Source organism: Procambarus clarkii, chromosome 40 (assembly GCF_040958095.1).
Source record: "Procambarus clarkii isolate CNS0578487 chromosome 40, FALCON_Pclarkii_2.0, whole genome shotgun sequence".
Taxonomy (NCBI): Eukaryota; Metazoa; Arthropoda; class Malacostraca; order Decapoda; family Cambaridae; genus Procambarus; species Procambarus clarkii.
Window position 1 is genome coordinate 30,230,235 of NC_091189.1, and position 71,741 is coordinate 30,301,975.

Consider the following 71,741-nt stretch of genomic DNA (forward strand, 5'->3'; position numbering starts at 1 on the left):
TTATCCCGCACATTTGATGGTGCTACATAGCCTTCTCGGCTTGGTGCCTTCTTTTCATAATTACTTACAGATGATCTGTAACAGCCACGTGTCAATTTTCAACAAGAAATGATCAGGGACTCGTAAGACAGTTGACTACGTTCTAGACTCTCAATCAGGGATCCCGATTCGATTCCCGGGCGGGACAGAAATGCCTGGGCACGTCTCCTTTTACCTAATACCTCTGTTCGCCTAGCAATAAATATGCACTCTGGAGTTAGGCCACTGTTGTGTGAGGTTTCGTCCTGTGCAACACACATAACAGTTATATATATATATATATATATATATATATATATATATATATATATATATATATATATATATATATATATAAAACAACCCCCCCCCTTCTTATATACTCGAGGCTAGCCTAAAGTATATAAATACACAGGCCACCGGTCTCCAACAAATTGAAATAATAATACATGTCTAACCTACTCTCGAAACACTCCTTTTGATCCCACACTTTGATGTGTTGTGTTCTGAACATAAGAGGTGGTGTTAGGCACACCACCGGAGAACAGTCATGCTTCAAGTGTTCCGGTGAAATATTAAAAAAATATAGTTTAGTTAATTCCTTGTGTATATTATAGCCATGGTGTGGGTGGTAGCGGACCGCGCCGTCACCTACCTCACCCTCAGAGGTGAAGTGTTACTTGAAGTAACAAATACTTGTACAAATAGCTACAAGCCTACATCTTGAGTGATGTAGTCCTTATCACTCACCATCACGGGGTTGGTGAGTGATGGACTCGGCAACACGGGTGAGTCATGAGTCATGGGTCGAGTGAAGGTGAACAGGCGGGAAGATGTTGAGGACAGACTGATGTTACTTGAGGGGCAACAGGGTCCGGACGGACACTTTCACCCCGGTGAAAGTGAAGGAGCAAGTTGCCACACGGGTGTGAGGGTTAGGGTCATGCTTAGTGTGTAGCTCGGTCCGTCAGTCTCTGTAGGGTGACACACTGTGGTTGGGTGGTGGGACACACTGTGGTTGGGTGGTGGGACACACTGTGGTTGGGTGGTGGGACACACTGTGGTTGGGTGGTGGGACACACTGTGGTTGGGTGGCAGGACACACTGTGGTTGGGTGGCAGGACACACTGTGGTTGGGTAGTGGGACACACTGTGGTTGGGTGGTGGGACACACTTTGGTTGGGTGGCAGGACACTGTGGTTGGGTGGCAGGACACTGTGGTTGGGTGGCAGGACACACTGTGGTTCGGAGGTGGGACACACTGTGGTTGGGTGGTGGGACACACTGTGGTTGGGAGGTGGGACACACTGTGGTTGGGAGGTGGGACACACTGTGGTTGGGTGGTGGGACACACTGTGGTTGGGTGGTGGGACACACTGTGGTTGGGAGGTGGGACACACTGTGGTTGGGTGGTGGGACACACCGTGGATGGGTGGTGGGACACACTGTGGTTGGGAGGTGGGACACACTGTGGTTGGGAGGTGGGACACACTGTGGTTGGGTGGTGGGACACACTGTGGTTGGGTGGTGGGACACACTGTGGTTGGGTGGTGGGACACACTGTGGTTGGGTGGTGGGACACACTGTGGTTGGGAGGTGGGACACACTGTGGTTGGGAGGTGGGACACACTGTGGTTGGGTGGTGGCACACACTGTGGTTGGGTGGTGGGACACACTGTGGTTGGGAGGTGGGACACACTGTGGTTGGGAGGTGGGACACACTGTGGTTGGGTGGTGGGACACACTGTGGTTGGGTGGTGGGACACACTGTGGTTGGGAGGTGGGACACACTGTGGTTGGGAGGTGGGACACACTGTGGTTGGGTGGTGGGACACACTGTGGTTGGGAGGTGGGACACACTGTGGTTGCGTGGTGGTACACACTGTGGTTGGGTGGTGGGACACACTGTCGTTGGGTGGTGGGACACACTTTGGTTGGGTAGTGGGACACACTGTGGTTGGGTGGTGGGACACACTTTGGTTGGGTGGCAGGACACTGTGGTTGGGTGGCAGGACACTGTGGTTGGGTGGCAGGACACACTGTGGTTGGGTGGCAGGACACTGTGGTTGGGTGGTGGGACACACTGTGGTTGGGTGGCAGGACACTGTGGTTGGGTGGCAGGACACTGTGGTTGGGTGGCAGGACACTGTGGTTGGGTGGCAGGACACACTGTGGTTGGGAGGTGGGACACACTGTGGTTCGGAGGTGGGACACACTGTGGTTGGGAGGTGGGACACACTGTGGTTGGGAGGTGGGACACACTGTGGTTGGGTGGTGGGACACACTGTGGTTGGGAGGTGGGACACACTGTGGTTGCGTGGTGGTACACACTGTGGTTGGGTGGTGGGACACACTGTCGTTGGGTGGTGGGACACACTGTGGTTGGGTGGTGGGACACACTGTGGTTGGGAGGTGGGACACACTGTGGTTGGGTGGTGGGACACACTGTGGTTGGGTGGCAGGACACACTGTGGTTGGGTGGTGGGACACACTGTGGTTGGGTGGCAGGACACACTGTGGTTGGGTGGCAGGACACTGTGGTTGGGTGGCAGGACACTGTGGTTGGGTGGCAGGACACACTGTGGTTGGGTGGCAGGACACACTGTGGTTGGGTGGCAGGACACTGTGGTTGGGTGGTGGGACACACTGTGGTTGGGTGGCAGGACACACTGTGGTTGGGTGGCAGGACACACTGTGGTTGGGTGGCAGGACACACTGTGGTTGGGTGGCAGGACACACTGTGATTCGGTGGCAGGACACTGTGGTTGGGTGGCAGGACACACTGTGGTTGGGTGGTGGGACACACTGTGGTTGGGTGGCAGGACACACTGTGGTTGGGTGGCAGGACACACTGTGGTTGGGTGGCAGGACACACTGTGGTTGGGTGGTGGGACACTGTGGTTGGGTGGCTGGACACACTGTGGTTGCGTGGTGGGACACTGTGGTTGGGTGGCAGGACACTGTGGTTGGGTGGTGGGTCACTGTGGTTGGGTGGCTGGACACTGTGGTTGGGTGGTGGGACACTGTGGTTGGGTGGCAGGACACTGTGGTTGGGTGGCAGGACACACTGTGGTTGGGTGGCTGGACACACTGTGGTTGGGTGGCAGGACACACTGTGGTTGGCTGGTGGGACACTGTGGTTGGGTGGCTGGACACACTGTGGTTGGGTGGTGGGACACTGTGGTTGGGTGGCAGGACACTGTGGTTGGGTGGTGGGTCACTGTGGTTGGGTGGCTGGACACTGTGGTTGGGTGGTGGGACACTGTGGTTGGGTGGCAGGACACTGTGGTTGGGTGGTGGGTCACTGTGGTTGGGTGGCTGGACACTGTGGTTGGGTGGTGGGACACTGTGGTTGGGTGGCAGGACACTGTGGTTGGGTGGCAGGACACACTGTGGTTGGGTGGCTGGACACACTGTGGTTGGGTGGCGGGACACTGTGGTTGGGTGGCAGGACACACTGTGGTTGGGTGGCTGGACACATTGTGGTTGGGTCGTGGGACACACTGTGGTTGGGTGGCTGGACACATTGTGGTTGGGTGGCGGGACACTGTGGTTGGGTGGCAGGACACTGTGGTTGGGTGGCTGGACACTGTGGTTTTGTGGCGGGACACTGTGGTTGGGTGGCAGGACACTGTGGTTGGGTGGTGGGACACTGTGGTTGGGTGGCAGGACACACTGTGGTTGGGTGGCAGGACACTGTGGTTGGGTGGTGAGACACTGTGGTTGGGTGGTGGGACACTGTGGTTGGGTGGTGGGACACTGTGGTTGGGTGGTGGGACACTGTGGTTGGGTGGTGGGACGCTGGTTGGGTGGTGGGACACTGTGGTTGGGTGGTGGGACACTGTGGTTGGGTGGCAGGACACTGTGGTTGGGTGGCGGGACACACTGTGGTTGGGTGGCAGGACACACTGTGGTTAGGTGGCAGGACACACTGTGGTTGGGTGGCAGGACACTGTGGTTGGGTGGCAGGACACACTGTGGTTGGGTGGTGGGACACTGTGGTTGGGTGGCGGGACACACTGTGGTTGGGTGGCAGGACGCACTGTGGTTGGGTGGCAGGACACACTGTGGTTGGGTGGTGGGACACTGTGGTTGGGTGGCGGGACACACTGTGGTTGGGTGGCAGGACACACTGTGGTTGGGTGGCAGGACACACTGTGGTTGGGTGGCGGGACACACTGTGGTTGGGTGGTGGGACACACTGTAGTTGGGTGGTGGGACACTGTGGTTGGGTGGCAGGACACTGTGGTTGGGTGACGGGACACTGTGGTTGGGTGACAGGACACTGTGGTTGGGTGGCGGGACACTGTGGTTGGGTGGCAGGACACTGTGGTTGGGTGGCGGGACACTGTGGTTGGGTGGTGGGACACACTGTGGTTGGGTGGTGGGACACTGTGGTTGGGTGGCTGGACACACTGTGGTTGGGTGGCTGGACACACTGTGGTTGGGTGGTGGGACACTGTGGTTGGGTGGCAGGACACTGTGGTTGGGTGGCGGGACACTGTGGTTGGGTGGCTGGACACACTGTGGTTGGGTGGCGGGACACTGTGGTTGGGTGGTGGGACACTGTGGTTGGGTGGCAGTACACACTGGGGTTGGGTGGCAGGACACTGTGGTTGGGTGGCAGGACACTGTGGTTGGGTGGCAGGACACACTGTGGTTGGGTGGCGGGACACTGTGGTTGGGTGGCAGTACACACTGTGGTTGGGTGGCAGGACACTGTGGTTGGGTGGCAGGACACACTGTGGTTGGGTGGCGGGACACTGTGGTTGGGTGGCAAGACACACTGTGGTTGGGTGGCTGGACACACTGTGGTTGGGAGGCTGGCCACACTGTGGTTGGGTGGTGGGACACTGTGGTTGGGTGGCTGGACACACTGTGGTTGGGTGGCTGGACACACTGTGGTTGGGTGGCTGGACACACTGTGGTTGGGTGGCTGGACACACTGTGGTTGGGTGGCTGGACACACTGTGGATGGGTGGCGGGACACTGTGGTTGGGTGGCTGGACACACTGTGGTTGGGTGGTGGGACACTGTGGTTGGGTGGTGGGACACTGTGGTTGGGTGGCTGGACACACTGTGGTTGGGTGGTGGGACACTGTGGTTGGGTGGTGGGACACTGTGGTTGGGTGGCTGGACACACTGTGGTTGGGTGGTGGGACACTGTGGTTGGGTGGTGGGACACTGTGGTTGGGTGGCGGGACACTGTGGTTGGGTGGTGGGACACTGTGGTTGGGTGGTGAGACACTGTGGTTGGGTGGTGGGACACTGTGGTTGGGTGGTGGGACACTGTGGTTGGGTGGCTGGACAAACTGTGGTTGGGTGGTGGGACACTGTGGTTGGGTGGTGGGACACTCTGTGGTTGGGTGGCAGGACACTCTGTGGTTGGGTGGCAGGACACACTGTGGTTGGGTGGCAGGACACTGTGGTTGGGTGGTGGGACACACTGTGGTTGGGTTGCAGGACACACTGTGGTTGGGTGGCAGGACACACTGTGGTTGGGTGGCAGGACGCACTGTGGTTGGGCGGTGGGACACTGTGGTTGGGTGGCTGGACACACTGTGGTTGGGTGGTGGGACACTGTGGTTGGGTGGCAGGACACTGTGGTTGGGTGGTGGGTCACTGTGGTTGGGTGGGTGGACACTGTGGTTGGGTGGTGGGACACTGTGGTTGGGTGGCAGGACACTGTGATTGGGTGGCAGGACACACTGTGGTTGGGTGGCTGGACACACTGTGGTTGGGTGGCTGGACACACTGTGGTTGGGTGGCGGGACACTGTGGTTGGGTGGCAGGACACACTGTGGTTGGGTGGCTGGACACATTGTGGTTGGGTGGTGGGACACACTGTGGTTGGGTGGCTGGACACATTGTGGTTGGGTGGCGGGACACTGTGGTTGGGTGGCAGGACACTGTGGTTGGGTGGCTGGACACTGTGGTTTTGTGGCGGGACACTGTGGTTGGGTGGCAGGACACTGTGGTTGGGTGGTGGGACACTGTGGTTGGGTGGCAGGACACACTGTGGTTGGGTGGCAGGACACTCTGTGGTTGGGTGGTGGGACACACTGTGGTTGGGTGGCGGGACACAATGTGGTTGGGCGGCTGGACACACTGTGGTTGGGTGGTGGGACACTGTGGTTGGGTGGCAGGACACACTGTGGTTGGGTGGCAGGACACACTGTGGTTGGGTGGCGGGACACACTGTGGTTGGGTGGCGGGACACACTGTGGTTGGGTGGCAGGACACTGTGGTTGGGTGGCAGGACACACTGTGGTTGGGTGGCTGGACACACTGTGGTTGGGTGGTGGGACACTGTGGTTGGGTGGCAGGACACACTGTGGTTGGGTGGCAGGACACACTGTGATTCGGTGGCAGGACACTGTGGTTGGGTGACAGGACACACTGTGGTTGGGTGGTGGGACACACTGTGGTTGGGTGGCAGGACACACTGTGGTTGGGTGGCAAGACACACTGTGGTTGGGTGGCAGGACACACTGTGGTTGGGTGGCAGGACACACTGTGGTTGGGTGGCAGGACACTGTGGTTTGGTGGTGGGACACTGTGGTTGGGTGGCTGGACACACTGTGGTTGGGTGGTGGGACACTGTGGTTGGGTGGCAGGACACTGTGGTTGGGTGGTGGGACACTGTGGTTGGGTGGCTGGACACTGTGGTTGGGTGGTGGGACACTGTGGTTGGGTGGCAGGACACTGTGGTTGGGTGGTGGGACACTGTGGTTGGGTGGCTGGACACACTGTGGTTGGGTGGCAGGACACTGTGGTTGGGTGGTGGGACACTGTGGTTGGGTGGCGGGACACTGTGGTTGGGTGGCAGGACACACTGTGGTTGGGTGGCTGGACACATTGTGGTTGGGTGGCTGGACTCATTGTGGTTGGGTGGTGGGACACACTGTGGTTGGGTGGCTGGACACATTGTGGTTGGGTGGCGGGACACTGTGGTTGGGTGGCAGGACACTGTGGTTGGGTGGCTGGACACTGTGGTTGGGTGGCGGGACACTGTGGTTGGGTGGCAGGACACACTGTGGTTGGGTGGCAGGACACTCTGTGGATGGGTGGCGGGACACTGTGGTTGGGTGGCAGGACACTGTGGTTGGGTGGCAGGACACACTGTGGTTGGGTGGCAGGACACTGTGGTTGGGTGGCAGGACACACTGTGGTTGGGTGGCGGGACACACTGTGGTTGGGTGGCAGGACACTGTGATACCTGGTTGATACCTGGTTGATGGGGTTCTGGGAGTTCTTCTACTCCCCAAGCCCGGCCCGAGGCCAGGCTCGACTTGTGAGAGTTTGGTCCACCAGGCTGTTGCTTGGAGCGGCCCGCAGGGCCACGTACCCACCACAGCCCGGCTGATCCGGAACTTCTCTTAGAAAACCGTCCAGTTTTCTCTTGAAGATGTCCACGGTTGTTCCGGCAATATTTCTTATAGTCGCTGGGAGAACGTTGAACAGCCGCGGACCTCTGATGTTTATACAGTGCTCTCTGATTGTGCCTATGGCACCTCTGCTCTTCACTGGTTCAATCTTGCATTTTCTTCCATATCGTTCACTCCAGTACGTTGTTATTTTATTGTGTAGATTTGGGACCTGACCCTCCAGTATTTTCCATGTGTATATTATTTGGCATCTCTCTCGTCTCCTTTCTAGTGAGTACATTTGTAGGGCTTTGAGACGATCCCAATAATTTAGGTGTTTTATCTCGTCTATGCGTGCCGTATATGTTCTCTGTATTCCCTCTATTTCAGCAATCTCTCCTGCTCTGAAGGGGGAAGTGACACACTGTGGCAGGACGAGACGGGACAGCACAAGTGACTTGAAGAGTACAACCATTGTGATGGGATCCCTGGATTTGAAAGTTCTCGTGTGGTTGGGTGGCAGGACACAATGTGGTTGGGTGGCTGGACACACTGTGGTTGGGTGGCAGGACACAATGTGGTTGGGTGGCTGGACACACTGTGGTTGGGTGGCTGGACACACTGTGGTTGGGTGGTGGGACACTGTGGTTGGGTGGCAGGACACACTGTGGTTGGGTGGCAGGACACACTGTGGTTGGGTGGCAGGACACACTCTGGTTGGGTGGCGGGACACACTGTGGTTGGGTGGCAGGACACTGTGGTTGGGTGGCAGGACACACTGTGGTTGGGTGGCTGGACACACTGTGGTTGGGTGGTGGGACACTGTGGTTGGGTGGCAGGACACACTGTGGTTGGGTGGCAGGACACACTGTGGTTGGGTGGCGGGACACACTGTGGTTGGGTGGCGGGACACTGTGGTTGGGTGGTGGGACACTGTGGTTGGGTGGCGGGACACACTGTGGTTGGGTGGTGGGACACTGTGGTTGGGTGGCGGGACACTGTGGTTGGGTGGCAGGACACTGTGGTTGGGTGGTGGGACACTGTGGTTGGGTGGCAGGACACTGTGGTTGGGTGGCAGGACACTGTGGTTGGGTGGTGGGACACTGTGGTTGGGTGGTGGGACACTGTGGTTGGGTGGTGGGACACTGTGGTTGGGTGGTGGGACGCTGGTTGGGTGGTGGGACACTGTGGTTGGGTGGTGGGACACTGTGGTTGGGTGGCAGGACACTGTGGTTGGGTGGCGGGACACACTGTGGTTGGGTGGCAGGACACACTGTGGTTAGGTGGCAGGACACACTGTGGTTGGGTGGCAGGACACTGTGGTTGGGTGGCAGGACACACTGTGGTTGGGTGGTGGGACACTGTGGTTGGGTGGCGGGACACACTGTGGTTGGGTGGCAGGACACACTGTGGTTGGGTGGCAGGACACACTGTGGTTGGGTGGTGGGACACTGTGGTTGGGCGGCGGGACACACTGTGGTTGGGTGGCAGGACACACTGTGGTTGGGTGGCAGGACACACTGTGGTTGGGTGGCGGGACACACTGTGGTTGGGTGGTGGGACACACTGTAGTTGGGTGGTGGGACACTGTGGTTGGGTGGCAGGACACTGTGGTTGGGTGGCGGGACACTGTGGTTGGGTGACAGGACACTGTGGTTGGGTGGCGGGACACTGTGGTTTGGGTGGCAGGACACTGTGGTTGGGTGGCGGGACACTGTGGTTGGGTGGTGGGACACACTGTGGTTGGGTGGTGGGACACTGTGGTTGGGTGGCTGGACACACTGTGGTTGGGTGGCTGGACACACTGTGGTTGGGTGGTGGGACACTGTGGTTGGGTGGCAGGACACTGTGGTTGGGTGGCGGGACACTGTGGTTGGGTGGCTGGACACTGTGGTTGGGTGGCGGGACACTGTGGTTGGGTGGCAGGACACTGTGGTTGGGTGGCAGGACACTGTGGTTGGGTGGCGGGACACTGTGGTTGGGTGGTGGGACACTGTAGTTGGGTGGCAGTACACACTGTGGTTGGGTGGCAAGACACTGTGGTTGGGTGGCAGGACACACTGTGGTTGGGTGGCAGGACACTGTGGTTGGGTGGCAGGACACTGTGGTTGGGTGGCAGGACACTGTGGTTGGGTGGCAGGACACTGTGGTTTGGTGGCAGGACACTGTGGTTGGGTGGCAGGACACTGTGGTTGGGTGGCAGGACACTGTGGTTGGGTGGCAGGACACTGTGGTTGGGTGGCAGGACACTGTGGTTGGGTGGCAGGACACTGTGGTTGGGTGGCAGGACACTGTGGTTGGGTGGCAGGACACTGTGGTTGGGTGGCAGGACACTGTGGTTGTGTGGCAGGACACTGTGGTTGGGTGGCAGGACACTGTGGTTGGGTGGCAGGACACTGTGGTTGTGTGGCAGGACACTGTGGTTGGGTGGCAGGACACTGTGGTTGGGTGGCAGGACACTGTGGTTGGGTGGCAGGACACTGTGGTTGGGTGGCAGGACACTGTGGTTGGGTGGCAGGACACTGTGGTTGTGTGGCAGGACACTGTGGTTGGGTGGCAGGACACTGTGGTTGGGTGGCGGGACACTGTGGTTGGGTGGTGGGACACTGTGGTTGGGTGGCTGGACACTGTGGTTGGGTGGCGGGACACTGTGGTTGGGTGGCAGGACACTGTGGTTGGGTGGCGGGACACTGTGGTTGGGTGGCAGGACACTGTGGTTGGGTGGCAGGACACTGTGGTTGGGTGGCAGGACACTGTGGTTGGGTGGCAGGACACTGTGGTTGGGTGGCAGGACACTGTGGTTGGGTGGCAGGACACACTGTGGTTGGGTGGCAGGACACTGTGGTTGGGTGGCAGGACACTGTGGTTGGGTGGCAGGACACTGTGGTTGGGTGGCAGGACACTGTGGTTGTGTGGCAGGACACTGTGGTTGGGTGGCAGGACACTTTGGTTGGGTGGCGGGACACTGTGGTTGGGTGGTGGGACACTGTGGTTGGGTGGCAGGACACTGTGGTTGGGTGGCGGGACACTGTGGTTGGGTGGCAGGACACTGTGGTTGGGTGGCGGGACACTGTGGTTGGGTGGCAGGACACTGTGGTTGGGTGGCAGGACACTGTGGTTGGGTGGCAGGACACTGTGGTTGGGTGGCAGGACACTGTGGTTGGGTGGCAGGACACTGTGGTTGGGTGGCAGGACACTGTGGTTGGGTGGCAGGACACACTGTGGTTGGGTGGCAGGACACTGTGGTTGGGTGGCAGGACACTGTGGTTGGGTGGCAGGACACTGTGGTTGGGTGGCAGGACACTGTGGTTGTGTGGCAGGACACTGTGGTTGGGTGGCAGGACACTGTGGTTGGGTGGCAGGACACTGTGGTTGGGTGGCAGGACACTGTGGTTGGGTGGCAGGACACTGTGGTTGGGTGGCAGGACACACTGTGGTTGGGTGGCAGGACACACTGTGGTTGGGTGGCAGGACACTGTGGTTGGGTGGCAGGACACTGTGGTTGGGTGGCAGGACACTGTGGTTGGGTGGCAGGACACTGTGGTTGGGTGGCAGGACACTGTGGTTGGGTGGCAGGACACTGTGGTTGGGTGGCAGGACACACTGTGGTTGGGTGGCAGGACACTGTGGTTGGGTGGCAGGACACTGTGGTTGGGTGGCAGGATACTCATTAACGCCACAATTGTATAATGACTAAGATCCATTACTGTTATATTTTGTCTGATATATCTTAAATGTTTCCTGTAACACAATGGTCTACGTCTTTGATTCACAACCGATGGACCCGGGTTCAAGCACCGGGCGAAACAAAACCGGTTGGGCACGTTTCCTTTCACCTGATGCATCTATTCACCAAGCAGTAGAATAGGTCCCCGGGAGTTAGTTAAACATTGTGTGTTAGGTCCTGGTGATGGGCAGAATTAAAGATTTCAAAGTAAACTTTGGTGTGGTGGTAAAGTTTCCTTGCAAGTTTACCCGTCATACAGTAGTCATACATTGAGAATAAATTACTTTTTTCTTGTATTTGTGTATATTGTATTTTGGTTGTTTTAAATTAAATATATTCTATATTTACTGGTTGTTCACTTGAATGTTCTCTATGTTATGAGGAATCTTAAGCAGCCAAACATACTTTAATACAGTCATTTTGTCCATAATTTATTTATGGACAATTTATTTATACAGTTTTGTCCCTAATTTAATAATAACTTGCTCAGTGGCTCAGGCCATTAAGATGAGGCTTTGAGCGCCAACTCTTACTTATGTAAACCTCATCAAATGCCTCTAACCCAGGATTCATTTCCATGCACACTTACGAAACCTGTACATCTTTCGTCCTAAAGGCGGCTTTGTACTTAGTAAACAGTGTACGAGCTTGGACACGCTGCGAGGGCGTTCTCGTATCTTACACTATATTAAACAGTGTACGAGCTTGGACACGCTGCGAGGGCGTTCTCGTATCTTACACTACATTAAATAAAAACAAAAGATCAGCCTTTGATTCTAATAGATTCTCAGGTGTTGCTTATTATATAAAGTGGAGAAGGGTTTTAGAATGAAGAAAAGTGTTGATTTAGGCCTTGCACTTTATAAGTTGGGCGAGATGTGTGAGGGCATTTAAGTGGCATTTAAGTGGTTTTTAATGGTGTTTAAGGGGGGGGGGTATTTAGGTCTCTGCGTAAGAAAGTTATCTGAAGATTTGTCTTAATAGGCGTGAAATTGGTGTGTGGGAGTATTTGCCGTTGTTGCTGTGAAGGGTGAGAGGGTGTAGCTGGTGTTGACAAAGGTGTGAGGGTGTACAAAGGTGTGAGGGTGGACAAAGGTGTGAGGGTGGACAAAGGTGTGAGGGTGTAGTACACACTAAGTGTAGCACCCGATATCATTCAAGTCTTATAGGTAAGAGGTGTGTTGGGAGTGAAATCTTTCTGGATGTGGACGATAAGTAGGAATTGTAATGTTGAAACCAAAGTAATTAAATATTTGTCATTTTCAGCGTGAACTTTGGAGGTGAAGGAACTTTCAGTGAAGGAAAACTTAGTGACAAAGTTTTATTAAAGTTTTATTCTCAGACTAAAGACGAATTGAGGAAAATTCGATTATTCTAAATTTACATTTTGTTTCTAATATTTTCAGTTGCCATTGTCATTGTTTCGAGTTTTAACATAATTATTTCATCAACATCAATGGCAATGTGAAGGCAACAAAAATTAAGTCTAGCTTAGGTAGTCATTCATACTTTGAAAATTTTCTGATTCAATTTTCAGAGTAAAGAAATTACAATAGAGAGAACGACTTTTTTTTTATTTTTTTATTTTTTTGTCCATAACACTGTTGCTCAATTTTCATCACAATATCCTCAAAAATCTTCGTTTTTATGACGGGAAGTTGGCTTGGACAGAACGGAATGTAGAGGAAGGAGACGATGAGAGCCAGCCAGCAAACACACAAGGGTGTGACGCCGGCAGAACAGGGAGGTGTTGAGGGTGTGGGTGTCGGGCGAGGACAGCCACTGGACGGGCGGCTGTCTGGCGGGAACTCGCTTGAGGCGGTCCAGGTGCGCACGCGCACATCTCTTGCAAATGGCGGCTCGGAAAAGGTCACATAACCTGGCAAGCAACTGAACTAGAGAGCATAACCTTCACGCTCCGTTATCTGCTGAGATGGTGATCGTTCCTTGCGAGCCAGTCTGGGCCAGCCCTCACTGCTGTGTCTAGTTGCCCTGAAGCGTCCTTTGTCCGGCAGGAGGGACATTCTCACATCCCATACCCGGGACGCAGATGTCATTGATGAGCTTCAGGCCCTCCTTCAGCTTCCTGCACTGTTCAGGGATCACCACGAGGCTGTTCTTGATCAGGCACATCTGGTCGATGGTACTATTACTGCAGTTGCTGCATGCGAAGTCCTGGCTGTCTAACACCGTTATCAGCACTGCAGGAGAAAGGGAAGAAAGTTGTTAATAACGGTGAACTGTGTGTGTTTGTGTATGCTCTCACCTAGATGTGCTTGCTTCACCGACCCAAGCACCGCCTTCCGAACGTTCTTACATTAATGCAATGACTCATTCCTCACTCTTTTATCATATTTACATTTATAACTTTAACTCGAATTAGCTTCAAGGACTTCTACGTCTAACTGTTTCCCTTATTAACGGCTCTAACACTGCAACAATTCTTTCTGACGTCCCTGTGACTCGTCTGTCTCTAGTTCCCATGTAATGACCCACATTGTAATATCTCGCCTTGTGTCTATCTCGACCGCACACCCGCTACTACCACTGAGCTAACCGTGCAATCTCCGCTCTTTCTATGGTAATAACAGAGGCTATACCGATCATGTAAGATGTTAACACTCGGGCCGTCATACGAAGACGTAAACCAGTACACAGAGGAAGGAGAGAGAGAGAGGAAGAGGGAGGCAGAGCGAGAACGAGAGCAAGGGAGGGAGAACGAGAGCGAGTGAGGGCGAGGGAGAGTGAGACACTAGTGAGGGAGAGTGAGACAGAAAGATAGAGATAATCGTAGTCACAACCTATCGTATGAGTTACCGAGTGACGCTGCCACCACCCTGAGTTACCGGACAGGGGACCGGAGTGAGATTCGTAGGTCTTGCAGATGGAATAACCTACCAGGACAGGTGTAGGGGACAATTGAACGGTACAAGGATCCTGGCCTGACACTCGAATAATCCTGACCACTTGGGAACTATAGTGTACACAAGAATAAGGCGGGACACCCCCAATACTAATACCTCAACACGGAAAACGAACGGGGGGGAGGAGTACGGGATAATTAAGAACACTAGGTCACTGGGGCAAAGGGGACGGTAGGCCCAATATCACTAAGGCAAGGAACCATTAATACACATTTAATAACACTTAATATCTGACTTTATTGAATTAATTAAATAAGACACTCCCTAACTATATTCCCTACTAGAGGCCAAGAGTACTGAATGAGGTGCTTTAGTACAAGAGAGCCGTACTTACTCGTATGTTGTTCCACCGTTTCCGGGAGATGATGTTCCTTCCCCGAGTCCACACACACCTTCCTACTGGGCTGCGCCCACTGTACTGACTCCCCTGATCTGTTGCTCCTCAGCTGAACATGAGGGTTCTACCTTTGATGTTTAGGGGTTAATCCCTGAAGATTTTCATGACGGCATCAACTCTGACCTCTTTGTGATTCGATGACCGTTGACCTGACTCTATGGCTAACTTGTACAGAGGTGTAACTTTTACATTGTCTGCCGCCGCCTGTCTGGCGCCTGTGGGTTGTTCATCCTCCACGTGGCCTGTTCATGCTGTTATGATGTTCATGTACTATGTACTGCTCTCTTGTTACACCCATCCATGACCCCTCGGTCTGCTGGTCTTATCTTCGAACATTGTTAATTTGTCTACATTGGTAATTTTACTTATGGAGGATATGATAATATATAAGAGTCTATCTCTCCTTTCTTCCAGTGAGGTAAGATCCAGTTCTGTCTTCCTCATGGCTCAAGTCCTTCAGCTTGGGGACGAGTCTCGCTGCATATCTTTGGATCGTTTCCTCGTCCTTTTTCATGAGGAGTTCCATGCTGGGGATGCATATTAATGTGTAAGTCTTGCCTTCACTTCACAAGATATGACTATATTCATTAGTCATATCGTACTACTGATATGACTACGGAACACTTTTGGCTCGGACATAACCATGTTTGCAATATCATTTCCGTAATGTTTCTCTGCCACTCTCTTAGTTTCTGTGTATTCATTCGTGGCCTCATTATGTACATAGTAATTTCCATTTGTTCTATGTTCTCCGTATTCCATGTTTTGCTACTTCGGTTTACTTGCAGACACAATGTTTGCCTGTTGGACCATGGGCCGAGGTGTTCCCCTCTCCTGTGTCAGTCCTGTCCTCGACTCAAGTCCGCCAGGTGTTCTACGTCATCAGTTGTGAGTCGCGTAAACCGGTTTTCATTCATAAATAGCGGGTTTGGCGGGTGCATGGAATCACTTTTGGGTCTTTGTTTAGGGAACGGACTGCCTGTGCAGCCCGTCCTCCAAACAAAGACCCAAAGTCCATGTTCCACTCGTAAATCAGCGGAACGACATGAAAGTTGTAAAGTTAGATGCATTAAAAGATGTCTGATGTTAAGCCAAGGTTCCACTCCCGGATGCTTTTTCATCTGGCTTTCAGTAGGAATCCTTGTATTGTATATCATCCTTCTGACTTCATATTTCCACTGCCAAACTTCATTACTTTGCACTTTTTGGTAATGAGCTTTATTAGCCATGTTGCTGAGAAAAGTTGCAGGTTATTTAGGTCCTAGTATTGCAGGCTCTTTCAGTTGTAATCCTTCCTGTTAGGGTTCCCTGAGGATGTTTATTGAGCCCCTGAGGACGTCTATTGAGACCCTGAGGATGTTTATTGAGCCCCTGGGGATGTTTATTGAGCCCCTGAGGATGTTTATTGAGCCCCTGAGGATGTTTATTGAGCCCCTGAGGACGTCTATTGAGCCCCTGAGATGCCTGCAGTGCCCCCTGAGGCTGTCTGCTGAGCCACTGAGAGTGGGAGGCTAAGCATCCCATCCAGCATGTCACTGCTGATGTTCGGGATAGCGTCAAGTTCACATTATTTGATCATGTTGACGGAAGCCCCGACATGTTGACACTGTGGTCGACTGGCTGACTCCTTTAAGCATTAAGCTTAAGCATTAAGCGACAAGGACGGGTGGCAACCAGTGTGTCTTTCAAAAAGTCAAGTGCTAGCAAAACAAAGGAACATTATAGCGAAATGTTGTCAAGAAATAGAAAGTAGTGAAAGGCTCTGCCATCACCTCGCTTTCACCTCAAATACCCTTATGAAAGGAAGAAAATAAACAACTTTTTCTTGATCTTGGAAAAGTTAATATTACATCATGATGATGATGCACGTAACTTGTATTGCTGACACTTTTACCATCCCTAGTGTGAAGCGCACGTGATTGGTCAGTTACGGCGGGGAACCTTACCCAAGACGGCCCGGTCTCTCTCTTTGCAAATCCGTAAAAAAGAAAATGCAACAGTTTTGTCTAACCAGACAGGTAGGAACCCAAGCACCCCACCTAACCTACAGAGGCTAACCCATGGAAATCGTCAATATTACAGAGCTACAAGTCACATTTTTAATGGATTGATGTTAGCGGAGAGGAAGAGGAGGTTAGCGGGCCCCCCCCCCCCCCCAACACACACACACACCGCTGGTACACTCACCTCGGATGGCGTCGCCCCTCTTGTCGCAGCCCTCGTACCCGGCTTCCCGCAGCAGGCAGCCCACGAAGCGTGGGATGTTATCAGGCTGCAGGACCCGCACCAGCTCCTGCGTCGCCTCGTTGGTTCCGGCTCCCAGAGAGCTCAAGCTGCTCAGGAACCTCTGGCCAGAGGTGCACGACGCCAGACACAACAGCATCACCGTCGCCACCAGATTCATCTCTCGTCTGGAAGATACAGAAGCATATATCACACAGGTGTAATATACAACACAATTGGTAAAAAAAAAATTATAGAATAACATCTTCAGTAATTATAGTAGACCTGACCTTAGGTCAGGTCTAAGAAAGGTTAGGTCAGTTGCACGTAAGAGCAACACACGCTATACTAAATATGTTACGATTCCAGTTCAATGTTTCCGATTGCATTGACAAATTGAATTTTCATAGATTTCGATATATTTTCATTTTGATTTAATTATTTTGTGTAACACTGCGATGGAATTGAGTTGTGTTGTTTACCATACCGTTCATTTCGTGAATATAGTTTATTATTTTATTTTGTCATGTTTTTCATTTCGTTTATTTAACTGTTTTTCTTATATTTCAGTGATGGGAACATCAGTTCATTTGATGTTCCCAATTTTCTGATATGAACATCAGATCATTTGGGAATGCATAGGGCGAGGGAGGGGGGATGGTTAGGAAGACGAGGGGACGCTAGAGTGGGCTACCTACCTACCTTGAGGCTACCTTGAGGTGCTTCCGGGGCTTAGTGTCCCCGCGGCCCGGTCGTCGACCAGGCCTCTATGGTGGGGGGGAGGACAAAGGGCCGGAGGAGGGAGGAATGGTTGAGAGGACGAGGGTACAGGGAAGAGGGGAATTGTGGGGGAGGACTGCGAGACAGGGGAAGATCGTTGTGGCTCAGCAACGCACTTGAGTCCCTAAACCACAGCAACGCGTGGCCGGGTACAGCTAGTAGTAAATACAAATAATAAATAAACACACAAGAGGTGATTCACCATACAGGTGCGCCAAACAATAGTTACACAATTCCTAGACTACAGACCAGAGTCCACGAGGGGGGAGGGGGGGAGGGGGGGAAGGGGGAGGAGGCAATGTGGGAAATCCAAGTTAAGCTTCAGTATAAGCCTATGGAACCCTAAAGGATTCAGCTGAATCCTCCAGGTTGTAATAGTGGTCAAAGGCGAGTGTTTGGGAGTACGCTGATGTGTTTTTTTATTCAGCTCAAGGTCACATAATGTCCCATAAGGTCACACAGGGGTCCCAGAGGTCACACAAGGTCCCATAAGATCACACAAGATCCCATAAGGTCACACAGGGTCACACAAGATCCCATAAGGTCCTACAAGTTCACACAAGGTCCCATAAGGTAACACAAGAACCTATAAGGTCACACAAGATCCCATAAGGTCACACAGGGTCACACAAGATCCCATAAGGTCACACAGGGTCACACAAGATCCCATAAGGTCACACAGGGACCCATAAGGTCACACAGGGACCCATAAGGTCACACAGGGAACCCATAAGGTCACACAGGGTCCCATAAGGTCACACAGGGTCCCATAAGGTCACACAGGATCCCATAACGTCACACAGGGGCCCATAAGGTCACACAGGGACCCATAAGGTCACACAGGGACCCATAAGGTCACACAGAGTCCCATAAGTCACACAAGGTCCCATAAGGTCACACAAGAACCCATAAGGTCACACAGGGTCACACAGGATCCCATAAAGTCACTCAAGGTCCCATAAGGTCACACAGGGACCCATAAGGTCACACAGGGGACCCATAAGGTCACACAGAGTCCCATAAGGTCACACAAGGTCCCATAAGGTCACACAAGAACCCATAAGGTCACAAAGGATCCCATAAGGTCACACAGGGTCCCATAAGGTCACACAGGGACCCATAAGGTCACACAGGATCCCATAAAGTCACACAGGGTCCCATAAGGTCACACAAGGTCCCATAAAGTCACACAGGGACGCATAAGGTCACACAGGGACCCATAAGGTCACATAGGGTCTCATAAGGTCACACAAGGTCCCATAAGGTCACACAGGGTCCCATTTGGTCACATAGGGACCCATAAGGTCACACAGGGTCCCATAAGGTCACACAGGGACCCATAAGGTCACATAGGGTCTCATAAGGTCACACAAGGTCCCATAAGGTCACACAGGGTCCCATATGGTCACATAGGGACCCCAAGGTCACACAGGGTCCCATAAGGTCACATAGGGACCCAAAAGGTCATACAGGGACCCATAAGGTCACACAGGGACCCAAAAGGTCACACAGGGACCCATAAGGTCACATAGGGACCCAAAAGGTAACACAGGGACCAATAAGGCCACACAGGGACCTAAAAGGTCACACAGGGTCCCATAAGTTCACATAGGAACCCATAAGGTCACACAGGGACCCATAAGGTCACACTGGGACCCATAAGGTCACACAAGGTCCCATAAGGGCACACAGGGTTCCATAAGGTCACACGGGGACCCATAAGGTCACACAAGGTCCTGCAAGGTCACACAGGGTCCCATAAGGTCACACAGGGACCAATAAGGTCACACGGGGACCCATAAGGTCACACAAGGTCCTGCAAGGTCACACAGGGTCCCATAAGGTCACACAAAGTACCATAAGGTCACACACGGTCCCATAAGGTCACACAAAGTCCCATAAGGTCACACAAGGTCCCATAAGGGCACACAGGGTTCCATAAGGTCACACAAGGTCCTGCAAGGTGACACAGGGTCCCATAAGGTCACACAGGGGTCCCATAAGGTCACACAAGGTCCCATAAGGTCACACAAGGTCCTACAAGGTCACACAGGGCTCCCATAAGGTCACACAAGGTCCCATAAGGTCACACAGAGTCCCATAAGGTCACACAAGGTCCCATAAGGTCGCACAAAGTCCCATAAGGTCACACAAGGTCCCAGAAAGTCACACAAGGTCCCATAAGGTCACACAGGATCCCATAAGGTCACACAGGGGTCCCATAAGGTCACACAGGGGTCCCATAAGGTCACACAAGGTCCCATAAGGTCACACAGGGTCCCATAAGGTCACACAGGGGTCTCATAAGGTCACACAAGGTCCCATAAGGTCACACAAGGTCCCATAAGGTCACACAGGGGTCCCACAAGGTCACACAAAGTCCCACAAGGTCACACAGGGTCCCATAAGGTCACACAAGGTCCTTCAAGGTCACACAGGGTCCCATAAGGTCACACAAGGTCCCATAAGGTCACACAAGGTCCTACAAGGTCACACGGGGTCCCATGAGGTCACACAGGGTCCCATAAGGTCACACAAGGTCCTACAATGTCACACAGGGACCCGTAAGGTCACACAGGGTCCCATAAGGTTACACAGGGTCCCATAAGGTCGCACAGGGACCCATAAGGTCCCACAAGGTCCCACAAGGTCACACAGGGTCCCATAAAGTCACACAAGGTCCTTCAAGGTCACACAGGGTCCCATAAGGTCACACAAGGTCCCATAAGGTCACACAAGGTCCCATAAAGTCACACAAGGTCCTACAAGGTCACACGGGGTCCCATGAGGTCACACAGGGTCCCATAAGGTCACACAAGGTCCTACAAGGTCACACAGAGACCCGTAAGGTCACATAGGGTCCCATAAGGTTACACAGGGTCCCATAAGGTCGCACAGGGACCCAAAAGGTAACACAAGGTCCCATAAGGTTACACAAGGGCCTTCAAGGTCACACAGGGTCCCATAAGGTCACACAAGGGCCTTCAAGGTCACACAGGGTCCCATAAGGTCACACAAGGTCCCATAAGGTCACACAAGGTCCCATAAGGTCCCATAAGGTCACACAAGGTCCTACAAGGTCACACAGGGTCCCATACGGTCACACAGGGTCCCATAAGGTCTCACAGGGACCCATAAGGTCACACAAGGTCCCATAAGATCACGCAGGGTCCCATAAGGTCACAAAGGGTCCCATAAGGTCACACAGGATCCCATAAGGTCACACACAAAGTCCCATAAGGTCACACAAGGTCCCATAAGGTCACACAAGGTCCTATAAGGTCACACAGGGTCCCATAAGGTCACACAGGGGTCCCATAAGGTCACACAAGGTCCCATAAGGTCACACAAGGTCCTATAAAGTCACACAGGGTCCCATAAGGTCACACAGGGGTCCCATAAGGTCACACAAGGTCCTTCAAGGTCACACAGGGTCCCATAAGCTCACACAGGGGTCCCATAAGGTCACACAAGGTCCCATAAGGTCACACAGGGTCCCATAAGGTCACTCAGGGGTCCCATAAGGTCACACAAGGTCCCATAAGGTCACACAAGGTCCCATAAGGTCACACAGGGGTCCCATAAGGTCACGCAAGATCCTTCAAGGTCACACAGGGTCCCATAAGGTCACACAAGGTCCCACAAGGTCACACAAGGTCCCATAAGGTCACACAGGGTCCCATAAGGTCACACAGGGTCCCATAAGGTCACACAGGGTCCCATAAGGTCACACAAGGTCCTACAAGGTCACACAGGGACCCATAAGGTCACACAGGGTCCCATAAGTTCACACAGGGTCCCATAAGGTCACACAGGGACCCATAAGACCACACAGGGACCCATAAGGTTACACAGGGTCCCATAAGGTCACACAAGGGCCTTCAAGGTCACACAAGGTCCCATAAGGTCACACAAGGTCACACAAGGTCCTACAAGGTCATACAGGGTCCCATAAGGTCACACAGGGGCCTCGTAGCCTGGTGGATAGCGCGCAGGACTCGTAATTCTGTGGAGCGGGTTCGATTCCCGCACAAGGCAGAAACAAATGGGCAAAGTTTCTTTCACCCTGAATGCCCCTGTTACCTAGCAGTAAATAGGTACCTGGGAGTTAGTCAGCTGTCACGGGCTGCTTCCTGGGGGTGGAGGCCTGGTCGAGGACCGGGCCGCGGGGACACTAAAGCCCCGAAATCATCTCAAGATAACCTCAAGATAATAGGGTCCCATAAGGTCACACAGGGTCCCATAAGGTCACACAGAGTCCCATAAGGTCACACAGAGTCCCATAAGGTCACACAGGGGTCCCATAAGGTTACACAGGATCCCATAAGGTCACACAAGGTCCCATAAGGTCACACAAGGTCCCATAAGGTCACATAGGGTCCCATAAGGTCACACAAGGTCCCATACGAGCCGGAAGGGATGTGTCAGAGAGCCACCTCCCACAGGTGGGCCACATGGACCACCTCCCACAGGTGGGCCACATGGACCACCTCCCACAGGTGGGCCACATGGACCACCTCCCACAGGTGGGCCACATGGACCACCTCCCACAGGTGGGCCACATGGACCACCTCCCACAGGTGGGCCACATGGACCACCTCCCACAGGTGGGCCACATGGGCCACCTCCCACAGGTGGGCCACATGGACCACCTCCCACAGGTGGGCCACATGGACCACCTCCCACAGGTGGGCCACATGGACCACCTCCCACAGGTGGGCCACCTCTCCTAATTATTAATCATAGTTATCATAGCAAATTAATCATAGCTCAAGCTGCCCTCACCGCGGTCAAGCTGCCCTCACCGCGGTCAAGCTGCCCTCACCGCGGTCAAGCTGCCCTCACCGCGGTCAAGCTGCCCTCACAGCGGTCAAGCTGCCTTCACCGCGGTCAAGCTGCCCTCACCGCGGTCAAGCTGCCCTCACCGCGGTCAAGTTGCCCTCACCGCGGTCAAGCTGCCCTCACCGCGGTCAAGCTGCCCTCACAGCGGTCAAGCTGCCCTCACAGCGGTCAAGCTGCCCTCACAGCGGTCAAGCTGCCCTCACCGCGGTCAAGCTGCCCTCGCCGCGGTCAAGCTGCTCTCACCGCGGTCAAGTTGCCCTCACCGCGGTCAAGCTGCCCTCACCGCGGTCAAGCTGCCCTCACCGCGGTCAAGCTGCCCTCGCCGCGGTCAAGCTGCCCTCACCGCGGTCAAGCTGCCCTCACCGCGGTCAAGCTGCCCTCACCGCGGTCAAGCTGCCCTCACCGCGGTCAAGCTGCCCTCACCGCGGTCAAGCTGCCCTCACCACGGTCAAGCTGCCCTCACCGTGGTCAAGCTGCCCTCACCGCGGTCAAGCTGCCCTCACCGTGGTCAAGCTGCCCTCACCACGGGCAAGCTGCCCTCACAGCGGTCAATACAGCTTGAAAAAAAAAATTTGTGTACAAATTACAATCAACATATTTTCACATTCTGGGTGAAAAATATTTAATTTCTACCTTCATGTCGGTAATTATATCTATACAATAAAATGTCCGAAGTAAGAGTCCGACGTTTAAGGATGACACACATAGGGTGTGTGAGCATCATAGGTCAGTGGGCCCCTCCTGGCGGCCCGGAGCACGAGTGTCCAGCATGACTGTGCAGGTGGCGGGAGTTACGACATGTCTTCAGTGCTCGGCAGGCATTCATAGAGGGCGGCTGTGTCATTTCTCGCTCCTCTAATTCTGAGTGTCAGAGCATGATAACGGCATGAAAGATACCGTTAAAAGAACATTGTCTATTCCCCCACAGATGTTTCATTCGCCAGTCATTCAGGAACGGAGGAGAATTGGTGAGAGGTGATTAGCAAGGGAGATAAAAGATTTAGAAGAGACATGAAGAGACGAAGGATTGAATTTGATGATGGTATTAGAAGAGAAATGATGCTTTAGAGTGAGATGGAGCATCATCACCGGGGTTGAGCTTCGGCTCTTTGGTCCCGCCTCAACCTCTCAGTGTCACAAATATAAATAGTTTTGGCAAAGAATGTGAAATGTATAATATGAAAAGTTTTTGTATTTGTGTAGAAAATATAGGAATACGGGACCCCTCGCCACACTGGACCCCTCGCCACACTGGACCCCTCGCCACACTGGACCCCTCGCCACACTGGACCCCTCGCCACACTGGACCCCTCGCCACACTGGACCCCTCGCCACACGGGACCCCTCGCCACACGGGACCCCTCGCCACACTGGACCCCTCGCCACACTGGACCCCTCGCCACACTGGACCCCTCGCCACACTGGACCCCTCGCCACACGGGACCCCTCGACACACGGGACCCCTCGCCACACTGGACCCCTCGCCACACTGGACCCCTCGCCACACTGGACCCCTCGCCACACTGGACCCCTCGCCACACTGGACCCCTCGCCACACGGGACCCCTCGCCACACTGGACCCCTCGCCACACTGGACCCCTCGCCACACTGGACCCCTCGCCACACGGGACCCCTCGCCACACTGGACCCCTCGCCACACTGGACCCCTCGCCACACTGGACCCCTCGCCACACTGGACCCCTCGCCACACTGGACCCCTCGCCACACGGGACCCCTCGCCACACTGGACCCCTCGCCACACTGGACCCCTCGCCACACTGGACCCCTCGCCACACGGGACCCCTCGCCACACTGGACCCCTCGCCACACTGGACCCCTCGCCACACGGGACCCCTCGCCACACTGGACCCCTCGCCACACTGGACCCCTCGCCACACTGGACCCCTCGCCACACTGGACCCCTCGCCACACTGGACCCCTCGCCACACGGGACCCCTCGCCATACGGGACCCCTCGCCACACTGGACCCCTCGCCACACTGGACCCCTCGCCACACGGGACCCCTCGCCACACTGGACCCCTCGCCACACTGGACCCCTCGCCACACTGGACCCCTCGCCACACTGGACCCCTCGCCACACTGGACCCCTCGCCACACGGGACCCCTCGCCATACGGGACCCCTCGCCACACTGGACCCCTCGCCACACTGGACCCCTCGCCACACTGGACCCCTCGCCACACTGGACCCCTCGCCACACTGGACCCCTCGCCACACTGGACCCCTCGCCACATGGGACCCCTCGCCACACTGGACCCCTCGCCACACTGGACCCCTCGCCACACTGGACCCCTCACCACACTGGACCCCCTCACCACACTGGACCCCTCGCCACACGGGACCCCTCGCCACACTGGACCCCTCGCCACACTGGACCCCTCGCCACACGGGACCCCTCGCCACACGGGACCCCTCGCCACACTGGACCCCTCGCCACACTGGACCCCTCACCACACTGGACCCCCTCACCACACTGGACCCCTCGCCACACGGGACCCCTCGCCACACTGGACCCCTCACCACACTGGACCCCTCGCCACACTGGACCCCTCGCCACACTGGACCCTCGCCACACTGGACCCCTCGCCACACTGGACCCCTCGCCACACTGGACCCCTCGCCACACTGGACCCCTCACCACACTGGACCCCCTCACCACACTGGACCCCTCGCCACACGGGACCCCTCACCACACTGGACCCCTCACCACACTGGACCCCTCGCCACACTGGACCCCTCGCCACACGGGACCCCTCGCCACACGGGACCCCTCGCCACACTGGACCCCTCGCCACACTGGACCCCTCGCCACACTGGACCCCTCGCCACACTGGACCCCTCGCCACACTGGACCCCTCACCACACTGGACCCCTCGCCACACTGGACCCCTCGCCACACTGGACCCTCGCCACACAATCAAGGAATCATCTTCTCTAACATCATAACCAACCCCTGAGACAGGGAAGAATATAAATTAGAATCATTCAAAACAGGTTTGTGAGTGTTGGTGATGTGCGGGTACTCACAGGCTCATGGTGGGGGCAGTGTGACCAGCAGAACAGCCACCAAGAGAGTGATTCTTAACGCCAGGTTCCCGCCTATATATACCTCCCCAAGTAGCCAATCACGCTGTCGCTAGGGAGAGTGGGCGGAGCCAACCTCTTGTGTATTGTTGACTATTGGCAAGATCATGAATTTAAAATTTATATATATATATATATATATATATATATATATATATATATATATATATATATATATATATATATATATATATATATATATATATATATACCCTTGTTCTCATAACCCAGAGTATACCTGGTTCTCATAACCCAGAGTATACCCTGGTTCTCATAACCCACAGTATACCCTGGTTCTCATAACCCACAGTATACCTGGTTCTCATAACCCACAGTATACCCTGGTTCTCATAACCCACAGTATACCTGGTTCTCATAACCCACAGTATACCTGGTTCTCATAACTCAGAGTATACCCTGGTTCTCATAACCCACAGTATACCCTGGTTCTCATAACCCACAATATACCTGGTTCTCATAACCCACAGTACACCTGGTTCTCATAACTCACAGTATACCCTGGTTCTCATAACCCACAATATACCCTGGTTTTCATAACTCACAATATACCTGGTTCTCATAACCCACAGTATACCCTGGTTCTCATAAGCCTGGTTCTCATAACACACAGTATACCTGGTTCTCATAAGCCTGGTTCTCATAACCCCAGAGTATACCTGGTTCTCATAACCCACAGTATACCTGGTTCTCATAACACACAGTATACCTGGTTCTCATAATCCTGGTTCTCATAACACGCAGTATACCTGGTTGTCATAAGCCTGGTTCTCATAACCCCAGAGTATACCTGGTTCTCATAACCCAGAGTATACCTGGTTCTCATAACCCACAGTATACCCTGGTTCTCATAACCTACAGTATAACTGGTTCTCGTAACCCACAGTATACCTGGTTCTCATAACCCACAGTATACCTGGTTCCCATAACCCACAGTATACCCTGGTTCTCATAACCCACAGTATACCTGGTTCCCATAACTCACAGTATACCTGGTTCCCATATCCCACAGTATACCTGGTTCCCATAACCCACAGTATACCTGGTTCTCATAACCCAGAGTATACCTGGTTCTCATAACCCACAGTATACCTGGTTCTCATAACCCACAGTATACCTGGTTCTCATATCCCACAGTATACCCTGGTTCTCATAACCCACAGTATACCCTGGTTCTCATAACCCACAGTATACATAGTTCTCATAACCCACAGTATACCTGGTTTTCATAACCCAGAGTATACCTGGTTCTCATAACCCAGAGTATACCTGGTTCTCATAACCCAGAGTATACCTGGTTCTCATAACCCACAGTATACCCTGGTTCTCATAACCCACAGTATACCTGGTTCTCGTAACCCACAGTATACCTGGTTCTCATAACCCACAGTATACCCTGGTTCTCATTACCCACAGTATACCCTGGTTCTCATAACCCACAGTATACCCTGGTTCTCATAACCCACAGTATACCTGGTTCTCATAACCCACAGTATACCCTGGTTCTCATAACCCACAGTATACCTGGTTCTCATAACCCACAGTATACCTGGTTCTCATAACCCACAGTATACCTGGTTCTCATAACCCACAGTATACCTGGTTCTCATAACCCACAGTATACCTGGTTCTCATAACCCAGAGTATACCTGGTTTTCATAACCCAGAGTATACCTGGTTCTCATAACCCAGAGTATACCTGGTTCTCATAACCCAGAGTATACCTGGTTCTCATAACCCACAGTATACCCTGGTTCTCATAACCCACAGTATACCTGGTTCTCGTAACCCACAGTATACCTGGTTCTCATAACCCACAGTATACCCTGGTTCTCATTACCCACAGTATACCCTGGTTCTCATAACCCACAGTATACCCTGGTTCTCATAACCCACAGTATACCTGGTTCTCATAACCCACAGTATACCCTGGTTCTCATAACCCACAGTATACCTGGTTCTCATAACCCACAGTATACCTGGTTCTCATAACCCACAGTATACCTGGTTCTCATAACCCACAGTATACCTGGTTCTCATAACCCACAGTATACCTGGTTCTCATAACCCACAGTATACCTGGTTCTCATAACCCACAGTATACCTGGTTCTCATAACCCATTTCCAACAGTGACTGGGAGGTGATAGTCGCAGCATCAAGTGTTATGTCTCTCAAGTGCGTCCTGTGTAAATATGATGAGACTCATTGTAAGACTCGTGCCTTACCAGGCTCCAGGAAGGTCAGTCGAGAGAGCCACGGACCTTCAAGGGGTCCTGTCGAGTGCCCTGGACCTTAAATTGTGTTCATCCAGATTCTCTTTCTGGCGTAAGAATCTTGTGGGTATTATCGACGAGTGGAGGACATAGATGTATGTCAGATTCTAAATGATTCTTTCCCCCCACACATCAAGTAAAGATTAGATAGCAGACTGGACCATCCTATTAGTTTAGGAAACAAAGTTACGACACTGATAAACAATTCACAGTGTTAACATACGCGTCATATTGCGCATGTAGCTGTTCTCTTGACCGGGTACATTGGTAGCACGCGTCAAGCCTCATTACGTCGCTATTATGATTTCATTATAGAAACAAGTGTTCATGAGTTATACATTACAATGACAGCAGCTAACCATGGAGGATAATGTATTAATGTATGAGACTATAGCAGTATTATTTGGCCCTACGATAACTGTATACTATAACTGTATATTACGATAACTGTATACTATAACTGTATATTACGATAACTGTATACTATAACTGTATATTACGATAACTTACTTACGATAACTGTATACTATAACTGTATATTACGATAACTTACTTACGATAACTGTATGACTCTAGCAGTATTATTTGACCTCACTATAGCAGGGATTTACCGCAATGTTAGAGGCACGAGCGAGGCTGGACATGGACGCCTCAATGTTAGAGGCACGAGCGAGGCTGGACATGGACGCCTCAATGTTAGAGGCACGAGCGAGGCTGGACATGGACGCCTCAATGTTAGAGGCACGAGCGAGGCTGGACATGGACGCCTCAATGTTAGAGGCACGAGCGAGGCTGGACATGGACGCCTCCCATATTTAAGGCAGTGGGCGAGTTTGTAAACAAACGCGGTGTTGGTGCTGAGAGCACAAAATATTTCATGCTGTTGCTCAGCACCAGTTAAAGTGATGACTGCGAGGGCTTCCGGTGCCGTGCTGGGGGCTGAGGTGGCGTCACCACGCCGGGTGTCGACACGGAATTCCGGTCAGTTCGAACCCCGGGCAGGGAGTTTTTTTTTTTTTTTTTTTTTGAGATATATACAGGAGTTGTTACATTCTTGTACAGCCACTAGTACGCGTAGCGTTTCGGGCAAGTCCTTAATCCTATGGTCCCTGGAATACGATCCCCTGCCGCGAAGAATCGTTTTTTCATCCAAGTACACATTTTACTGTTGCGTTAAACAGAGGCTACAGTTAAGGAATTGCGCCCAGTAAATCCTCCCCGGCCAGGATTCGAACCCATGACAAAGCGCTCGCGGAACGCCAGGCGAGTGTCTTACCACTACACCACGGAGAAAGTTAAGGATTGGGGCTGGTTCTTAGCTGTTTACCCTTTTTCATCCAGTAGTAATTGAGAACCTGGTTGTAAACCGATGGACGGGTAATGTTCCAGGGGGGGGACTAGTAAGATATAACCACATGTTATACTTAAGTTTTATACTCACGTGGTATACCCACGTGTTATACCCACGTGTTATACTCAGGTGTTATACTCACGTGTTATACTCAGGTGTTATACTCACGTGTTATACTCACGTGTTATACCCACGTGTTATACCCACGTGTTATACCCACGTGATATACCCATGTGTTATACTCACGTGTTATACTCAGGTGTTATACTCACGTGTTATACTCACGTGTTATACCCACGTGTTATACCCACGTGATATACCCACGTGTTATACTCACGTGTTATACTCACGTGTTATACTCACGTGTTATACTCACGTGGTATACCCACGTGTTATACCCACGTGTTATACCCACGTGATATACCCACGTGTTATACTCACGTGTTATACCCACGTGTTATACCCACTCACTAATGTTTCCATACATTTCCCTCATCACTGTAGCCTCATGCCCCACTAGTTGTCTTGGCCTCTTCTCCTCAGTATCTTGCACGCTGTGATCACGTCTCCTCCTCCTTCCCTTCAAGCTAGTTCTAGCCAGTTGTTAGCACGTTGAGGCTGCACCGTCACGGGACATTTTGTGGCCCGGGGTCGAGGTTGTGTATCAGATGGTAAGGTCCCTAGCCGTCCCCTCCAGGGACTCCTGGCTGCCCGTGCTGGGAGAGTCAGGTCCCGTCTCCTAATCTATCCTCTCTATACCTATTTTTGGTTCTTTCTTAGAGAGGTTCTCATATAGTTGTGTATACACATTTAGGCTGGCCTCCAGCTCTTGGGCCCCTGACTTTGATCTTTGTTGGACTAGTATGAAGCTTCCAAGATCCAGGGATGTAATATCTATTATATCAAATTATCTCTGATATTTTATGTATCTTTGTGTCCCAACTGTTTCTTGAATGTACTTCTCTAGTGGCCTGAGTGTGTGGTATATGTGCATGTGTGTACATGTGGGTGCACGTGTGTACGTGTGGGTGCACGTGTGTGGATGTGGGTGCACGTGTGTACGTGTGGGTGCACGTGTGTGGATGTGGGTGCACGTGTGTACGTGTGGGTGCACGTGTGTGGATGTGGGTGCACGTGTGTACATGTGGGTGCACGTGTGTACGTGTGGGTGCACGTGTGTGGATGTGGGTGCACGTGTGTACGTGTGGGTGCACGTGTGTACATGTGGGTGCACGTGTGTACATGTGGGTGCACGTGTGTACATGTGGGTGCACGTGTGTACATGTGGGTGCACGTGTGTACATGTGGGTGCACGTGTGTACATGTGGGTGCACGTGTGTACATGTGGGTGCACGTGTGTACATGTGGGTGCACGTGTGTACATGTGGGTGCACGTGTGTACATGTGGGTGCACGTGTGTACATGTGGGTGCACGTGTGTACATGTGGGTGCACGTGTGTACATGTGGGTGCACGTGTGTACATGTGGGTGCATGTGTGTACATGTGGGTGCACGTGTGTACATGTGGGTGCACGTGTGTACGTGTGGGTGCACGTGTGTACATGTGGGTGCACGTGTGTACATGTGGGTGCACGTGTGTACATGTGGGTGCATGTGTGCACATGTGGGTGCACGTGTGTACATGTGGGTGCACGTGTGTACGTGTGGGTGCACGTGTGTACATGTGGGTGCACGTGTGTGGATGTATGTGCACGTGTGTACATGTGTGGGCTCCATGCACATTACACGGGAGTGAGGTGTAGCTGGTGTGGCCACACCTGCTGGGCTTGGTGCACCTGTTTTGTGCGTTTTAATTGCACCAAGATTATAACTTTGTTGAGTTGTCTGAATGTCGATTGCAGCGTGTGTGTGTGTGTGGCTTGTCAGGCAAGTATTTGTGTACACACCTGGTAACATACTGCAGGTATTAAGGAAGACATGTATATGTTTGTATATGTTTGTGTATATATATAATATACATGAACACGTTGTACTGAACGGGGTGAGAATAACTTGAGCTAACTCATCCCTTTGTGTGTCCTTATACCTCAATAAACTTATTCAGTTCAGCGATCTCTTTTCGTAGATCGATCGTAAGAAACCATTTAAATGTGATTGTTACGCTGAAGATGTTTCTTCAAGCGTCTCTCTGTCTCGTCTGAGTCTCCAGCTTCCACCCGGGACTCTCTAGTTCCACACTTTCTCATTCTCAACATTGCAAATACGTACACCGTCAATTTATATTAGTATCTTGTATGTTGCTATCATGTCCCTCCTGATTCGCCTCGAACGTGGCGAGTGTGAAGTGACGTTGGGACAAGTCTTGACGTATTAGAGACGTAGAGACGACGGCCATCAGTGTCCAGAAGGTCTCTTGGACATGTGCTAACTTGGTATTATGTGCAGATAATAATTTATGTGTTGCTTAGCGAGGTGTGTAGTGTTGTGTTGGCAGAGCCCGCGCACTCCTTCCTGGAGGTGGCCGGCGTCCACCATGGCGCCCCCGGGGGCGTCCGCCGCTCCCTCTCACCTCTACTTTTTTTCACGGTTAAAAACGTCTTTTGATCACTGGTCCAACACATTTACTGTGCGCGCGTGCGTACACACACGCGCGTGTGATCGCGCGGCCGGCTGCTGCGCACATCTAAAAAAATATGTACTGAATTTTCCTACTTTTTTCCCCCCTAAGATAACTACAAATCTATTCCGGCGTCTCCCTGTCCTGGGAATTAAATAGTCCCGCCATACTCGTGGCCTTCCATTGTTTACTTCCTACGGCGTCCCGTGGCGTAGTGGTAAGACGCTTGCCTCGAGTTTCGCAAGCGTTGTGTCATAGGTTCGTATCCTGGCCGGGGAGGATTTACTGGGTGCAAATCCTTAACTGTAGCCTCTGTTTAACCCAACAGTAAAATGGGGACCTGGTTGTTAAGCGATTTGGCGGGTCGTGTTCCGGGGACCACGGGAGTAAGGACCTGCCTGAACGCTGCGCGTGCTGGTGGCTCTACAAGATTGTAAGAACTCTTGTATATATAAATACAAAAATTTGAAATTCTAAATTCATAATATTGCAAGTTAATTAATGACATGTATAATTAGTAGGGGTCTAGTAGCACAATAGCCTAAGTTTTTGTCTCGCATTCGAGGACCCGTGTTCAATCCCTGGGCGTGACAGAAACAGTTGAGCATGTTTCCTTTCATCTGATACCTCTCCTCGCTTCGTAGTATATAGGTGCCTGGAAATTAGACATTCTGGGGAAGGTCACTAGTTGGTGTAGAGAAATCTTCCACCTAATGCCTCTGTTCACCTGGTAGTAAAACACAAGTCTTTAAAAGTACTACATCGAGGAGTGCATGTTTAAAATGACTCGACTAGTCAACTGGGGAAAAAATCGTAAATAAGCGATTGGAGCAGTGTAGGGGTTAAGCAAGCTGTAAACACGCCAAGATTACTGGTAATTACTGTGACTGGTCTGTAGAAGCTTTTAGGCTTATCTGGTGTTGACTGGTCCCGCCACACCTTCAGTACCAGAGACAGTACTGAGGACCCGCCACACCTTCAGTACCAGAGACAGTACTGAGGACCCGCCACACCTTCAGTACCAGAAACAGTACTGAGGACCCGCCACACCTTCAGTACCAGAGACAGTACTGAGGACCCGCCACACCTTCAGTACCAGAGACAGTACTGAGGACCCGCCACACCTTCAGTACCAGAGACAGTACTGAGGACCCGCCACACCTTCAGTACCAGAGACAGTACTGAGGACCCGCCACACCTTCAGTACCAGAGACAGTACTGAGGACCCGCCACACCTTCAGTACCAGAGACAGTACTGAGGCCGTACCATGGGGTCACACCCATCCCAATGTACACCCCAGGCACAACCCACTGGGTCATGATGAGCTCAAACGTCAACACCATCTTCTCATGGTTTAGTGGGTAATGAATGCGACTTGGGAAGTCCAGGGATGCGGGTTCGATAAAAAATGACCTCAATATTTTATCTTAGATACATCGTTTGGTTGTTATATCATTGTTGAACACCGTCGTAGTAAGACCAGCTTGAGACGACTGCACGAGGCAGAGTTCCGGCCACAGCTTGGGTTGAGGTGTATGGACTCCTTAGTTGTCATCTGGAAGCAGGACCACCGGCTGCCACATCAAGGTCGGCCTCGGCGCACCCCGTCAACCCCTGGCCTGGCGCTCCACCTGGCCACAGCAACCGGCCGCGCCCGGATACTATTTGATGCGTTTCAATACTTTATTTGGTGGAGCTGGTTGCTTGGCCTGTGTTAGCAAGGGTCTGCCACCCAGAGTGTGTGGAGGGCAGGGTCTGCCACCCACAGTGTGTGGAGGGCAGGACCTGCCACCCACAGTGTGTGTGGAGGGCAGGACCTGCCACCCACAGTGTGTGGAGGGCAGGACCTGCTACCCACAGTGTGTGGAGGGCAGGACCTGCCACCCACAGTGTGTGTGGAGGGCAGGCCCTGCCACCCACAGTGTGTGGAGGGCAGGGTCTGCCACCCACAGTGTGTGGAGGGCAGGGTCTGCCACCCACAGTGTGTGGAGGGCAGGCCCTGCCACCCACAGTGTGTGGAGGGCAGGGTCTGCCACCCACAGTGTGTGGAGGGCAGGGTCTGCCACCCACAGTGTGTGGAGGGCAGGCCCTGCCACCCACAGTGTGTGGAGGGCAGGGCCTGCCACCCACAGCGTGTGGAGGGCAGGACCTGCCACCCACAGTGTGTGGAGGGCAGGAAGCCTGGATTAGGGGAACATTCCAGCACATGTGGGAGGAATTCAGTGAAGGACTGAGGGTAATGAGGGAGACAGTACCCAACCTGCAGGATGAACTCAGGGCAGCAAAAGAGGAGATAAGAAGCCTGAAGGAGACTCCTCCCCATTACCAGACACAGACCGCCCCTCAGGAAGTTGGTAATGCTATTGTTGAGGGGTATAATAAATTTACGAGCTGTTATGGGGGGTATTGAGTATTATGGAGAAGGGTCAGCAGTTAGAATCAAGATGTATCAGAGTTTTGGCACGAATAGGCCCGGCCCCCAAGGAACATAGGTTCCTGTTTATGCTTTAAGGTTTTAGAACAGATCTGTCGTCTGGGATACAATCATCTACGACACTACAACAGGAGTAATGGATACACCTCAAAAACTAACTTATTTATTAAACCCTCTTAACAACCCCCCATATACATTAAATAACAATAACAATAACTACTTTAACACACTATCTTACTTTAAAAGCCTTGGTCCACTTAGGCAGGATACAAGGTTTTACAATTAGGACAAGTTAGGGTAAAGTCTACTAGTGAAGAACTTGAAAGCTTGAGGCAGCTTAGAGTAGTGAGCCCACGTGGTGTACCCTAACACAACACAACACTTAGGGATACCCAAAACACTGGCTTATACTACACAATATCTACACAAGTCTGCCAAGCTTAGCAGTTAACACAGTTACACATAAAGGTACTTAACTTTGTAGTTACAGGAACTTAAGGTAAGGGAAAGGGAAAAGGAGGAGGAGAAACAAGGCAGAGCCCCGCAGGATACACCACACCACACCGCCAGACCAGAGAAGAAGGAGCCAGCGACCAGTCGCCGAGCTCCCGAGTTGTTGTTGTGGTTGCTGGGAAGAGCCTAATTGATCTTGCAGCTTATACACATTACAAATCTTCACCGACGTACAATACTGTTTACTTTCCTCGTTCTAAGGATAGTTAATAATTACTTCACTGTTATACTTAATCCACAACAAGCTCAAGAGTCTGAATGCTCTGTGCGAACAAGATTCGTCTTATGTCTGGCAAGGAAGACAGGAATGCACATCAACATGCACACTGAATAATGTAACGTAAACTATTTAGAGCTCAATTTGACCTCTGGTTTTCATTGAGGAACCCAGGGTCGTAACAAGGGGATTACACAACAGCACTCATTTGCAGAAATGTTTAAAAAGAGCCCTGAAGCTAGGTCTGCAGTTAGGGAAGTTGCCATGGAAGTGGCTTCTTAGGAAGCAGCTAGATGTACTAGCCAGATGATAGAGCGAAAAAGAGCAGTAGTAATAGTAGGCATTAAGGTGCAAACAGGGACCGGTTGAGTGGAAAGGAGAGACAAGGACAAAAATGAAGTTAATGAAATCCTTAAAGGGATAAAGATGGAGAGGGCTGACCAAGCTATTGAAAAGGTTTTCAGGGTTGGACAGTATAACAAGAACAGAGACCGTGTAATAAAGGTGGTATTCAAGAGCGAGAGAACAAAAGAGGACTTGCTAGCAAGGAAGAGCGGACTCGCAAATGTACAGAGGTTCAAAAAAGGTATTCCTGCAGAAGGATATGACAAGGGACGAGAGAGAGAGGGCAGAAGTTGCGAGGAGGGAGTGCAGGGAGAAAGAAAGGAATCAGTGAGCCACAACAACACAGAGCCCTACAATCCCAGAGGGGAACGGGGAATCCTCCACAAGCGACTCAACAGTGAGAGAAGCACCTCCCCCATCCTCCACCCAATAGATGCCCTACCTCCCCCCCTCCCCAAGATCTCCCATCTTCCCCACCCCCAAGCCCTCCCTAATCCTCTATGCCTTCCCTTCTCCCCCACCCCCAAGCCCTCCATTCTCCCCCACCCCTCCTAAACTCTCCAGTATCCTCCACCCTCCTGAGCCCTCTCTCCCCCCACTCTCCTCAGCCCTCCCTTTTTCCTCATCCCCCTTGGCATTCCCTATCCCCCAACCTCCCCCCCCCAAGCCCTCCTTCCTTTAATACCCCCCAAGCCCACCATTCCCCCTCATTCCCCCAAGCCCCCCATTCCCCCTCATTCCCCCAAGCCCAACCCCCTCCCAAGCCTCCCCTTCTCCCACACTCTCCAAAGCCTCCTCCTCTCACCCCCCCCCAAGCCTTCCCCACTCACCCACCCCCCAAGCCCTCTTTTCTCCCCCCCCCCAAACCCTCCCTCCTACACCATCCTCCCCGTACCAGATCCTCCCAGCCCCCGCACACCCCAGACCTCCCAGATCCCCCTTCATAGGCCCCCACCATCCCGGTCCCTCCCTGTTTCCCTGCTTCAGGGGAAGCAATAGGATCTGAGAAAGGACAGAAGAGAGTCAGCTTCAGGGTGATGTACTCGAACATAGATGGGATCACCAGCAAGGCAAGTGAACTACGGGAAAGAACACAAGAAGTGAACCCAGATGTAATCGGACTCACAGAAACAAAACTCTCAGGTATCATAACGAATGCAGTGTTTCCCCAGAACTACACTGTAATAAGGAAAGAGAGGGAAGGACGGGGAGGCAGTGGAGTGGCCCTACTAATGAGAAAGGAATGGAGCTTCAAGGAGATGGTCATCCCGGGATGTGAGGGATTCAGAGACTACATAACAGGCACCATGACAATGGGAGGACCAAAAGTAGTAGTAACAGTGATATATAACCCTCCACCAAATGACAGAAGACCAAGGCAAGAGTATGACAACAACAACATGGCAGTTAACACTATAATTGAGAAGGCAGCCTCTGCTGCCTGTAGAAATAGATCCATCTGCTCATCATGGGAGACTTCAATCACGGAAAGATAGTCTGGGAGAACAAGGAACCGAATGGAGGAGAGGATACATGGAGAGCTAAACTAATGGAGGTGGCGACAAGAAACTTTCTAAGCCAACATGTCAGGGAACCCACAAGGATGAGAGGAAACGATGAACCAGCGAGACTCGACCTAGTCTTCACTCTGAACGACTCCGACATAAGGGAAATCGGCTATGAGGCCCCAGTAAAAATGAGCGACTACAGTGTACTGGCGTTTGAGTATCTGGTTGAGGAAGGGTTATTGAACTCGAGGAGGGATACTGAAAACAAAAAACTGGCATTCCGAAAGGGAAACTATGAAGAGTTAAGAAAATTCCTAACAGATATAACATGGGAAACAGAGTTCAGGGGAAAGACGGCCCAGGACATGATGGACTTCATCACGCACAAGTGCAAGGAAGCAGCGAACAAGTTTGTCCCAGTCCAAAAGGAAACCAATGAAATGAAGATGAGAAACCCATGGTTTAATCAGAGATGTAGGCTAGCTAAGCAGCAAAGTAAAAGGGCATGGAGAAACTATAGGAATAACAGGACACTTGAGAGCAGAGAAAGATACCAGAGTGCCAGGAATGAATATGTCAGGATGAGAAGAGAGGCAGAAAGACAATACGAAAATGACATCGCAAGCAAGGCAAAGACTCAACCCAAATTGCTTCATAGTCACATCAGGAGAAAAACAACAGTAAAGGAACAGGTAATGAATATAAGGATAGGGGCAGAAGGATTCACTACAAACGACAAGGAAGTGTGTGAGGAACTGAATAAGAAATTCCAGGAGGTCTTCACCTTAGAGCAAGGAGAGATTCCAGAGATAAGAGAGGGAATAGTTCCCTAGGAACCACTAGAAGAGTTTGAGATTACCATTGGGGAAGTAAAGAAGTGTTTACAAGAGTTGGATGTGACAAAGGCTATAGGCCCAGATGGAATCTCCCCTTGGGTACTAAGGGAAGGAGCAGAAGCACTGTCCCTGCCACTCTCCATTGTGTATAACAAATCACTGGCAACAGGGAAACTGCCAGAAATTTGGAAGGCAGCTAACGTAGTCCCGATATACAAGAAAGGAGATAGACAGGAGGCACTGAACTACAGGCCAGTGTCCCTAACCTGCATACCATGCAAGATGATGGAGAAGATTGTGCGAAGAAAGCTAGTGGAACACCTGGAGCGAAGGAACTTTGTAAAACAGCATCAACATGGGTTCAGGGATGGCAGGTCCTGCCTCACAGGGTTACTTGAACTCTACGACCAGGCAACAAAAATCAAGCAAGAAAGAGAGGGGGGTGGGCAGACTGCATATTTTTGGATTGTTAAAAAGCCTTTGATACAGTACCATACAAGAGGCTAGTGAAAAAGCTGGAGAGGCAGACTGCAGTGAAAGGAAAGGTACTCCGTTGGATAAGGAAGTACCTAAGTAACAGAAGACAACGAGTCACTGTGAGGGGTGAGGTCTCGGATTGGCGTGACGTCACAAGTGGAGTCCCGCAGGGGTCAGTCCTTGGACCAATACTGTTTCTGATATATATAAATGATCTCCCAGAGATCATTTACATATATCAGAAATGATCTCTCAATGTTTGCTGAAGATGCAAAAATTATGAGGAGGATTGAAACAGAGGATGATAGTAGGAGGCTACAGAACGACCTAGGCAGACTGAATGAATGGTCCAACAAATGGCTGCTGAAGTTTAACCCGAGTAAATGCAAAATAATGAAACTAGGCAGTGGAAACAGGAGGCCAGGCACAAGATACACAATAGGAGATGAAGTACTTAATGAAACGGAAAGAGAGAAAGATCTAGGAATTGATATCACACCAAACCTGTCTCCTGAAGCCCACATAAAATGAATTACATCTGCGGCACATGCAAGGCTGGCTAACATCAGAACAGCCTTCAGGAACCTGTGTAAGGAATCGTTTAGAATTTTGTACACCACATATGTACGACCAATCCTGGAGTATGTGGCCCCAGCATGGAGCCCGTACCTTGTCAAGCACAAGACGAAGCTGGAAAAAGTTCAGAGGTATGCCACTAGACTAGTCCCGGAGCTAAGAGGCATAAGTTACGAGGAAGAGTGAGGGGAGACATGACCACAACCTACAAAATCCTCAGGGGAATTGACAGGGTAGACAAGGATAAACTATTCAACACTGGTGGTACTCGAACAAGGGGACACAGGTGGAAACTGAGTACCCACATGAGCCACAGGGACGTTAGAAAGAACTTTTTCAGTGTCAGAGTAGTTAATGGATGGAATGCATTAGGCAGTGATGTGGTGGAGGCTGACTCCATACATAGTTTCAAATGTAGATATGATAGAGCCCAGTAGGCTCAGGAATCTGTACACTAGTTGATTGACAGTTGAGAGGCGGGACCAAAGAGCCAAAGCTCAACCCCCGCAAGCATAATTAGGTGAGTACACAGGGCCGAGCACACACAGGACCCAGCACACACAGGACCCAGCACACACAGGTCCCAGCACACACAGGACCCAGCACACACAGGACCCAGCACACACAGGTCCCAGCACACACAGGACCCAGCACATACAGGACCCAGCACACACAGGACCCAGCACACACAGGACCCAGCACACACAGGACCCAGCACACACAGGACCCAGCACACACAGGACCCAGCACACACAGGTCCCAGCACACACAGGTCCCAGCACACACAGGACCCAGCACACACAGGACCCAGCACACACAGGTCCCAGCACACACAGTACCCAGCACACACAGGACCCAGCACATACAGGACCCAGCACACACAGGACCCAGCACACACAGGACCCAGCACACACAGGACCCAGCACACACAGGACCCAGCACACACAGGACCCAGCACACACAGGACCCAGCACACACAGGACCCAGCACACACAGGACCCAGCACACACAGGACCCAGCACACACAGGACCCAGCACACAGAGGACCCAGCACACACAGGTCCCAGCACACACAGGACCCAGCACACACAGGACCCAGCACACACAGGACCCAGCACACACAGGACCCAGCACACACAGGACCCAGCACACACAGGTCCCAGCACACACAGCACCCAGCACACACAGGTCCCAGCACACACAGGTCCCAGCACACACAGGTCCCAGCACACACAGGTCCCAGCACACACAGGACCCAGCACACACAGTACCCAGCACACACAGGTCCCAGCACACACAGGTCCCAGCACACACAGGTCCCAGCACACACAGTACCCAGCACACACAGGTCCCAGCACACACAGGACCCAGCACACACAGGTCCCAGCACACACAGGACCCAGCACACACAGGTCCCAGCACACACAGGACCCAGCACACACAGGACCCAGCACACACAGGACCCAGCACACACAGGTCCCAGCACACACAGGACCCAGCACACAAAGGACCCAGCACACACAGGTCCCAGCACACACTTTGGAGAAAAAAAGTAGTTAGTAAACAATTGATTGACAGTTGAGAGGCGGGCCAAAAGAGCAAAGCTCAACCCCCGCAAGCACAACTAGGTGAATACACACAGACATTATAAAGTCCTCAAAGTGTGTCGGCGTCTAAATATGTTACTTCAGAAAACATGTCATTTACTTGTGTGTGTGTTTATGCTCCTTACATGTGACCGCGGGGAGGGCTGTGGTGTAGCAGGGAGGGCTGTGGTGTAGCAGGGAGGGCTGTGGTGTAGCAGGGAGGGCTGTGGTGTAGCAGGGAGGGCTGTGGTGTAGCAGGGGGGGCTGTGGTGTAGCAGGGAGGGCTGTGGTGTAGCAGGGAGGGCTGTGGTGTAGCAGGGAGGGCTGTGGTGTAGCAGGGAGGGCTGTGGTGTAGCAGGGAGGGCTGTGGTGTAGCAGGGAGGGCTGTGGTGTGGCAGGGAGGGCTGTGGTGTAGCAGGGAGGGCTGTGGTGTGTCAGGGAGGGCTGTGGTGTAGCAGGGAGGGCTGTGGTGTAGCAGGGAGGGCTGTGGTGTAGCAGGGAGGGCTGTGGTGTAGCAGGGAGGGCTGTGGTGTGGCAGGGAGGGCTGTGGTGTAGCAGGGAGGGCTGTGATGTGTCAGGGAGGGCTGTGGTGTAGCAGGGAGGGCTGTGGTGTAGCAGGGAGGGCTGTGGTGTAGCAGGGAGGGCTGTGGTGTAGCAGGGAGGGCTGTGGTGTAGCAGGGAGGGCTGTGGTGTGGCAGGGAGGGCTGTGGTGTGTCAGGGAGGGCTGTGGTGTAGCAGGGAGGGCTGTGGTGTAGCAGGGAGGGCTGTGGTGTGGCAGGGAGGGCTGTGGTGTAGCAGGGAGGGCTGTGGTGTGGCAGGGAGGGCTGTGGTGTAGCAGGGAGGGCTGTGGTGTGTCAGGGAGGGCTGTGGTGTAGCAGAGAGGGCTGTGGTGTAGCAGGGAGGGCTGTGGTGTAGCAGGGAGGGCTGTGGTGTAGCAGGGAGGGCTGTGGTGTAGCAGGGAGGGCTGTGGTGTAGCAGGGGGGTCTGTGGTGTAGCAGGGAGGGCTGTGGTGTAGCAGGGAGGGCTGTGGTGTAGCAGGGAGGACTGTGGTGTAGCAAGGAGGGCTGTGGTGTGGCAGGGAGGGCTGTGGTGTAGCAGGGAGGGCTGTGGTGTGTCAGGGAGGGCTGTGGTGTAGCAGGGAGGGCTGTGGTGTAGCAGGGAGGGCTGTGGTGTAGCAGGGAGGGCTGTGGTGTAGCAGGGAGGGCTGTGGTGTGGCAGGGAGGGCTGTGGTGTAGCAGGGAGGGCTGTGATGTGTCAGGGAGGGCTGTGGTGTAGCAGTGAGGGCTGTGGTGTAGCAGGGAGGGCTGTGGTGTAGCAGGGAGGGCTGTGGTGTAGCAGGGGGGGCTGTGGTGTAGCAGGGAGGGCTGTGGTGTAGCAGGGAGGGCTGTGGTGTGTCAGGGAGGGCTGTGGTGTAGCAGGGAGGGCTGTGGTGTAGCAGGGAGGGATGTGGTGTAGCAGGGAGGGCTGTGGTGTGTCAGGGAGGGCTGTGGTGTAGCAGGGAGGGCTGTGGTGTAGCAGGGAGGGCTGTGGTGTGGCAGGGAGGGCTGTGGTGTAGCAGGGAGGGCTGTGGTGTGTCAGGGAGGGCTGTGGTGTAGCAGGGAGGGCTGTGGTGTAGCAGGGAGGGCTGTGGTGTAGCAGGGAGGGCTGTGGTGTAGCAGGGAGGGCTGTGGTGTAGCAGGGAGGGCTGTGGTGTAGCAGGGGGAGCTGTGGTGTAGCAGGGAGGGCTGTGGTGTAGCAGGGAGGGCTGTGGTGTAGCAGGGAGGGCTGTGGTGTAGCAGGGAGGGCTGTGGTGTGGCAGGGAGGGCTGTGGTGTAGCAGGGAGGGCTGTGGTGTGTCAGGGAGGGCTGTGGTGTGGCAGGGAGGGCTGTGGTGTGTCAGGGAGGGCTGTGGTGTGGCAGGGAGGGCTGTGGTGTGTCAGGGAGGGCTGTGGTGTGTCAGGGAGGGCTGTGGTGTAGCAGGGAGGGCTGTGGTGTAGCAGGGAGGGCTGTGGTGTAGCAGGGAGGGCTGTGGTGTGGCAGGGAGGGCTGTGGTGTAGCAGGGAGGGCTGTGGTGTAGCAGGGAGGGCTGTGGTGTGTCAGGGAGGGCTGTGGTGTAGCAGGGGGGGCTGTGGTGTAGCAGGGAGGGCTGTGGTGTAGCAGGGAGGGCTGTGGTGTAGCAGGGAGGGCTGTGGTGTGTCAGGGAGGGCTGTGGTGTGGCAGGGGGGGCTGTGGTGTAGCAGGGAGGACTGTGGTGTGTCAGGGAGGGCTGTGGTGTGGCAGGGAGGGCTGTGGTGTGGCAGGGAGGGCTGTGGTGTGGCAGGGGGGGCTGTGGTGTAGCAGGGAGGGCTGTGGTGTGGCAGGGAGGGCTGTGGTGTAGCAGGGGGGGCTGTGGTATAGCAGGGAGGGCTGTGGTGTGTCAGGGAGGGCTGTGGTGTGTCAGGGAGGGCTGTGGTGTGGCAGGGAGGGCTGTGGTGTGGCAGGGGGGGCTGTGGTGTGGCAGGGAGGGCTGTGGTGTTGCAGGGAGGGCTGTGGTGTAGCAGGGGGGGCTGTGGTGTAGCAGGGAGGGCTGTGGTGTAGCAGGGAGGGCTGTGGTGTAGCAGGGAGGGCTGTGGTGTAGCAGGGAGGACTGTGGTGTGTCAAGGAGGGCTGTGGTGTGGCAGGGAGGGCTGTGGTGTGGCAGGGAGGGCTGTGGTGTGGCAGGGGGGCTGTGGTGTAGCAGGGAGGGCTGTGGTGTGGCAGGGAGGGCTGTGGTGTAGCAGGGAGGGCTGTGGTGTAGCAGGGAGGGCTGTGGTGTAGCAGGGAGGGCTGTGGTGTGGCAGGGAGGGCTGTGGTGTAGCAGGGAGGGCTGTGGTGTAGCAGGGAGGGCTGTGGTGTAGCAGGGAGGGCTGTGGTGTGGCTGGGAGGGCTGTGGTGTAGCAGGGAGGGCTGTGGTGTAGCAGGGGGGGCTGTGGTGTAGCAGCGAGGGCTGTGGTGTGTCAGGGAGGGCTGTGGTGTAGCAGGGGGGGGCTGTGGTGTAGCAGGGAGGGCTGTGGTGTAGCAGGGAGGGCTGTGGTGTGGCAGGGAGGGCTGTGGTGTGGCAGGGAGGGCTGTGGTGTGGCAGGGAGGGCTGTGGTGTAGCAGGGAAGGCTGTGGTGTAGCAGGGAGGGCTGTGGTGTGGCAGGGAGGGCTGTGGTGTGGCAGGGAGGGCTGTGGTGTGGCAGGGAGGGCTGTGGTGTAGCAGGGAGGGCTGTGGTGTGGCAGGGAGGGCTGTGGTGTAGCAGGGAGGGCTGTGGTGTAGCAGGGAGGGCTGTGGTGTAGCAGGGAGGGCTGTGGTGTAGCAGGGAGGGCTGTGGTGTAGCAGGGAGGGCTGTGGTGTGGCAGGGAGGGCTGTGGTGTAGCAGGGAGGGCTGTGGTGTAGCAGGGAGGGCTGTGGTGTAGCAGGGAGGGCTGTGGTTTAGCAGGGAGGGCTGTGGTGTAGCAGGGAGGGCTGTGGTGTAGCAGGGAGGGCTGTGGTGTAGCAGGGAGGGCTGTGGTGTAGCAGGGAGGGCTGTGGTGTGGCAGGGAGGGCTGTGGTGTGGCAGGGAGGGCTGTGGTGTAGCAGGGAGGGCTGTGGTGTAGCAGGGAGGGACTGTGGTGTGGCAGGGAGGGCTGTGGTGTAGCAGAGAGGGCTGTGGTGTAGCAGGGAGGGCTGCGGTGTAGCAGGGAGGGCTGTGGTGTGGCAGGGAGGGCTGTGGTGTGGCAGGGAGGGCTGTGCTGTAGCAGGGAGGGCTGTGGTGTAGCAGGGAGGGCTGTGGTGTAGCAGGGAGGACTGTGGTGTGGCAGGGAGGGCTGTGGTGTAGCAGGGAGGGCTGTGGTGTAGCAGGGAGGACTCTGGTGTGGCAGGGAGGGCTGTGGTGTGGCAGGGAGGGCTGTGGTGTAGCAGGGAGGGCTGTGGTGTAGCAGGGAGGGCTGTGGTGTGGCAGGGAGGGCTGTGGTGTGGCAGGGAGGGCTGTGGTGTAGCAGGGAGGACTGTGGTGTGGCAGGGAGGGCTGTGGTGTAGCAGGGAGGGCTGTGGTGTAGCAGGGAGGACTGTGGTGTGGCAGGGAGGGCTGTGGTGTGGCAGGGAGGGCTGTGGTGTAGCAGGGAGGGCTGTGGTGTAGCAGGGAGGGCTGTGGTGTAGCAGGGAGGGCTGTGGTGTGGCTGGGAGGGCTGTGGTGTGGCAGGGAGGGCTGTGGTGTAGCAGGGAGGGCTGTGGTGTAGCAGGGAGGGCTGTGGTGTAGCAGGGAGGGCTGTGGTGTAGCAGGGAGGACTGTGGTGTGGCAGGGAGGGCTGTGGTGTAGCAGGGAGGACTGTGGTGTGGCAGGGAGGGCTGTGGTGTGTCAGGGAGGGCTGTGGTGTAGCAGGGAGGGCTGTGGTGTAGCAGGGAGGGCTGTGGTGTGGCAGGGAGGGCTGTGGTGTGGCAGGGAGGGCTGTGGTGTGGCAGGGAGGGCTGTGGTGTAGCAGGGAGGGCTGTGGTGTAGCAGGGAGGGCTGTGGTGTAGCAGGGAGGGCTGTGGTGTGGCAGGGAGGGCTGTGGTGTAGCAGGGAGGGCTGTGGTGTAGCAGGGAGGGCTGTGGTGTAGCAGGGAGGGCTGTGGTGTAGCAGGGAGGGCTGTGGTGTAGCAGGGAGGGCTGTGGTGTAGCAGGGAGGGCTGTGGTGTGGCAGGGAGGACTGTAGTGTGAGGGGAGGCAGGGAGGACTGTAGTGTGAGGGGAGGCAGGGAGGACTGTAGTGTGAGGGGAGGCTGGGAGGACTGTAGTGTGAGGGGAGGCTGGGAGGACTGTAGTGTGAGGGGAGGCAGGGAGGACTGTAGTGTGAGGGGAGGCTGGGAGGACTGTAGTGTGAGGGGAGGCAGGGAGGACTGTAGTGTGAGGGGAGGCAGGGAGGACTGTAGTGTGAGGGGAGGCTGGGAGGACTGTAGTGTGAGGGGAGGCAGGGAGGACTGTAGTGTGAGGGGAGGCTGGGAGGACTGTAGTGTGAGGGGAGGCAGGGAGGACTGTAGTGTGAGGGGAGGCTGGGAGGACTGTAGTGTGAGGGGAGACAGGGAGGACTGTAGTGTGAGGGGAGGCAGGGAGGACTGTAGTGTGAGGGGAGGCTGGGAGGACTGTAGTGTGAGGGGAGGCAGGGAGGACTGTAGTGTGAGGGGAGACAGGGAGGACTGTAGTGTGAGGGGAGGCAGGGAGGACTGTAGTGTGAGGGGAGGCTGGGAGGACTGTAGTGTGAGGGGAGGCTGGGAGGACTGTAGTGTGAGGGGGGCTGGGAGGACTGTAGTGTGAGGGGGAGGCAGGGAGGACTGTAGTGTGAGGGGAGGCAGGGAGGACTGTAGTGTGAGGGGGAGGCAGGGAGGGCTGTAGTGTGAGGGGAGGCTGGGAGGACTGTAGTGTGAGGGGAGGCTGGGAGGACTGTAGTGTGAGGGGAGGCTGGGAGGACTGTAGTGTGAGGGGGAGGCAGGGAGGACTGTAGTGTGAGGGGAGGCTGGGAGGACTGTAGTGTGAGGGGAGGCTGGGAGGACTGTAGTGTGAGGGGAGGCAGGGAGGACTGTAGTGTGAGGGGAGGCTGGGAGGACTGTAGTGTGAGGGGAGGCAGGAAGGACTGTAGTGTGAGGGGAGGCTGGGAGGACTGTAGTGTGAGGGGAGGCTGGGAGGACTGTAGTGTGAGGGGAGGCTGGGAGGACTGTAGTGTGAGGGGGAGGCAGGGAGGACTGTAGTGTGAGGGGAGGCAGGGAGGACTGTAGTGTGAGGGGGAGGCAGGGAGGGCTGTAGTGTGAGGGGAGGCAGGGAGGACTGTAGTGTGAGGGGAGGCTGGGAGGACTGTAGTGTGAGGGGTGACAGGGAGGACTGTAGTGTGAGGGGAGGCAGGGAGGACTGTAGTGTGAGGGGAGGCAGGGAGGACTGTAGTGTGAGGGGGAGGCAGGGAGGGCTGTAGTGTGAGGGGAGTCTGGGAGGACTGTAGTGTGAGGGGAGACAGGGAGGACTGTAGTGTGAGGGGAGGCAGGGAGGACTGTAGTGTGAGGGGAGGCTGGGAGGACTGTAGTGTGAGGGGGAGGCAGGGAGGACTGTAGTGTGAGGGGAGGCTGGGAGGACTGTAGTGTGAGGGGGAGGCAGGGAGGGCTGTGGTGTGAGGGGAGGCAGGGAGGACTGTAGTGTGAGGGGAGGCAGGGAGGACTGTAGTGTGAGGGGGAGGCAGGGAGGACTGTAGTGTGAGGGGAGGCTGGGAGGACTGTAGTGTGAGGGGAGGCTGGGAGGACTGTAGTGTGAGGGGAGGCAGGGAGGACTGTAGTGTGAGGGGAGGCAGGGAGGGCTGTAGTGTGAGGTAAGTTGCCTCACAGCTCGGGAAGCACGCAGGCCGAGTGTTGCACAACTCCCTGGTGAGGCCAGGACGTCATTGGGGCTTTTTGAAGGACTCTTTTTGCATATACCGATCAGGTGTAGGACCCATCCTTCAAGTTTTTATCTTTCTTATAAAAAATTAATGCAGTATTCTTCTATTGGATGTTATGATATAACCATTGTATTATTTGACTTGACCTTTGATGGTATTTTTTTTTAATTTTGCCCCGAGGGGCGAGTTTATTGGGCATCGCCACTCATCTTGTGAGTGGACACACCGCCATAGTGACAGTATTGGGCATCGCCACTCATCTTGTGAGTGGACACACCGCCATAGTGACAGTATTGGGCAGCGCCACTCATCTTGTGAGTGGACACACCGCCATAGTGACAGTATTGGGCATCGCCACTCATCTTGTGAGTGGACACACCGCCATAGTGACAGTATTGGGCAGCGCCACTCATCTTGTGAGTGGACACACCGCCATAGCAGCATGTACAACACTCCCCAATAAGATGAAAACCCGCTGGGTTGTTCTTCCTGTCACTTGTACCCAGACACAGCTGGGACTTGCTTAACTGTCTCAAGTGAACAGCTCCTCAAACAAGAAGATTAACATTCGTCAACCCTGAAAATCTTACTTTATAATGCGGGTGCAAAATGTGGAAAATCTTACGTTATCTTGCGGGTGCAAAATGGGGTATTCTATTAAGGACAGTATCTGTTTGACAAATAGTATTTTCCTAACACAAACGATGTGGGGTTTATTATTCTACACATATTTCTAATGTCTCTTAGATGTTTACAGTCTCTCAGGTAGTGGTCAAGGCGGTGTCCGTCACTCTCACCACAGATTCTGTAACTCCGCTGCTCAACTGTTGTTTCCATCCCATATCTCCATGGATATTTGTATCCAAAACGGATTCTCGCTATTACTGATTCTCTCCCTCGTCGTCCTCCTCTTCGTCCATAATGATTGGGATTGCCAGTTGCAACCTTGCTGTACCATCGTACAGATTCACTGGTTTGTGCTTCTATCCTCCTTTCCTCAGTTACCTTGTCACGGTGATATTGCCTGATAATATCTCTAATTTATAGAAGTCTTGGGTTTAAAATATTCAATATGGTCTCCTTCAGCGCCTTCAGCAGCCAGCACATCTGCTCGTTCATTCCCACATATTCCAACATGGGAGGGGATCCACAGAAACTTGACCACTCTTCTCTGGTTGGTTAGTACCCTCACAGCTCTCTTAATTTCAGCGACTGTCGCAAGATTTTCTGCCCGATTTTTACTAAGGCTTTGTAGTGCTGCTTTTCAATCAGTCCAGATCACTGCACCGTTAATGTTTCAAGGAATCTTACGCCATAACAATGGTAGTTTGCTCCGCTGGCGTTGAAGAGTCAGTTCTCAATTCGCGCTTTTTCTTTATTTAGTTGGTGTGATAAAAATATAATAATGTAGGGAAGGCAAACAGGAGAGGAAGTGTCAGTAGTTCCTTAACCTAAGGGCTCGGCCAGCGACCAGGGCTCGGCCAGCGACCAGGGCTCGGTCAGCGACCAGGGCTCGGCCAGCGACCAGGGCTCGGCCAGCGACCAGGGCTCGGCCAGCGACCAGGGCTCGGCCAGCGACCAGGGCTCGGCCAGTGACGAAGGTTCGGCCAGTGACCAAGGCTCGGCCAGTGACCAAGGCTCGGCAAACGAACAAAGAACGGTGAAGTAAATGTTGACGATGATGGTGAGAGTGAAAATAAACATTACCATAAGAGAGAGAAGCATGAACACGACGTGTTGACGAGGGACAAACACACACAGGCGGGTCAGCCCAAGTGCCATGACAAACTCACACTATTCAGCCATGAGAAAGCACCTTGGAAGAGTGAAAGTTTCTGAGAGAGAGAGAGAGAGAGAGAGCGAGAGAGAGAGAGAGAGAGAGAGAGAGCGCGAGAGAGAGAGAGAGAGAGCGAGAGAGAGAGCGAGAGAGCGAGAGAGCGAGAGAGCGAGAGAGAGAGAGAGAGAGAGAGAGAGAGAGAGAGAGAGAGAGAGAGAGAGAGAGAGAGAGAGAGAGAGAGAGAGAGAGAGAGAGAGAGAGCGAGAGAGCGAGAGAGCGAGAGAGAGAGAGCGAGAGCGAGAGAGAGAGAGAGAGAGAGAGAGAGAGAGAGAGAGAGAGAGAGAGAGAGAGAGAGCGAGAGAGCGAGAGAGAGAGAGAGAGAGAGAGAGAGAGAGAGAGAGAGAGAGAGAGAGAGAGAGAGAAAATAGGGAAATTCCGTAATAAATATTTATCTTATGTGTGAATTGTCATCGTGAATTTGTCATTTCTTACACTCTGTTAACACAGCGATGATTCAAAGTGTTCTGTCGCTTGAAACAAACCAGTAACCCAACGTTAAAACGTAAACAAGGAAACTGTAGAAAACCTATTGACCCATACACGGCTTCTCCTATTTATGTCCACACAAATTCATATATATTATGCAGACGAGGAGTCACAATAACGTGGCTGAAATATGTTGACCAAACCACACACTAGAAAGTGAAGGGACGACGACGTTTTGGTCCGTCCTGGACCATTCTCAAGTCGACCCACAATCGACTTGAGAATGGTCCAGGACGGACCGAAACGTCGTCGTCCCTTCACTTTCTAGTGTTTGGTTTGGTCAACATATATATTATAATCAATAAAATCAACAAGACACCGATCTAAAAATGCAAAGCAACTGCATGTGAACGGAAAGGAGTAGGACTGAGCGCTATCAAGCACAGGTTCAAGCACAGGTCCAACGTCACGGCCTGTGCCTGAACCTGCATTACAGTTGGCGGGAAGAGGAAGTCTGTATTAAGGCCTGTCTTAGTCTTGGCCCCCCTAGGCCAGCTGTGTCAAACACGCCACCCACTCCCTACTTGGAGACATTCACATATGGGACTAATAGAACAAGAACCCGGCAATGTGATGTTATAGTGGCCAGAATACGCCTGGGAAATAGACGTATCTGGCAGCTTTCTCAAAACCCAAATGTCGAGTACACAATGTGTCAACTTTGTGAAAGAGAAAACATGCACTCTCTTGAACATTATATTGTAGAATGTCCCATACTGACTGACTTTCGCCCTCCTGGGCTAAGGTATGCTGAACTCTGTAATTACTATATGAGTACTGGAACACTTGATGATATATTGGACTTGTATCCAAGATTGGCCATGTAATGTATCATTTATACAATGTATGTGATGTAACTATATAATCTGAGCTTGTAAAAGCACCTTAATCACCTTCAGTGATTAAGTGCTTAATTGCACACTAGTTTCTCTGTCAGCTATCTCACCCTGTCAGGGTAAAAGAGACAAATGTATGTGAATGCATGTGTGTGTATATATGCATGTATATATGTATATGTACGTATATATGTGTGTGTATGTATATGTATGTGTATAAAGTACATATGGAAGCTGATCAGAATTGCATTTCACCTTTGTAAATGCACATTAATGACACTTCGAACACTTTATGTAGGGCATACGTAAATCTGTGTATCTATGTATTTACGTATGTAGGTTAGCTTAGCATTTTAAAAGTACCGAATCACCTTCTGTGGTTGATTGTTCAATAAATCCTTGAGCTATATGTTTAACACATCTCTAACCCTGTCCATGGAGGACAGAAGAAAATGTATATTTGCTGGTTAGCATTGTAAATGTCTGGCCACGTTTGTGGTAGAAAAAAAAAACTCCCTACTTCACTGCACCGTGAGCAACGAACAAGCAGTTAAAATTAAGAGTTTTTAAAATCACATATTGTCCTAACAAGTTACTGTATGGCGTCCATTCAATAAGAGAGGTGTTGGTAGGTCCAGTAGCCTAAGACGTCCATCCAGTAGATATATCCCTTACTTATGATGTTAAGTAAGCCACCGGACAAGTGTTAAGTCCTTCCCTACATTTTCTATTATAGTTGATGAAAGTGCAGATGTAACTGACGCAACACAACTTCTGTTGTGTTGCGTCAGTTACATCTGATGCGCTTATCCCCGACCGTCCAAGTGGTTGGGCACCATTCCTTGCCCCCCCCCCCTTCCCCACATCCCAAATCCTTATCCTGACCCCTTCCCAGTGCTATATAGTCGTAATGGCTTGGCGCTTTCCCCCCTGATAGTTCCCCTTCTCTAGTAACTCCTGAGATAAGATAGTTATGTTGGGTGCCGCACATTTGTCTGTTATCGTCAGTCACTCGACCTGCAGCAGTCTTCAGCGGGCCGCCTGAGGCATTGATCTATGTTTCATATATCTCAAACAACTCTTTTAGAGTTATTTTTGTCCACCCTTAAGATTAGTCTTTGTCTACCCTTAAGATTAGTCTTTGTCTACCCTTAAGATTAGTCTTTGTCTACCCTTAAGATTAGTCTTTGTCTACCCTTAAGATTAGTCTTTGTCTACCCTTAAGATTAGTCTTTGTTTACCCTTAAGATTAGTCTTTGTTTACCCTTAAGATTAGTCTTTGTTTACCCTTAAGATTAGTCTTTGTCTACCCTTAAGATTAGTCTTTGTTTACCCTTAAGATTAGTCTTTGTCTACCCTTAAGTTTAGTCTTTGTTTACCCTTAAGATTAGTCTTTGTCTACCCTTAAGATTAGTCTTTGTCTACCCTTGAGATTAATCTTTGTCTACCCTTAACATTAGTCTTTATCTACCCTTTAAGGTTAGCTTTTGCCTACCTTTAGGGGCAGTCTTTTTCTACTTTGTTACTGTTACATCATAAGAAGCGTGGTTGGCGAGGCCTGGTAGTGGTCGTAGTTGGCGAGGCCTGGTAGTGGTCGTAGTTGGCGAGGCCTGGTAGTGGTGATCGTTGGCGAGGCCTGGTAGTGGTGATGGTTGGCGAGGCCTGGTAGTGGTCGTGGTTGGCGAGGCCTGGTAGTGGTCGTGGTTGGCGAGGCCTGGTAGTGGTCGTGGTTGGCGAGGCCTGGTAGTGGTGATGGTTGGCGAGGCCTGGTAGTGGTCGTGGTTGGCGAGGCCTGGTAGTGGTCGTGGTTGGCGAGGCCTGGTAGTGGTCGTGGTTGGCGAGGCCTGGTAGTGGTCGTGGTTGGCGAGGCCTGGTAGTGGTGATGGTTGGCGAGGCCTGGTAGTGGTCGTGGTTGGCGAGGCCTGGTAGTGGTGATCGTTGGCGAGGCCTGGTAGTGGTGATCGTTGGCGAGGCCTGGTAGTGGTCGTGGTTGGCGAGGCCTGGTAGTGGTCGTGGTTGGCGAGGCCTGGTAGTGGTCGTGGTTGGCGAGGCCTGGTAGTGGTGATGGTTGGCGAGGCCTGGTAGTGGTCGTGGTTGGCGAGGCCTGGTAGTGGTGATGGTTGGCGAGGCCTGGTAGTGGTCGTGGTTGGCGAGGCCTGGTAGTGGTGATGGTTGGCGAGGCCTGGTAGTGGTGATGGTTGGCGAGGCCTGGTAGTGGTCGTGGTTGGCGAGGCCTGGTAGTGGTGATGGTTGGCGAGGCCTGGTAGTGGTGATGGTTGGCGAGGCCTGGTAGTGGTCGTGGTTGGCGAGGCCTGGTAGTGGTCGTGGTTGGCGAGGCCTGGTAGTGGTCGTGGTTGGCGAGGCCTGGTAGTGGTGATGGTTGGCGAGGCCTGGTAGTGGTGATCGTTGGCGAGGCCTGGTAGTGGTGATCGTTGGCGAGGCCTGGTAGTGGTCGTGGTTGGCGAGGCCTGGTAGTGGTCGTGGTTGGCGAGGCCTGGTAGTGGTCGTGGTTGGCGAGGCCTGGTAGTGGTGATGGTTGGCGAGGCCTGGTAGTGGTCGTGGTTGGCGAGGCCTGGTAGTGGTGATGGTTGGCGAGGCCTGGTAGTGGTGATGGTTGGCGAGGCCTGGTAGTGGTCGTGGTTGGCGAGGCCTGGTAGTGGTCGTGGTTGGCGAGGCCTGGTAGTGGTGATGGTTGGCGAGGCCTGGTAGTGGTGATGGTTGGCGAGGCCTGGTAGTGGTGATGGTTGGCGAGGCCTGGTAGTGGTGATGGTTGGCGAGGCCTGGTAGTGGTGATGGTTGGCGAGGCCTGGTAGTGGTGATGGTTGGCGAGGCCTGGTAGTGGTCGTGGTTGGCGAGGCCTGGTAGTGGTCGTGGTTGGCGAGGCCTGGTAGTGGTCGTGGTTGGCGAGGCCTGGTAGTGGTCGTGGTTGGCGAGGCCTGGTAGTGGTCGTGGTTGGCGAGGCCTGGTAGTGGTGATGGTTGGCGAGGCCTGGTAGTGGTGATGGTTGGCGAGGCCTGGTAGTGGTCGTGGTTGGCGAGGCCTGGTAGTGGTCGTGGTTGGCGAGGCCTGGTAGTGGTCGTGGTTGGCGAGGCCTGGTAGTGGTCGTGGTTGGCGAGGCCTGGTAGTGGTGATGGTTGGCGAGGCCTGGTAGTGGTCGTGGTTGGCGAGGCCTGGTAGTGGTCGTGGTTGGCGAGGCCTGGTAGTGGTCGTGGTTGGCGAGGCCTGGTAGTGGTCGTGGTTGGCGAGGCCTGGTAGTGGTGATGGTTGGCGAGGCCTGGTAGTGGTCGTGGTTGGCGAGGCCTGGTAGTGGTGATGGTTGGCGAGGCCTGGTAGTGGTGATGGTTGGCGAGGCCTGGTAGTGGTGATGGTTGGCGAGGCCTGGTAGTGGTGATGGTTGGCGAGGCCTGGTAGTGGTCGTGGTTGGCGAGGCCTGGTAGTGGTCGTGGTTGGCGAGGCCTGGTAGTGGTCGTGGTTGGCGAGGCCTGGTAGTGGTCGTGGTTGGCGAGGCCTGGTAGTGGTGATGGTTGGCGAGGCCTGGTAGTGGTGATGGTTGGCGAGGCCTGGTAGTGGTGATGGTTGGCGAGGCCTGGTAGTGGTGATGGTTGGCGAGGCCTGGTAGTGGTGATGGTTGGCGAGGCCTGGTAGTGGTCGTGGTTGGCGAGGCCTGGTAGTGGTCGTGGCCAAGACTGGCGCCGCCGGCTGTGGCGTCTCACACACTCACTTGCCTCCGAGCACCAGTCACCAGTGGCACGATGTCTTGCCTTCCAGGTCGCCCATCCGCTCATCCAGACTGTTCGACGCTGCAGCCCGTGGTTACGTGAAACAGAAAGAGAACCCAATCCCACAGCCCGTGTTAATTAGATAATCTCTCAAAGTGTCAAGTCTGGTCTTGGACGCCAGATTATATCAAAGTAAACTTCAGAAGACCCATAGATATACGGTAGTTTCCATCAGGGAAGCGGACATAATTTAGAGTATACTATGATAAAAAAATGAGAATAGATATTGAGATGGGTAAAGTGTTAGAGCCGAGCTGAAGGTATAGATGAAGGACATGAATGGTTGAGTATTGGCAAGGCTTGAGGGTGGTGGGGAGTCGCGGGGCATGACTGGGCGTCGGTGGCATGACTGGGCGTCGGTGGCATGACTGGGCGTCGGTGGCATGACTGGGCGTCGGTGGCATGACACGTCGACGCCTGTAATTGGCAGCAATCTGTGTCATCTTCCTCAGCAGATGCTGGAGAAACTCTGATGGTTGCACACTGCTTATGATCGGTAAACAAAATTACAAAAATACTTCAGTTGAGCCTTTGACAACCATTAAATATTTAAGAACATTATTTACACACACTCACGCACACATACACATACACACACGCGAAAGTTGGAGATGCAGGCTGGAGTGAGAGGGAAGGTACTCCGGTGGATAGAGGAGTACCTAAGCAACAGGAGACAACGAGTCTGTGTGAGGGGTGAGGTCTCAGATTGGCGAGACGTCACAAGTGGAGTCCCGCAGGGGTCAGTCCTTGGACCTATACTGTTTCTGGTATATGTAAATGATCTCCCAGAGGGTATAGATTCGTTCCTCTCAATGTTTGCCGACGATGCAAAAATTATGAGGAGGATTGAAACAGAGGATGATAGTAGGAGGCTACAAGATGACCTGGATAGACTGAGTGAATGGTCCAACAAATGGTTGTTGAAGTTCAACCCGAGTAAATGCAAAGTAATGAAACTAGGCAGTGGAAACAGGAGGCCAGGCACAGGATACAGAATAGGAGATGAAGTACTTAATGAAACAGACAGAGAGAAAGATCTAGGAGTTGGTATCACACCAAACCTGTCTCCTGAAGCCCACATAAAGAGAATAACGTCTGCGGCATATGCGAGGCTGGCTAACATCAGAACGGCGTTCAGGAACCTGTGTAAGGAATCATTCAGAATCTTGTACACCACATATGTAAGACCAATCCTGGAGTATGCGGCCCCAGCATGGAGCCCGTACCTTGTCAAGCACAAGACGAAGCAGGAAAAAGTCCAAAGGTATGCTACTAGACTAGTCCCAGAACTAAGAGGCATGAGTTATGAGGAAAGGCTGCGGGAAATGCACCTTACGACACTGGAAGACAGAAGAGTAAGGGGGGACATGATCACAACCTACAAAATCCTCAGGGGAATCGACCGGGTAAACAAGGATGAACTATTCAACACTGGTGGGACGCGAACAAGGGGACACAGGTGGAAGCTGAGTACCCAAATGAGCCACAGAGACGTTAGAAAGAACTTTTTCAGTGTCAGAGTAGTTAGTAAATGGAATGCATTAGGAAGTGATGTGGTGGAGGCTGACTCCATACACAGTTTCAAATGTAGATATGATAGAGCCCAATAGGCTCAGGAATCTGTACACCAGTTGATTGACGGTTGAGAGGCGGGACCAAAGAGCCAGAGCTCAACCCCCGCAAGCACAATTAGGTGAGTACAATTAGGTGAGTACACACACACACACACACACACACACACACACACACACACACACACACACACACACACACACACACACACACACACACACACACACACACATACACATACACACACACACACACACACACACACACACACACACACACACAAAAAAATGTGTGTGTGTACTTACCTAAATGTGCTTGCAGGGGTTGAGCTCTGGCTCTTTGGTCCCGCCTCTCAACTGTCAATCAACTGGTGTACAGATTCCTGAGCCTACTGGGCTCTATCATATCTACATTTGAAACTATGTATGGAGTCAGCCTCCACCACATCACTGCCTAATGCATTCCATCTGTTAACTACTCTGACACTGAAAAAGTTCTTTCTAACGTCCCTGTGGCTCATGTGGATACTCAGTTTCCACCTGTGTCCCCTTGTTCGCGTACCACCCGTGTTAAAAAGTTTATCCTTATCTACCCTTTAAGGTTAGCTTTTGGCTACCTTTAGGGTTAGTCTTTTTCTACTTTGTTACTGTTACATCATAAGAAGCGTGATCATGTCTCCTCTTACTCTTCTGTCTTCCAGTGTCATGAGCTGCATTTCACGCAACCTTTCCTCGTAACTCATGCCTCTTAGTTCTGGGACTAGTCTAGTGGCATACCTCTAAACTTTTTCCAGCTTCGTCTTGTTCTTGACAAGGTACGGGCTCCATGCTGGGGCCGCATACTCCAGGATTGGTCTTACATATGCTGTGTACAAGGTTCTGAATGATTCCTTACACAGGTTCCTGAACGCTGTTCTGATGTTGGCCAGCCTCGCATATGCCGCAGGTGTAATTCTTTTTATGTGGGCTGCAGGAGACAGGTTTGGTGTGATATCAACTCCTAGATCTTTCTCTCTGTCCGTTTCATGAAGTACTTCATTTCCCATTCGGTATCCTGTGTCTGGCCTCCTGTATCCACCCCACTAGTTTCATGACCTTGCATTTACTCGGGTTGAACTTTAGTAGCCATTTTTAGTACCATTCATTTAGTCTGTCTAGGTTATCTTGTAGCCTCTTACTATCATCCTCTGTTTTAATCCTCCTCATAATTTTTGCATCATCAGCAAACAATGAGAGGAACGATTCTATACCCTCTGGGAGAACATTTACATATATCAGAAACAGTATAGGTCCAAGGACTGAACCCTGCAGGACTCCACTGGTGACGTCTCGCCAATCTGAGGCCTCACCCCTCACAATAACTCGCTGTCTTCTGTTGCTTTAGTACTCCCTTATCCAAATCCATACCTTCTCTTTCACTCCTGCCTGCATCTCCAGCTTTTTCACTAGCCTTTTGTGTGGTACTGTGTCAAAGGCTTCCTGGTAATCCAAAAATATGCAGTCTGCCCACCCCTCTCTTTCTTGCCTGATTTTTGTTGCCTAGTCATAGAATTCAATTAATCCTGTGAGGCAAGACTTGCCATCCCTGAACCCATGTTGATGCTGTGTTACAAAGTTCTTTCACTCCAGATCTTCCACAAGCTGTTTTCGCACAATCTTCTCCGTCAGCTTGCATGGTATGCAAGTTCGGGGACACTGGCCTGTAGTTCAGTGCTTCCTGTCTATCCCCCTTCTTGTATATCGGAACTACATTAGCAGTCTTCCAAATTTTTGGCAATTCCCCTGTTACCAAGGATTTGTTATACACTATGGAGAGTGGCAGGCACAGTGCTTCTGCTCCTTCCTTTAGTATCCATGGGGAGATTCCATCCGGGCCTATAGCCTTTGTCACATCCAACTCTAGCAAGAGCTTCCTTACATCCCTACTGGTAATCTCAAACTCTTCAAGTGGTTCCTGGTTAACTATTCCCTCTCTTATCTCTGGAACTTCCCTTTGCTCTAGTGTGAAGACCTCCTGGAATTTCTTATTCAGTTCCTCGCACACTTCCTTGTCATTTGTAATGAATCTGTCTGTCCCTATCCTCAATTTCATTACCTGTTCCTTTACCACTGTGTTTCTCTTGATGTGGCTGTGCAGCAATTTAGATTGAGCCTTTGCCTTACCTGTGATGTCATTTTCGTATTGCCCTTCTGCATCTCTTCTCAACCTGACATATTCATTCCTGGCACTCTGGTATCTTTCTCTGCTCTCGATTGTCCTGTTATTTCTATAGTTTCTCCACACTCTTTTACTTTGCTGCTTAGCTAGCCTACATCTCTGGTTAAAACATGGGTTTCTCATCTACAATTCATTGTTTTCCTTCTGGACCAGGATAAACTTGTCTGCTGCCTCCTTACACATCTGCGTGATGTAGTCCATCATGTCTTGGGCCGTCTTTCCTCTCAGCTCTGTCCCCCATGTTATATCTGTTAGGAATTTCCTTATCTCCTCATAGTTTCCCTTTCGGAATGCCAGCCTTTTGTTTTCAGTTCCCCTCCTCGAGTTCCTTAACTCTTCTTCAACCAGATACTCATACATCAGTACACTGTGGTCGCTCATTCCTACCGGGGCCTCGAAACCGATATCCCTTATGCCGAAGTCGTTCAGAGTGAAGACTAATAATAATAATAATAGTAATAATATTATTTTATTTAGGAAAAGTACATACATAGATGCAGAGTTACAAACATTTTGATTGATTTATAGATAGAGCTAGTACATACAATATCTAAAGCCACTAGTACGCATAGCGTTTCGGGCTAGGTCAAGTCTCGCTGGTTCATCGTTTCCTCTCATCCTTGTGGGTTCCCTGACATGCCAGCTTAAGACGTTTCTTGTCGCTACCTCCAATAGTTTAGCTCTCCATGTATCCTCACCTCCATGCGGTTCCTTGTTATCCCAGTTTATCCTTCCGTGATTGAAGTCACCCCATGATGAGCAGTTGGGATCTATTTCTACAAGCAGCAGAGGCTGCCCTCTCAATTATAGTGTTAACTGCCATGTTGTTATCATACTCTTGCCTGGGTCTTCTGTCATTGGGTGGAGGGTTATATATCACTGCTACTACTATTTTTGGTCCTCCCATTGTCATGGTGCCTATTATGCAGTGTCAGAATCCCTCACAGCCCAGGATAGCCATCTCCTTGAAACTCCATTCATTTCTCATTAGTAGGGCCACTCCGCCTCCTCTCCCTACCTTCCCTCTCTTTCCTTATAACTGTGTAGTTATAAGGAAACACCGCATTCGTTATAATTCTTGAGAGTTTTGTTTCTGTGAGTCCGATTATATCTGGGTTCACTTCATGTGCTCTTTCCCTTAGTTCACTTGCCTTGCTTGTAATCCCATCTATGTTTGAGTACATCACCCTGAAACTGACTTTCTTCTGTCCTTCCACAGTTTCTATTGATTTCCCTGAAGCAGAGTGTTATGACCCTGGGTTCCTCAAGTGGAAACCAGAGGTCAAATTGAACTAAATAAGCTACATTAGATTAGCAAGACACAAGTCGACGTGTCTTTGTTCGTATCTTCCCTGCCAAACGTAGGACGAATCTTGTTGCTCACAAGCATTCAGACTCTTGAGCTTGTTGTGGATTAAGTATAACATTGTTATAAGATTAACTACCCTGAGAACGAGTAAAGTAACAATATATTGCATAGGGGAAGATTCTTAATGTGTTTAGCTGCACGATCAATTAGGGTCCTCCCGGCACCACACAAGGCAGGAGCCCTGAGCTGGTCGCTGGGAGCTTCTTCTCTGCTGGCGTTCGAGGTGTAAACAACTGGACTGGTGGCTCTGCACCTCTCTCCCCTTCTACCTTTCCTCCTACTTATTTCCCTTACCTTAAGTTAAGTATATCCTGTGTTGTAAGTGTGCCTACTCTGGTAGTAAGGTTGGTGAGACCTGGGGGTAGTATTTGCCAGTGTTTTGGGTACCCCTAAGTGTTGGGTTATGTTGTATTAGGGTACCACATGGTCTCACTACCCTAAGCTGCATCAAGCGTCAGTTCTTAACCAGTAGTACTTTGCCCTAGCTTGTTCTCAGTGTAAACCTTGTATCCTGCTTATGTGGACCAAGGCCTTTAACGTAAGATAGTGTGGTAAAGTAATTGTTATTGTTATTGGTGTGAATGTATATGGGGGGTTGTTAAGGGGTTAATAAATAAGTAAGTTAGTTAAAGGAGTATCCATTCTTCCTGTGTAGGAGATCTATGATCAACCTCTAGACTGACATGATCTAGTAGCAAGTTTATTCCCAGTGGATAGTTAATTTTAGGGGCCGGGCCTTTTAGATCTCCCATATTTGATAACTCTTAATGCTAACTACTACCCCTACACCCATGTTATACTATATCCCCCATAGTACAGACTCACATATGTAACAAGTGGTTGGCCTGACCGGGAGGAACAGTAAATTGAAAAAAAAATTAATTTTTGAGGGCCAAAACTAAAAATTCTTTTTTTCCGCAGAACGGTTGTGTGTTAGCCTAGGGTCCAGCTCATCTAGCAAAGGATTTATTTTTACTGACTGGACACCCAGCTGGATCTCTTCACGATTGAGGTAAGTGTGGCCTTGTGTTAGGGGCCGTGCAAATTTTTGTTTTTTCCAATTTTTATTTTTTTTTATTTTTATTTGGCTAGGAGCTAAATTAATTAGTGATGGCATCTGAAATGCAGAAACTGGCAAAGGATCCTTCAGTGGTAGAGATAAAGAAACTTACCAAGTCTAATTTAGTATTGTTAGGCAAGGAATTTGGCCTAGAATTAAATGACGCGGATAAAAAGTGGACTTTGGTGAATGAAATATTACAACATTGTATTGATGAAGAACTATTGGAAAGTGATACACCTTATGCCAGCCTAGCCAAGCAAAAAGTGCAACTCATAGGGATAGAGAGTTAGCTCTAGAGTTAGCAAGAATAAAATTAGAGGAGCAAAGACTCAAAACCGAGGAGGCTAAAATTAGAGTGAGTGCCACTGGACCTCCACCTGCCAGGGATTCAAACCCCAGGCATTATGAGAAAAAGCATAACCTGTCTGAATTTTCAGAGTCGGACCCTGAAAGGTTTTTCAACCATTTTCAGAAATTGGCCATGTCCATGAACTGGCCAAAGGAAGAGTGGGTGAAAATCCTACAGGGAAGACTTAGGGGTAAGGCCCAAGATATTTTTATAAACATGCCTGACAACGAGTGTTTTGAATATGATAAAGTCAGGGAACGAATTTTAAGGGCATATGAAATTACTCCTGAAGCTCACCGCCAAGCTTATTGCAACCTTAGGCCTACTCACAACCAACCGCTCACTGAATTTGCTAATGATCAAATTAGATTGTTTGATAAATGGATTCGCTCGGCGAAAGCCAAAACATACGAGGCACTCAGGAACGTAGTTTTAATGGAGCATTTTACAGATAATATGCCAGAGAATGTTGCACAATTTATTAGAAGTAGGATAGAGGTAGATTCTAAAATAGGGGATTTGGCCAAGATGGCAGAAAACTACTAGTTGGCGGGCAAAAGGCTCAGTAAAAATAATTATACCCCACAGAGTAGCAAAACTTATACCCACAGCCAGTCCAGACCAGCTCATTCTAACCCTTTAACTACTGCACCTTCTGTTTCAGACATAACTAACCCTGTTAAATTGTCTAACCCCACGACACCTAAGAGTGAACCGAAGGGTAATTCTGTTAGTAATGTCTCTTCTCCCCAACGTATCTGTGGTCACTGTAAACGTCCAAACCACGTTATTAACCGTTGTTGGCAACTGTACCCGGAAAAAAGACCCAATGCTCTAGTTGTGACAAAGGGCTTGAGGCCTTCGGAAGGGTTAGGGAGTAAGACCTCCAACCCACAGTGGTTGGACTTGCTTACTCCATTCTTATCGAAAGGGAGACTACTTTTGTCTGAGGGTTCTTCCTGGAAGGACGTGGTGATCTTCCAAGACACCGGTGCCATCCAGACTTTAATTTTAGAGAGTGCTTTGCAAGGTGCCAACACTCTCGACACTGGAGAGGTGGTACTGGTCGAGGGTGTCACTAGTGATACTCGAGCAGTACCCCTCCATAAGGTTACCCTGGAATCTGATTTCCACAAGGGTGTTTGTACAGTCGGAGTCACTTCATACCTACCTTTCCCTAATGTTGATGTAATAGTTGGTAATGATTTAGCAGGGGATAAGGTAGGGGACTCCAGACTGCCTACCCCTAAGGTTTGCCTGGATCCACCTGCCGCAGAGGATAATGTTGTGTACCCTGCGTGTGCGGTGACCAGGTCTATGGGACTTAATTGTAAGGGCAGCCCTGTGCTTGCCAAGGTGGTAAATCCCGAGGACACGAGGAACTTTCCGAGTGGTGAAAGCCAAGTGGATCTTGCGGACACATTCATGGCCTGACTCGATGACGTGGCCGAGGACATTGTGGAGAGCCTGCCACTGCCACCTACCGAGAGTAGTGGGGAGGTGGAGGAGAAAACTGTTGAGTCTCAGCCAATGGCATCTGACCAAAGTCTGGATGCCTCCTTGAGTGAGTTACAGAAAGCTGACCCCAGTCTGGCAGATTGTCATGAGGCAGCCGTCTCTATGGAGGAAATTGTAGACGCAGCAACTGGGTACTACTACAATGATCTGATTTTTATGAGAAAATAGAGACCACAGAGTGCTCCCTTGTCAAATGAGTGGGAGGTAGTCCACCAGGTTATGTTGCCGACCTGCTATAGAGAAAGAGTTTTGGCAGCTGCTCATGATGATCCTATGGGGGGACATCAAGGTATTAATATTACGTATCACAAAATCTTAAAGTATTTTTTCTGGCCCAAGTTGAAAAGCGACTTGGCAAAATTTGTAATGCATGTATTGTTAGTCAACTCGTTGGGAAACCAAACCAGACTCCACCTAAAGCTCCTCTAAGGCCCTATTGTCGTGCCAGAGGAACCATTTTCTCATGTGGTAATGGACTGTGTTGGTCCATTACCTAGAACTAAGCCTGGTAATATTTACCTAATCACGATGATGTGTACCACTACTCGTTACCCAGAGGCTTTTGCTGTAAGGAACATCCAAGCAAAGACTGTTGTTGCTTGTATGTTGCAATTTTTTTCCACTTTTGGACTGCCTTGGGTCGTGAAAACTGACAATGGTACTAACTTTAAGTCTGATGTTTTTGAACAATTTTGTAAGGAACATGGAATAATTCATAAGGTTTCCAGCCCATACCATCCACAGAGTCAGGGGGTAATTGAACGTTTCCATCTAACTTTGAAGCAGATGTTGAAGACATCGTGCGAGAGTTTCCACACCTTATGGGATGAGAATTTACCGTATGTTTTGTTTTCGGGTAGAGAGGGATTACAAAGTTAACTGGGTTGTTCTCCTTTTGAGTTGGTCTTTGGCCATAAAGTTCGTGGACCCTTGCAAATGTTACAGGAGAATCTATTAGGGAATGTAACGTTAACCGAAGGTTCGGCTTTCTTTGCGCAACACCACCAGAGACTCAAGGACTGCAAGGCGGCGGCACTAAAGTATCTTGGGAAGGCCCAAGAAAAGATGAAAGAACGAAACGATGCTAAGGCTAAGTGGCGGGTATTTCAGCCTGGCGACCCTGTTCTGGTATTAAAGCCTCGACTAGGGAACACTATGTCCCACAAGTACGAAGGCCCCTACATTGTGACAGAAAAGACTGGGGACCTCACATACAAAGTGAGGCACTCTGACAAGCGTAACCAGGTAATGCTCGTACATGTAAATCGGCTGAAGAAGTTCCAAGGCCCCAGGCCCATTGCACTAACCAATGTTTCCATTTCCAGTGAAGGAGGGGATGATTGTTCTGGGGACCCAACTAATCTCATTTTCAATAATTCTAGTTATGTGAATGCTGTGGAGGAGGGACTGTCCCATTTGCAGATGGCCCAATGTGAAGAGGTGCAGTCGTTGCTTGATGAATTCTCCAGTCTGTTCGGGAAGGTCCCGACCCAGACTGATGCCATTTGCCATGATGTCAAGTTGACGGACTACACCCCCATTCGCCTTCAACCCTATCGGATGAGTCCAGAAAAGAAGGCCATCGTACAGAAGGAGGTCGACTTCTTGCTCCAGCACGGCCTCATCCGGCCGAGCCAGGGCGCTTGGTGCTCGCCCTGCCTTTTGGTCCCCAAACCAGACGTCTCCTGGCGATTATGCACCGACTACCGGCAGCTCAACAAGGTGACCATTGTGGATGCCTATCCATTGCCCCTCCTCGAGGACTGCATCGACGAGCTGGGAAACGCCAAGTACGTCTCGAAATTCGACCTCTCAAGGGGGTATTATCAAATCCCACTCACTGAACGTGCTAAACAACTAACTGCGTTCGTGACACCCGAGGGTGTTTTTGAGTATCAAGTGTTACCGTTCGGCTTGCGTAATGCCCCTGCCACGTTCCAGAGACTCATGAACTCTTTGCTCTCTAATGTGCCAAATTGTCGGGCGTATTTAGATGATATCGTGCTTTTTGACAGTAATTGGGCTGACCACATAGCTTGGTTATGCCAGTTGTTCGCAAGCTTGAAAAAGGCAAATCTTACCTTAAATGCAAAAAAGTGTCATTTTGGCCAAGGCACTGTGACATACCTCGGTTATGAAGTGGGCCAAGGAAAAGTGTTACCTCAGCAAGATAAAATCAGTGCCATTCTGGAGTATTCCGTGCTTTAGTCTAAAAAGGACATTCAATGATTTATCGGTATGTGTGCGTACTATCGACACTTTTGTCAGAACTTTTCCAGTGTTGCCACTCCTCTCACAGACTTGTTGTGGAAGGCCGTTAAATTTAAGTGGTCATCAGACTGTGGAGAGGCATTTAAAAATTTGAAATTGATCTTTGCTTCCGCCCCAGTGCTTGCTAGTCCAAGGTTTGACCGACTGTTTAAAATTCATGTTGAGGCGCGTCTGACTCGGGTGCTGGTGCAGTGTTGTTGCAAACTGGGGATGATCAAGTGGAACACCCAGTATATTATTACTCTGTGAAATTTGACAAGGGGCAACGCAATTATTCAGTGGTAGAAAAAGAGGCATTGGCGCTAGTGTTAACATGTGAAAAGTTAGAAGTTTACCTCACAGGTAATATAGTGGAAGTGTACACGGACCATAACCCACTAGTCTTCCTGACTCAGATGAAGGGGAAGAATAAACGCATCCTCAGGTGGGCATTGTACCTACAGGACTTCAATCTGTCTATTATCCACCTACCGGGCCGGCTCAACGTGATAACCGACGCTCTGTCTCGGTTGCCTGAATAACATTCATCTGGACCACAGGAAGTCATTTACCAACTGTCATGTTTTAGTTATTTTTTTTTAGGTTCTCCTGTGACATTAAATATTCCGTGTCCAATTTATTTACTTCCCTGTTTTTTTGTGTATGTGTTTTTTTCTTTCAGAGAATTCCTTTGCACTTTTCTTGCAGAGAAATTGTTGTTTTGATTGATTTTTCTTTTATGTCATAGATTTTCCTTTTTATTATCTGCATACTCTTACAAAAAAATATGACTACTATTCTAGTAGCCACATTTTTTTTCTCTGAAGGGGGGAGGAGTGTTACGACCCTGGGTTCCTCAAGTGGAAACCAGAGGTCAAATTGAACTAAATAAGCTACGTTAGATTAGCAAGACGCAAGTTGACGTGTCTTTGTTCGTATCTTCCCTGCCAAACGTAGGACGAATCTTGTTGCTCACAAGCATTCAGACTCTTGAACTTGTTGTGGATTAAGTATAACATTGTTATAAGATTAACTACCCTGAGAACGAGTAAAGTAACAATATGTTGCATAGGGGAAGATTTTTAATGTGTTTAGCTGCACGATCAATTAGGCTCCTCCCGGCACCACACAAGGCAGGAGCCCTGAGCTGGTCGCTGGGAGCTTCTTCTCTGCTGGCGTTCGAGGTGTAAACAACTGGACTGGTGGCTCTGCACCTCTCTTCCCTTCTACCTTTCCTCCTACTTATTTCCCTTACCTTAAGTTAAGTATATCCTGTGTTGTAAGTGTGCCTACTCTGGTAGTAAGGTTGGTGAGACCTGGGGGTAGTATTTGCCAGTGTTTTGGGTACCCCTAAGTGTTGGGTTGTGTTGTATTAGGGTACCACGTGGTCTCACTACCCTAAGCTGCATCAAGCGTCAGTTCTTAACAAGTAGTACTTTACCCTAGCTTGTTCACAGTGTAAACCTTGTATCCTGCTTATGTGGACCAAGGCCTTTAACGTAAGATAGTGTGGTAAAGTAATTGTTATTGTTATTGGTGTGAATGTATATGGGGGGTTGTTAAGGGGTTAATAAATAAGTAAGTTAGTTAAAGGAGTATCCATTCTTCCTGTGTAGGAGATCTATGATCAACCTCTAGACTGACATGATCTAGTAGCAATTTTATTCCCAGTGGATAGTTAATTTTAGGGGCCGGGCCTTTTAGATCTCCCATATTTGATAACTCTTAATGCTAACTACTACCCCTACACCCATGTTATACTATATCCCCCATAGTACAGACTCACATATGTAACACAGGGAAACAGGGAGGGTTCGGGATTGGAGGACCTAAGGAGGAGGACCATGGGGATCTGGGGTGTGCGTGGGCTGGGAGGATCTGGTACTGGGAGGGTGGCTTAGGAGAGAGGGCTTGGGGAGGTGGAGGAGAAGAAAGGGCATGGGGGTAAGGGTGAGAGGGGGAGGCTAGGGAGGGTGAGAGGGGGAGGCTTGGGGGGTGAGACGGGGAGGCTTGGGGGGTAAGATGGGGAGGCTTGGGGGGAGGAAGGGCTTGAGGGGATGAGGGACAAGGGGGGGCCTTGGAGAAGAAAAGAGGATGGAGGGCTTGGGGGGAGGAAGGGAGAGCTGAGAGGGGGGTGAGGAAGAAGGGAGGGCTTAGGGGAATGGTGGAGAATGGAGGGCTTAGGGTGGGTGGGGGAAACTGGAGGGATGGGGGAGACGGGAGGGCTTGGGGTCCTTGGGAGGGGGTTGAGTGGGGGGAGGATGCCTTAGGTGGGCACTTAATGGGGGCTGGCACGGGTTAGGGCAAGTAGGATGTCTATTGGGTGGAAAGTGGGCGTGGTGCTCCTCTCCATGTAGCTGTTGAACTTCTTGTGGAGGGTTCCCCACTCCCCTCTGGGATTGTAGGGTTTGGGGTTGTGGTTCCCTGACTCCTTTCTTTCTCCCTATACTCCTTCCTCACATCTGCTGCCCTCATTCTCTCGTCCCTTGCCATATCCCTCTGCAGAATACTTTTCTGAACTTCGGTACAGTTGCTAGTCCACTCTTCTTTGCTAACTGGTCCTCTTTTGTGTTCTCACTCATGAATGCCACCTTTATCAATCGGTCTCTGTCCTTGTTGTACTTTCCAAGCCTGAAAACCTTTTCGATATTCTGGTCAGCTCTCTCCATCCTTACCTCTTTAAGGATCTCAGTAACTGTGTTTTTGTTCTTGTCTCTCTCCTCTTTGCTGGGCTGGGCCCTGTTTGCTCCTTATGCCTACTACTACTACTGCTCTTTTTCTCTCTATCAGCCGGCTAGTACATCTAGTTGCTTCCTGAGAGGAGGCCACTTCCATGGCAACTTCCCTAACTGCAGACCTAGCTTCAGGGCTCTTTTTAAACAATTCTGCAAATGAGGGTTGTATTGTAGAAGTCCCCTTTACAAGAGCATTACCGCCTCCCTGAAGGGTGTTTTGCGTCTGGTATTGAGTAGGATTCTCTCTCAGGCTTTTTATTTCCTCCTTTGCTGCCTTCATCTCATCCTGCAGGCTGATTACTGTCTCCCTCATTACCCTCATTCCTTCACTGAATTCTTTCCACATTTGTTCGGTTTTATCGGTTCCAGCTTCCTGTCCCTCCCCTTCCTCTGAGCTTGTTCCTGTCACGTTTGTCCTCCTGCGTTTGTTTCCCCGAGTTAGCCTCTCTGCCATTTTTTTTTTCTATGAGAGAGAAAGAGAGAGAGGGAGGGGGATGATGAGAGAGTGAGAAGGGAGAGAGAGAAAGAGAGAGAGAGAGGGAGTGTGAGTGTGTGTGAGTTTGTTGTGGGGGGGGGCGGGATGCGTGGGAAACTGAGGGGTGGGAGGGGGGGGCCTGGGATGGTCACTGGACACCTAGTATATGAGGGTGAGTCTGTGTGTGTTTATGGGTGTGGAGAGAGGGAGAGAGAAGGGAGAGGGAGAGAGAGAGGGAGGGAGAAGGGAGAGAGAGAGAGGGAGGGAGAAGGGAGAGAGAGAGAGGGAGGGAGAAGGGAGAGAGAGAGAGAGGGAGGGAGAAGGGAGAGAGAGAGAGAAGGAGGGAGAAGGGAGAGAGAGAGAGAAGGAGGGAGAAGGGAGAGAGAGAGAGAGAGAGAGAGAGAGAGAGAGAGAGAGAGAGGAGGGGGAGATGTATTCTAGAGAGTGTGAGGGAGTGGGAAAATGGGGGTGAAGAGGGGGTATTGATGGTCAATATGACCCTTTTCCCAAATCTTGTCAACAACTTCCACCCAGGAGGATCTGGGTTGAAGGGGGAGAGTAGGACGGTCAGTTCCACCAAGGTGTGAACTTTGTGTGTGTGTGTGTGTGTGTGTGTGTGTGTGTGTGTGTGTGTGTGTGTGTGTGTGTGTGTGTGTGTGTGTGTGTGTGTGTGTGTGTGTGTGTGTGTGTGTGCGTGCGTGTGTGTGTGTGTGTGTGTGTGTGTGTGTGTGTGTGTGTGTGTACTCACCTATTTGTACTCACCTAATTGTGCTTGCGGGGGTTGAGCTCTGGCTCTTTGGTCCCGCCTCTCAACAGTCAATCAACTGGTGTACAGATTCCTGAGCCTATTGGGCTCTCCCATATCTACATTTGAAACTGTGTATGGAGTCAGCCTCCACCACATCACTTCCTAGTGCATTCCATCCATTAACTACTCTGACACTGAAAAAGTTCTTTCTAACGTCTCTGTGGCTCATTTGGGTACTCAGCTTCCACCTGTGTCCCCTTGTTCGCGTCCCTCCAGTGTTGAATAGTTCATCCTTGTTTACCCGGTCGATTCCCCTGAGGATTTTGTAGGTTGTGATCATGTCCCCCCCCTTACTCTTCTGTCTTCCAGCGTCGTAAGGTGCATTTCCCGCAGCCTTCCCTCATAACTCATGCCTCTTAGTTCTGGGACTAGTCTAGTAGCATACCTTTGAACTGTGTGTGTGTGTGTGTGTGTGTGTGTGTGTGTGTGTGTGTGTGTGTGTGTGTGTGTGTGTGTGTGTGTGTGTGTGTGTGCGTGCGTGCGTGTGCATGTCACAAGGGCCCCTTAAGTGTCAACCTTTACCCAGAATGAGCCACTTTGAAATTTTAAATATATATGATATGATATACTGAACAAGAATTTGATAATATTTTACCTCACTGTGTACACCAGAATAATTAACAAGAGGCCGTACATACCAGCCAGAGACTTCCGCTCACACAACCAGGTGAATAAAGAGAGATGATGATGTGGTGGCCCCCACGTAGATCACTAAGTGCCAGTAGACTGGTGATGGTGGTTCTTCTCTAACACAATGCTCTGGAGTCTCTTACTGTATCCTTGTGACTCTTGTGTTGTAGTTCACTAATTCACTGTATCACTGTTCACTATAGTCCAAGTATGCAGATGAGAAGTCACAATAACGTGGCTGATATATGTTGACCATATCACACACTAGAAAGTGAAGGGACGACGACGTTTCGGTCCGTCCTGGACCATTCTCAAGTCGATTGTGTGAGAGGGGAGAGAGAGAGAAGTCACACAATTGACTTGAGAGTGGTCCAGGACGGACCGAAACGTCGTCGCCCCTTCACTTTCTAGTGTGTGGTTTAGTCAACATAGTCCAAGTCTACTTAGGTACCAATATGTAAACATAAGCCTCGTGGCCCTGGTTCCCACGTGGCTCGGTGCTGGTGAGTGATCACTGTTTAACACAAAGTTCTAGTAATATCACTGTATTTTTTCTTTCCTATGTGCGGTTATACACTTTGTAATAACCGAGAACTGTGATCCATCACTGTAGTCTTAATAAGCCCGAGAATATTGACGATTATCGTGGAGCCTCCCATACCGCTGGCAACTGACTGTGTGTATTCACCTAGTTGTGTTCACCTAGTTGTGTTTGCGGGGGTTGAGCTTTGCTCTTTCGGCCCGCCTCTCAACTGTCAATCAACTGTTTACTAACTACTTTTTTTCCCCACACCACACACACACACACCCCAGGAAGCAGCCCGTGACAGCTGACTAACTCCCAGGTACCTATTTACTGCTAGGTAACAGGGGCATTCGGGGTGAAAGAAACTTTGCCCATTTGTTTCTGACTGGTGCGATAATTGAACCCGCGCCACACAATTACGAGTCCTGCGCGCTATCCACCAGGCCCCAGAGGTGTTCTCACCTAGTTGTGCTTGCGGGGGTTGAGCTCTGGCTCTTTGGTCAAGTGTGTGTGTGTGTGTGTGTGTGTCTGTACTCACCTAGTTGTACTCACCTAGTTGTGCTTGCGGGGATTGAGCTTTGGCTCTTTGGTCCCACCTCTCAACCGTCAATCAACAGGTGTACAGGTTCCTGAGCCTATTGGGCTCTATCATATCTACACTTGAAACTGTGTATGGAGTCAGCCTCCACCACATCACTCCCTAATGCATTCCATTTGTCAACCACTCTGACACTAAAAAAGTTCTTTATAATATCTCTGTGGCTCATTTGGGCACTCAGTTTCCACCTGTGTCCCCTAGTGCGTGTGCCCCTTGTGTTAAATAGACTGTTTTTATCTACCCTATCAATTCCCTTGAGAATCTTAAATGTGGTGATCATGTCCCACCTAACTTCTGTCTTCCAGCGATAGTGAGGTTTAATTCCCATAGTCTCTCCTCGTAGCTCATACCTCTCAGCTCGGATACTAGTCTGGTGGCAAACCTTTGAACCTTTTCCAGTTTAGTCTTATCCTTGACTAGATATGGACTCCATGCTGGGGGCTGCATACTCCAGGATTGGCCTGACATATGTGGCCAAGTTCTGAATGATTCCTTACACAAGTTTCTGAATGCCGTTCTTATGTTGGCCAGCCTGGAATATGCCGCTGATGTTATCCTCTTGATATGGGCTGCAGGGGACAGGTCTGGCGTGATATCAACCCCCAAGTCTTTTTCTTTCTCTGACTCTTGAAGTATTTCATCTCCCAGATGGTACCTTGTATCTGGCCTCCTGCTCCCTACATCTATCTTCATTACATTACATTTGGTTGGGTTAAACTCTAACAACCATTTGTTTGACCATTTCTTCAGCTTGTCTAGGTCTTCTTGAAGCCTGTGTGAGTACTCACCTAGTTGTACTCACCTAGTTGTGTTTGCGGGGGTTGAGCTCTGGCTCTTTGGTCCCGCCTCTCAACCGTCAATCAACAGGTGTACAGATTCCTAAGCCTATCGGGCTCTGTCATATCTACACTTGAAACTGTGTATGGAGTCAGCCTCCACCACATCACCCCCTAATGCATTCCATTTGTCAACCACTCTGACACTAAAAAAGTTCTTTCTAATATCTCTGTGGCTCATTTGGGCACTCAGTTTCCACCTGTGTCCCCTTGTGCGTGTTCCCCTTGTGTTAAATAGACTGTCTTTATCTACCCTATCAATCCCCTTCAGAATCTTGAATGTGGTGATCATGTCCCCCCTAACTCTTCTGTCTTCCAGCGAAGTGAGGTTTAATTCCCGTAGTCTCTCCTCGTAGCTCATACCTCTCAGCTCGGGTACTAGTCTGGTGGCAAACCTTTGAACCTTTTCCAGTTTAGTCTTATCCTTGACTAGATATGGACTCCATGCTGGGGCTGCATACTCCAGGATTGGCCTGACATATGTGGTATACAAAGTTCTGAATGATTCTTTACACAAGTTTCTGAATGCCGTTCGTATGTTGGCCAGCCTGGCATATGCCGCTGATGTTATCCGCTTGATATGTGCTGCAGGAGACAGGTCTGGCGTGATATCAACCCCCCAAGTCTTTTTCCTTCTCTGACTCCTGAAGAATTTCCTCTCCTAGATGATACCTTGTATCTGGCCTCCTGCTCCCTATACCTATCTTCATTACATTACATTTGGTTGGGTTAAACTCTAACAACCATTTGTTCGACCATTCCTTCAGCTTGTCTAGGTCTTCTTGAAGCCTCAAACAGTCCTCTTCTGTTTTAATCCTTCTCATAATTTTAGCATCGTACGCAAACATTGAGAGAAATGAATCGATACCCTCCGGGAGATCATTTACATATATCAGAACTACGTGTGTATGTGTATGGGTGTGTGTGTGTGTGTACTCACCTAATTGTACTCACCTAATTGTGCTTGCGGGGGTTGAGCTCTGGCTCTTTGGTCCCGCCTCTCAACCGTCAATCAACTGGTGAGGGTGTGTGTGTGTGTATGTGTTTGTGTGTGTGTGTGTGTGTGTGTGTGTGTGTGTGTGTGTGTGTGTGTGTGTGTGTGTGTGTGTGTGTGTGTGTGTGTGTGTGTGTGTAGGTGTAGACAAAGAGTCTATCTCTGTCCCAGAGTAGTAGACAAATGAAATGCATTAGGCAGTAATGTGGTGGAGGCTGACTCCATACACAGTTTCAAGTGTAGATATGATAGAGCCCAGTAGGCTCAGGAATCTGTACACCAGTTGATTGATAGTTGAGAGGCGGGACCAAAGAGCCAAAGGTGAGTACAACTAGGTGAGTACAAAGGATGGGCAGATTTCATATTTCTGGACTGCAGAAAGCCTTTGATACAGTACCGCACAGGAGATTGC

At 51.5% G+C, this 71,741-nt stretch overlaps 2 protein-coding genes across 2 annotated transcripts; one reads left to right on the forward strand and one right to left on the reverse strand.

Moving 5' to 3' along the window:
* Nucleotides 1–12,426: 12,426 nt before the first annotated feature.
* LOC123757994 (uncharacterized) lies at nucleotides 12,427–25,424 on the reverse strand. The gene is made up of 3 exons (XM_045742094.2): nucleotides 25,327–25,424; nucleotides 16,621–16,844; nucleotides 12,427–13,313 (listed from the first exon to the last, which is right to left on the reverse strand). Exons 1-3 carry the CDS (start codon nucleotides 25,332–25,334, stop codon nucleotides 13,096–13,098), a joined length of 450 nt encoding a protein of 149 aa, XP_045598050.2. The 5' UTR covers nucleotides 25,335–25,424; the 3' UTR covers nucleotides 12,427–13,095.
* A 2,866-nt stretch (nucleotides 25,425–28,290) lies between these two features.
* Nucleotides 28,291–48,120, forward strand: LOC138372857 (clumping factor A-like). Its single transcript, XM_069338526.1, has 3 exons — nucleotides 28,291–28,448; nucleotides 47,499–47,625; nucleotides 47,908–48,120. Exons 1-3 carry the CDS (start codon nucleotides 28,291–28,293, stop codon nucleotides 48,118–48,120), a joined length of 498 nt encoding a protein of 165 aa, XP_069194627.1.
* The last annotated feature ends 23,621 nt before the right edge of the window (nucleotides 48,121–71,741 follow it).

What these genes read in the sequence shown, in the direction of transcription:
- LOC123757994 (XM_045742094.2), bottom strand. An exon ending in GAGGGGCGACGCCATCCGAG is followed by an intron (nt 13,314 to 16,620) that starts GTGAGTGTACCA and finishes TTTCTCCTGCAG; the next exon opens with TGCTGATAACGGTGTTAGAC.
- LOC138372857 (XM_069338526.1), top strand. Translation starts at nt 28,291, where the DNA reads ATGTTAGAGGCACGAGCGAGGCTGGACATGGACGCCTCAATGTTAGAG. An exon ending in CTGGACATGGACGCCTCAAT is followed by an intron (nt 28,449 to 47,498) that starts GTTAGAGGCACG and finishes TCTAATTTATAG; the next exon opens with AAGTCTTGGGTTTAAAATAT. An exon ending in AACTTGACCACTCTTCTCTG is followed by an intron (nt 47,626 to 47,907) that starts GTTGGTTAGTAC and finishes CCTTAACCTAAG; the next exon opens with GGCTCGGCCAGCGACCAGGG.